Here is a 56339-nt window from a genome sequence, read left to right on the forward strand (position 1 = left end):
ATTTATGAATGGCTGATGTAACCTGAGGGCGTTGCTGCAGGGGAGAGAGAGATGAATGGAAAGGAGCCATGGATTAGTGAATGGGATGGATAAACAATCATTGACTAGTGAAGTAGTCTTCATTATTGAAAACAGTCTAAGACATTATTTGTTCTTCCTTTGCAGTAGTTTAGGGGGCGGCTTTAGCTCAGGAGGTAGAGCGGGTCGGCCAATGACGCAAGGGTTGGCGGCTCAATCCCCGCTCCCTCCCAGCTGCTGTCGTTGTGTCCTTGGGCAAGACACTTAACCCTCCTTGCTCCCGATGGTGTGTAGGCACCCTGCGTGGCAGCCTGCCGCCATCGGTGTATGAATGGGTGAATGTAGACTACCTACTGATTGTAAAGCGCTTTGGATAAAAGCGCTATATAAATGCAGGCCATTTACCATTTAGGCCATTTAGTTTGCTCATGTTTTATTCTAGATCAGATTCAGACTTCACATTACACCTTTAGTATTTTCATGGGAGTAACACAATGCACTGGATAATTACTGCTGCACTGTTCTTGTCAGGTAAGATAACTATATATCGCGTTTCCTTTTTACTTTTTGGCATCCTTTCCACTGCAGCTTAAAAAACTGGTGTAGCTCATATAACAGAAACACAAGTGACTGTGGATAATCAACATTTGAGTTTCTAAGATGATAATAAAATACTGGAGCTTAATGCATTCACTTTAGAAATCCTTATATAACGAGTTTTAAGGCTGGAACCAAGCCAGCCCGTGACCTACTTACTCGTGAGTGATCATAAAACATTGCACTTGGAGCAAAAACAAAAATAAAGATGGGGGGGGCGTCGAAAATCCATTTTATTCCGCTTGTTATTTTTTGTGCCACCTTGAGGTCAATGATTGTCATTTTATGTGCTTGTGTAGTGGGTGGAATTTGCATCCCACCTGCCATTTTTGGTGCGTTTTGGTCTTGCTGCACAAACACTTTTAGCAGAGAAAAACAAGAACGAAGAAATAACCGTGAGAACAAAAAAAATAAGGCTTCAACCCATAAAAACATTGGCTTGCAATGGATTTTATAGAATTTATTCCAAAACAATTTATAAGTTGCATCAAATACATATTGTAATCTTTAGAAAGAAAGCAGCTGTTAACACATTCACTGCCAACAACGTGTAAACACGTTTTCAGAATCCAGCTGTTGACTGCCAACAACGTGTAAACACGTTTTCAGAATCGATTTTTTTTTTTTGACGGTGGGACGTTGATCTAACCCTTTTACGTCTCTTATATAAGTATTGGACGTGTACAACGTGTACAACCCATTCCACCGACCCACTAAGTGGCGACAAGGAAGTAGGAAGGCAAGCAAAAAGCAGTGTGATCCATTTCCATTCTCATGAAAATGGGTGGGCGGAGGCGCTTTCGTTTCCGCGCTGATTGCTGGCGGTGCGGGATTGCAAACTTGCATAGTGGATTGCGGATGGAGCACACTTTGAGGCACGCAGCGTAAATATGACCAGAGTCGCAGGGGCTTCATCGGAGCTCTCGGCCAGGGCTCCGGGAGGCGGGCGAGTCCAGCCGGGCTTCCTCGGGGAGCGGCCACGCAGACAGGCACAGCCAGTGTAATGGAAAATTATCGATCAAGTGCATATTGATTGATTAATTATTAAGTATGACAATTCTATGATGTGTTTTGTGAAATGTGTTTTTCATCAATGCAAGAGGATTGCTGTTCTGTGAGAACATATGTCTTGTTTTGGGAAGTGTCTATGGGAATAGAGTTTCCTGTGAGAACCTGTGTCTTGTTGTGGCTCTAGACTGGACTTGTTATGTATTCTTCCGAACATCAGATTAGCTACATGGATGAATGGAAAGAACTGCCCTCCACGGTGGAGGGGCGGGCATCGATAGTTTCAGTATATGAACTGTTGTAAACAATGATGCGGGGCTCTTGCATTGTCAAATGTAGACAAGAGGAGACCTCCGTGCACGGAGAGATGATTGTGGAAATAAAGAAAACCTCCTATGAACATTTAAAACGGATATGTCATTATTGATGAATCGGCAGAGCATTACATGTGGATTTTTCCTCCACACCAGGCACAGCCGCACAGCGGCAGCGGGGCAGTGAGACTGGTGACACGCTTGTGGTGCAGCAGGCTATTTTGCAAATTGGAAACAGCCATAAAAGGCTTTTAGAATGGGATTTTCAACCCATTCTTTTTTGTTTCTTTTTCGCTCTAATTTAGAGTAATTTAATTTCTATTCAGAAATTTATTTGAGAGGTCGAGAGTATGAGAAAGTGCATTTGCACAGGTAGGAAAGTGCTTGTGACAGGGCGCTGCAGCCAAGAAGAACGCCCACGGAGGGAGGAGTTGAGCAGAGGGGAGTTTCCTGCTGTTATGGAGGAAATTACTGTTCAAAACTATTGTTTAGGTCTTACTGATGCCAAAAATGAATGGTTAAAGTGATCGAATTTCACAAAAAGCCGTTTATCTCTGAATATTTTTTCTGACGCTAAAACCATGCTGTATTCAATTGCTAATGCTTACATAACTACTAACTCTACAAACTAACTCTTTTAGACAGAGAAAGTACACATTCTATTAGTACTTTTGAGATATTGTATGTTCACAAACTCCAAGCAGAAAAGAATCCTCGGCTCTTGTAAAATGAGCCAGAATCCTCAAAAAACGGCTTGGCAGAAGCTACCTACAGCAAAAAAAAACGGCTGACAGTCAATGTGTTAAGCAAGCTACATAAAGCTACAGAAAATGACTTTACATTATATGAAATATAGAATCTGAGGATCATTTCAAATATCCTTTTTAGCCTCCTGTCAAATGTCCTTTTTTAACCACAAGCCGGTAAATATATGGAGATAAATGAACATACTAGAGCTGGAGTGCGTAACCTTTCCATATAAATGAAGGTCCATTACATTCAAACCGTTGCCAAATGAGTTCCCACACTGGTCAGGTGATCATTAAACCGATCGCTGCCAGCTAACTCTCCGTATTCCACAGTAGACCGGAGTTTTCAATCTGCTGTCGTCCGAGAACATTCTGGCCTGGAGCATGCACAGCAGACTTCCTAGAGGTCAGTTGGTGGTGCTGCTGAGGTAGAGACCCTGTATAAGCCCATCTAGGGTTTCATGTTATTTAGTTGTTTTCATTTTGTCCATCTCTGTTTTTAAAAATGTGCAAAAAACAAATATATATATATGTGTGTGTGTGTGTGTGTGTGTGTATATATACAATATATATATATATATATATATATATATATATATATATATATATATATATATATATATATATATATATATATATATAATATATACACACCGATATGTATAATAGCAATTTGCCTACCATAACAATTCCCATTTTGGATTTCAGCTAGCTCGTAATGTGTTTTATAAAGCCACATGCTCCTACCACGTTAGTAGCCTACGTTACATAAATCACAGATCATCCGGCTTTTTCAGGAAATGGTGGCACTGTAATATTTTTTCAACATAAGAATACTTCCAGTAAAATGCCATGGTGGTGTTAAACATTTTCCATTTCGTTGAGTGGACATTCAGATGAAAAGTTGTCTGTGATGTTAAAGCAACCGCAAGTAATGGTAAAATTAACCAAGAGATAACAATGGCAGTGTGATGTTGGATGTTGTGATGTTTATGCTTGAGTATGGATCAAATGTGGTGTGTTGAAGTTAACATGTTGTATGTAAGCACATAGGAGATAGTGCTGTAATCAGCACGCTACAGTAATCCTCTAAGTATAAGTAGTATAATAAGGAAATGGCAGGTGTCTGTGGGATGTCATCTGTCCTTGTGTTCATTGTTCTGCTGCTGGTGCCTCTCCATGTTTATGTTTGTTTTCACACACATAAAGATAAAAACACAATGAAGAGTAAATAAAAAAATACATGTGAGGGTTTGGTCGAAGCCAATAGAATAGAGGCTTATATGAAACCACACCCGAAAGACATATAAAAGCTGAAATAAAAAATCACATTCCAAACATCAAAGGTAAATATAAACTGCACCACAAGGTATGTGGTTAAAAATAGGAAGAAGAAAAAAATGCAGAGAAGTAGGAATAGACATGATACCATAGAGGCAGTCCGCATGTCTGGGACCGCCCATACAGGCTCTAGGAATGCCCACAATAGATGCTGAGTTAGCCTAAGGGCGGGGTCAGGGTGGGGTAAATTCCCCCGTTCTATCCATTCAGCAAAGTTAGAATTTAGCTGATAGCCCAGCCCAGGCAGACGCAATCGGGGATTTAACCACCGCAGTAAACGCACATCTGAGCAGACGTCTTGTGTTCTGCTCTAGAACCCCCAAACATGTAGTTTGGAGCCGCAGCACCGTCTTTTGGTGAGTCAGCCCATGAGATATGGGCGGTTTTACCCCACTCGCGCGCCAGCCGTTTAACATTTTGTGGGCGTTCCCAGACATGCGGACTGTCTCTATGATAACAGTATGAATTTCCAAGAGTGATACTTATTGCTCCAAATTAAATGTTTTCGATAGCAGGGCAATTCTAAGTCTCTTTTTGTACATAAAGACACAGGAATCCATTAAATGTACATTTTCATTCTGCAGGATAACGCCACGGTATTTGATAGAAAACTGACCACGTGATGTTTTATAGAAACGAAGATGAAGGTGCTTAGCATGCCTAGTTGGATAATTATGAATTTGTGAATTATTTACAAAATAATAGCTAAAACTGCAAGGTAAATCTGCAATCTTATATCTCACTTTAAATACAAATGTACAGATTTGGAGAATGTTGATCTCAAATATAGTCAGCAATTGCAATAAAAAAAAGAGGTGCACTTGGTACATCAGCTTTGGAAAAAGTTGCTAATCTAATAAACTGTTTCTGCAGCATCTTCCCCAGGACCTTGTGCTTCTCCTGCATCATTGTCCATCATCTGCTTGTAGTGACTCTTGAAAAACCCAGCCTGAGAGTAGGAAACACACCGTTACATGGAGAGAAAGGTAATGACAAACATCAATCTAGCATTAGAGCTACACAATAAATGAAAAAGTTAATAAATGATATATACTGCCTGGTGTAAGAGCGCACACTGTATTTCTCTCATGTAGAGCATGCAAAGAGGACGTGTTGTGTGAGTGACACATGCAGGATATGGTAGCCGCAAGCTCCGAGCAAACGCATGGGAACATGTTGGTCATTGCAGACTAATTTGACCATGTTGTGGCTAAATGTTGACTCTGTCAGGCAATGTACAGTACACCAGATACGTTACGGCTATGGTGCGGATCTGGCAAAACTGACGGATCGACTCTCGTCCCATGTTAATTGATGGGCGATACATTTCTATTTTTGTAGGAATCCCGCATCCGTCTGACAGATTACATGAGTGTGGGTCTGTTCGCAGCCGTACCGGAGCTGTACCGCATCTGTTCCGGAGGCGGTGTACATTAGCCCTGACGCCGAACTTCAGTCGATGTTTCACCAGTATATGTGTATAATAGCTGTTTGTCGTCGTTTTCGACGGCCCTTTCGCCTGTTGGGGTTTCAGCTCAACAACACCACAGCTGCTTCGAGGCACCGAGGGCCACAGAGGAGGACAGCCATGCTTTGCTGCCTGGCCTGGCACAAGGCACGACAGAGAGGGAGATACCGGCCAGAGCCTCTTAAAGGTGAGCCTGTCCCTCATTACTAAGCTATGGTCATCAATGTTAGCAGCAGCCCAAAGCAAAGTTACATTTAAGGTGGTCACTGGTCAGTCTTTGAGTGTGGCAAATGAAGGTACCCCCAGACTAGAACGTAGCCAAAGTAATATGATGATATTAGATCAGATTAACACATTCAAAGTCACGCTGTAACAAAGCTGAACATCTAATAACAGACCCAAGAATGCCTTCATTGACCAATCAGAATTGATTATTCAACAAAACCATGTAATAACCTGAACTATCCACAGTGTGTTACCTTATATAAGCCAGCAGTGATCAAAGCCAGCAGAACCAGCCCTCCCAGGGATCCTCCAACGATCTCTTTGGTGAGGTCTGTTTCAGTATACACTTCTACCTCTGCCTCAATCTAAGGGGTGGGAGTGACATTTGGATCAAAATTCACATTCAGAGTCTTTTAAACACTTATAAGTGAAACAAATGTGTAATTACCCTTCTGACAGGGGGGTTATTTTGGGAGCCTGTTGAATAGAAGATGTACTGGTCTCTGTCGTACTCCAGAGTGGCTGTGCTGATCAGGAGGAATTTGGCAGACATAACTCCAATCTATGGGTTTGAGACAAAGGGGGAGTAGGATGAGCGCTAGTTTTATTTGAGCTTTAGCTCTGCAGATTTAACATCAACTTTTAAAATATCAGGACTTAAAGTGATAATATGGAAGTACACCAGCACTCTGGCGGGTGCTGGGTGATGTGAAACCCGTCAAGAACTGTGCGCCGCTTGTGATATCTTTGTTTTTTTAGTTTGGGGGCGGCGAAAGTGTCGCCACAGACACAAGTTCATAAATGTTGCAAAACAGAGAGATGCAAGGGCTTTCATCAATGGGTGATGGGCTCAATCACCATTGTGTTAACTCAGTTGAGGATAGTGACTTTACAGACATTTATTTACATTAAAACCTTCCGTATTATCACTTTAATGTGTTAAATATTACAGATAGAATACACGTTACTTACCTGTTCTATCCATCCAGAACTAAGATTGGCAGAGATATTGTAAATGCCGCGGTCATCTTTCCCCATGAACTTATTGCATTTGAACACTGAGCACCTGGCTACAGAGCAGTCCTATGGATGATTAAGAGAGGGAATAGATTTATTACTGAAAGCAAAGAAACCTCTAAGGCAATGTAATGTAATTGAATAGTTTTAAGAAATATGCCTGCATATCTACAAGCAGCTACAAGTACAACACTTACTAAATGCCATAATAGACATTTCTAACTATATGGCCTGTTGGCATTTTTTTACGGAACATTGCATATGAAAAATATTTACCACTGTCTGATTTTTCTTTAGCTGAGCCACAAAATCTGGGACAGTAGGTTCCTCATCTTTGTATCTTTGGCAGCCTTGAATCTGAAATAGAGCGGTTTCATGTTACCCCAACTGAGAACATGATGTGAACTAGGGCTGCACGATATTGGAAAAAACTGACATTGCGATATTCCCTGCCCCTGCGATATATATTGCGATATGAAAAAATACAGATTTTCACCAGATTACCAGAATAGCTCTATTTTAAAGAAAAGAATACTTCTAGAATGATTGGGATGATTTTGTAGAGGAGTCCATCTGATTTTGGAGGGGAAATTAGGTATTTTAATGTTTCTCAACCACTGGGCTGTCGCCTATACTGTAGGCCTCAGAGCGTCATCTATCAGGGTGCATACACATTTTGACCAATGGATTTCCATGACTTAGGCTACATACATGAAAAAGTGAGTAAGTTATGACATTCTACTTTAAAATGTCACTAGCCTACACTTCACTTAGTGTAATGCAGCCTTTAAAACCAGGGAAAGACAACATGTATGCTGTATCACCATATTACCATATCCAACATCTAAGACCATATAGTCTCATATCACAATATTGATATACAATTGATATATTGCCCACCCCTAATATTGAGTGCCAGAATCTACCTCCCAATGATGCTATTTGCAGAAAAACATTAGATTTCATTGATTATAATCACTGCTTTCAACTTCTTTCGTTCTTCTAACGTTTCAATAAATCAACAATGAAACACCCCTGCCACTTTACACACTTGGTCTGACCCCCCGGAAACCCCCTCCAGAAACGACCAAGTGGTACACTCCGCATCTGCGGAGTTCCGGTTTTTGAGCGCAAGGCTGGCAGTACAGAGAGACGAGGATTCACATGCAGCCGACCGGTGACAAACAATTCATTCGTGAAAAGTAATAAATATACATTTAATTGCCCAGATATGTCTCTTCTCTTTTTATTTTCACTGACATGTTTTGTGTAAATAAGTCGCTATGTATGATTAACTCTACCGTAACGTTACTGCTATCATGTGATGCAACATCAGAGACTTGAAGGGGAGAGACAGCCACAGTGATAACACGGACAACTTCTCAGTAATCAGCCTTCGTGTCATAAGTTGCGGTCTTGCTTTTTGGTGTTTCAAGAGTAAATATCTCCACTCCACGGACATGTTGAGTTACAGCAGCCAGCCTGCTGTATGCGAGTGCGCTGCAAACTGTGGACAAGTCCGCCTCCGCAACCACATCGTTTACAGACGGGCTACTGTCTGTCAGCAACGCAACATAAGCAAAAGATAATTCAATTTAGGTCTCTGTGCATGTTTGTTGTGTTGAAGCTAAGCACTAAATGAGTGAGTACAGTAGCGGGGCGTCTCTCTCCTTTGAGAGAGCCTGCATTTCACTCAGTAGGCTACCCCTAAAGTGAGAGTTTATCAAGCAACATGACGAGTTAATTTGCTTTTGACATCGCACGTCCTGCGATGTGACTATCGCGCATGCGCACATCGCAATGTCGATGTGTAAACGATATATCGTGCAGCCCTAATGTGAACCCATGACGAGAGGACATTTCACACACTCACTCACACACACACACACACACACACACACACACACACACACACACACACACACACACACACACACACACACACACACACACACATACATATATACATTGTATGTACTGTATGTATATGTATATATACAGTATATTGTGTGTGTGTGTATATATATATATATGTGTATATATATATATATATATATATATATATATATATACCGTATATATATTTTTTACATTTATATAGCGTCAAATCATAAAGTTATCTGAAGGCACTGATTTTTGTTATTTTCATAGGATTTGTTGGCGGTAAGCATTAAGCAGTGTAAAAAAAACACCAGCCTTGTCCTTTAAACACTCATAACGGCATGAACAATATACTGTAGCCACAGAGACATGTAGGTTTCAGCAGCTTTGAGCTTCCACATATGTCACCTGGATACTTCTAGGATCTGCCCAGATGTCTTTGTCACCAAGCTTCACTGGCACCTTGAACACCACAGTCATATTGAGCGCTCTCAAACCATTTAACACCTGACAGGAGGGGGAGGACAAATGACAGATTAGTCAGTAATAAATCCCAGGGTCAATGAAGCTTAAAATCATTCTATAAGATATTTTACCTTGATTGAATGTTGGACTGGTTTCTGCAAATTATTATTTCCAAAACTGAAATTGGTGTAGCTGAGTGAACTGAAAAGAAAAATTAAGTGAGATTTCATTATGTAACCACAGTTTAATTTTAAAGTTCTAAAATAAATGATCCATCGTATATGTTTCTAAAATAGAATAGGAAAAACACAAACCTTTCAATTGAAATTGAAGCAAAAATGCTGTACTTCACAGCGATTTCTTTCATTTTGTAAAGTTCACTTTCTTGGGAGTGCTCATTTCCGCTAAAATAGATGAGAAATTTCATGTATGTTAAGAAATTGTGTGTGCGCGCACACACACACACACACACACACACACACACACACACACACACACACACACACACACACACACACACACACACACACACACAGTTTGTAGTGTTTCAGATTTCCAGAGGAATAGTACCTGGTGGCATTTGCAGTAATATGAATCTTCCTGTCAAGTTGACTGTTGCTGTCTATCCCATAGGAGACGATGAAGAGGGCCTAGAATGAAACGGATGATATTTGTTGACTCAAAATTCTATCTTGTAATCACAGCGCCTCCTGTGTTGGTTAACGGTCACTGCAGCAGTGTGAGACCTGAAGAAAGGCTTGGCCACAAAGGACGAACCTTGGTGTTGCTTTTGAAAATAGGCTTGTCAATGGTGCAGTCAGTCTTTCCCCGTGTTAAACCGTCTTCACTGTCTACAGAGTTGCATTCAACTCTTCCAACTCTTCCCTTTATGAAAATGAAGAAAACAAAAATGTCAACCAGAAACACTGCATGATGTTCACATCACCATGAATGATGAATCAGGGAAGATGACCCTGAAACTGATATATATATATACGTTACCTGCAGTGATAATGCTGTGAACTTCCTGTACGAGAGCTCAGCTGGGTATGTGAGAATGACGCGACTGTTGTAAGAGTTTTCCTCTGTGTTCTCCACTGACACGGTGACGTTCAACAATTCATCAATGCCCACTTTAACCTCTGAAGATCTGACAGATGATATGAGAAAAGAGACGACTGAAACATGTCACCCCCCCACACACACAAATAAGGCTGGCACACCTTGTGCCAATCCATAACAAAATGCATCATCTCTCCACGTTCATCAAGATTAGATTTAACAGCTGGCCTATCCAAGTTCAAAAGTTTGCCCTTTAGTTATACAGTAGCAATACCACTCATACTTTTTCTATGCCAGAGCATAGTGACAAAATGCATCATCCCTGCAAGTTTGATCAAAATTGGACCAGTGGTGTCTGAGATTTAAAAAAAAAATGCAATTGAGCCAATCAGTGTGATGTTTTGTCCCAAATGAATCATGTTACCAAGTTTCGTCAGAATGAAACAATCACAGTGCACCCATCAGGCTTATCAGTGTCATTGTTTAAATGCCAGAACACAGAGCTACAATGTATCATCCTTCCTCTACACAGCCAAACCCTCTCACCTGGTGAAGTTGAAATCCACTTTGAGCTTATCAACACATTTGCCATCAGCGCCACAGTTGATCTCAAACTCCAACTGTGATACAGGGGATGAAGTCAACCATGTGAATACAAACGGTCTGTAGCAAACAATAAACAGCCAACATTGACATGTTACAGAAACTGCCTACTCTCATACGTAAATGGAATTACCATTGAAGTTTGTTAAAAGAGCAAGATTTCTGTACATCTTATTCCACTGCAAAATACTTAATTTCGTTGACTTGAACATTTACAACGTCTCATGGGTGTTTTGAAACTACGGCCCATGAAACTGAGTGCGTTTACATGCACACCAATAAACTGTTTATTAGCGGATTTCTGAGTTACCTGATTATTCAAGTGGTCATGTAAACAGCATAAACCGATAAGCTTTATCCGTTTATGGTCATAAACGGGTTATGAATAAACCGATAAACACACCTAGGTTTCTGGCCAATAATCGGTCTTCTCTCTGCATGTATATACCTTAACCGGGTTTCTTTCGGGTTTATATATCTGCGCATGTACGAGTTGCGGGAGAGAGATGCACAGGAGCGCGTGAGGTAGGGAGAGACGCGCTGCACTCTCCCTAGTGAGTGCAGCGCGTCTCTCCCTACCTCACTGGCCCCTCTCTCCTCCCTCTCCCCCGGCCACAGCGGGGGGAGAGCGGAGCGGAGCAGGGAGCTCTGCTCTCTCTCCCCCGGTGTCCCTCTAACAGGCACCGCTGCTGCACTGCACTATCATGTTGAAATGTCGATATTCTACAGGAGACGACTGGGGTGTCTGCTTGCACGAATAAAGTCCCCAGTGCCATGCCGTGAACATTACAGGGACGAACATTTGTCTCGGATTGCAAATAGAATGATGAATTTATTAATAAAACGCATTGTCCAAGTTGCGTGCGTGACGATGTTTTTCAGATGACAGATTAAAAAAAACACGTAGCCTACGGACAACAGACTCAGTCGTTCAAAACACAAGACACACATAACGTTAATATCCGTGACAAATTCTGTCCGTTTTCTGACAGGTAGAGTATTTCAATTCAACACACGTTGTGGGTCATGAACATTTGACGTGCTTAAGTCACCTCACCTGCCTGCCTCTGTGCTGTGTGCTCGGTAAAGTTGGAAATATTATTGACAGATGCACTTCCAAAGCGACGCGATGCCTATTCCAATTTTAGTAAAGTAGACGAGATACACAACCTAATTTTCACCTAAACCATCCTCTGCGCTGGACAAATAAATTAGGAAAATGTGATTTTGCATTTTGCAACTATATTCTGTTGTTTTATTGCGGAATTAATGCTGCCTTTCTGGAGAGAAATCCGACTAATTGACTGAATCATGTAAACCCGGGTTTCTCCTATTGTCGGATTATTAAAGTGCATGTAAACGCAGAAATCAGATTATTGCCGTAAACTGATTATTCTCAGTTATCCGTTTATTGTCTGCATGTAAACGCACTCTGTGTAACAAAACAGTGTAAAACGGTGTGAAAAACACAATTAAAAATCAAAGCTGTTTTTCTTAATTCCACAAAACTTTCTTGAGACAAGATGTATTCTCCCGACAGCCAGGACATACATTATGATGATGGCCTTCTGATGACATGTAACATGTAAAATAAACCTCTTTATATAATATGAATTCAGAATGAAACAAATGAACTGTCCTGACCATCCACTTTACCAGGAGTTTGACCTCCTCCCCTCTGGCCGCCGTTTTAGAATGCCAAAAACAAGGACGCGGCGCGCCAGAGCCTCCTTCATCCCTGTTGCTATCGACAGGCTCAATCTGCTAGGCTAGGATTATGGATTCCCTATTCCCTCCTGGGTCTATGCACTCTTATGTTTTTTATCTCTACTATTTTTACTATTTCTTTTACATATTTATTCTGCAGTGCAAAGTATTCTTATCACGTTGATTGATGTAAAATTTATGTTGCACTATTTACTATTTATTGTTGCTGCTTTATGGAGGCAATGCCCTCATTTTTTACTTGAACTCGATCACTCCTGGAGTGTGTGTCTCTGTGTCACCTGATGTCTGATGATGTTGAAGTTTTTGTACTATATGTCCACATGCCTGCTCCAAACCAAATTTCCTTCGGGATATCAATAAAGTTGAAGTTGAAGTTGAAGTTGAAGTTGAAAGCACTCGTAAAAGAAAACTTACAGGATGGTTGGTTTTGGTCAGAGCCTGCTGGGCAAGACTTGGCCTGAGCCTCTCCACAGAAGGTATACCCTCAAAGGTGAATCTAAGCTCATTAGAAAGTTCATTGAGAGCATCATCTGGACAAGCCTGTAACAAGAAAGCACTGTAATGAAAAAACTATCAGCGCTGTACAGAACAAAACTGAGATTTTTCAGTAATCTGACATTACTGTTACTATAGACCTTATTCGATTGACGTCACTCACGTACGGGCACGCCCACCGCCGCCATGTTCGTGACATAGCGCTGTAGCTCTCATAGCCTATGTAAGATAAGCGTTTATAGGAAGCTAGCCGCTGTTAGCGTTACCTCCTGTATCGTTCCAATTGTGTTCGGATGGTGACCTGCATTAGGCCATGGCTGTAGTAATGACAGCAATAAAGTCCCCGTGGTTTGTTTCTATCTCTACGTTCCACAGACGTGGAAGGGGGCAAGACTGAGGATACGTCAGCAGCACAGGAGATGTCTGGATAGTTGGGAGAGACAGGTGAAACTTTCTGACAGCTCCTCACAGCAAAGTCTGTTCACCTTGTTCTTTTGTTTCTTATTACAGGCATTAACGGCAGCATACAAACAACTGTGGGGTTTTTATTGCTGCCATCACCATCGCTATTTTGTAATGGAACAGAAACGTCAATAAGGCTGTTAATAGTTGTCAGCCGCAGCGCTGTGTGCGCGCAGGACAGTATGTCAACAATATGGTGCCGTCCAGAGTTAGCGAATAAGGTCTATTGGGACAGGCTCTGGACAGCAGGTCACCCAGCCGTCCCAAGGGTCCTGTTGTTGTTGTAGTTCATATTGAACTACTATTAGTAGATTGATGTAATGCTATTCAAAACCCAACAGAAACAAACTGCCATATAAACAACACACCTCAATGAAGAATTTATGCTTAAAGCATCGTTGTTGTTGGAGGTCAAGAGTAAAAGATTTGGTCTCCTCTCGTTTCCGATCGATGTCCATTGAAGCTCGGTGGTTTGGGGGCTTGCGGGTGAAATCCAGTGTGAAAGTATAATTAATCCTTGCTTGAGCTGGAAGAGATTAAAGTTTCTTTGAAGGGTTAACATCATACATAATGTAAGTATTCAGATAGAGAGAAAATGGCTCAGTGGTTTATAAAAAGTAAGGAAGGTCACAAACCTGTCTGTACTTCTGAGTGTGGCGTCATGGTAAAGCAGATTTCAGCTGTGTTCCTCAAGGGATTTGAGCAGTCCTCATCTTTATGAAGAATTTTGGTTGGGTTGAATGAGACTTGTGCTTTTACGATTACTATAGGCTGTGATCTGGAAGTGGGCAGAACAGAGGAAGCATACTTTAGTTTAGCTAACAACATACATATATATACATTATGTGTATATATATGTATGTATATATACATATATATATACATTTTATATATATTAGGGGTGGGATACAGCATAGTATCGTGATATTTTGTGGGCAATATATCGTATCGTATCAAATGCCAAGTATCGTGATATTTTATTATACAAAATGTCAAGTGCATGCAACATTTATGACAGGTTTTTATGACAGTGTTAAACAGTGTTAAACCCCTACTAAAAAAGCGTAGCCTTGATGCATCGGTAATCAGTAACTACAGACCAATATCTAATCTCCCCTTTATAGCCAAAATAATTGAAAAGGTTGTTTACCTACAACTCAATAGATTCCTAACCTCAAATGATCTCCTAGATAAACTCCAATCAGGCTTTCGCCCCCATCACAGCACTGAAACTGCGCTTACTAAAGTCATAAATTACATCAGAATGAACACAGACTCAGGCAAAAATTCGATTCTAGTGCTACTGGATCTTAGCGCTGCATTTGACACTGTTGACCACTCAATTTTATTGGACAGACTGGAAAACTGGGTTGGGCTATCGGGTACGGTCCTCCAGTGGTTCAAGTCCTATCTTCAAGACAGGAAGTACTTCGTCTCCATTGGCAATTACACATCTGACCTAACTAGGATGACCTGTGGGGTGCCTCAAGGATCCATTATGGGGCCCGTTCTCTTCAACCTTTATATGCTCCCTCTAGGCCTAATTATGCAAAAAAACAAAGTAGCCTATCATAATTATGCAGACGACACTCAGTTGTATATAACTCTTTCCTCAGCTGACTATGCCCCCATAGAATCATTGTGCCAGTGCATTGATCAAATAAATAACTGGATGTGCCAGAATTTCCTACAGCTAAACAAAGACAAAACTGAGGTGATCGTGTTTGGCCCCAAAGAACAAAGGCTTAAAATCACTGCACGCCTTGAGTCTCGATCCCTGAAGCCTAAGGATCAAGTCAAAAATCTTGGAGTTATTATTGATTCCGATCTCAACTTTAACTCCCACATTAAGTCAATTAGAAAATCTGCTTTTTATCATCTTAAAAATATAGCAAGAATTAGGGGATACATGTCCAGACAGGATCTAGAAAAACTAATTCACGCCTTCATTTATAGTAGGTTAGACTACTGCAATAGCCTTTTTTCTGGTCTCTCCAAAAAAGAACTTAGGCAACTTCAACTCATTCAGAATGCTGCTGCTAGAGTTCTAACGAAGACTAAGAAAGCTGATCATATCACTCCAGTCCTTACACTGGTTGCCAGTGTGTCAGAGAATAGATTTTAAAATACTGTTATTAGTCTATAAATCACTTAATGGCCTAGGCCCAAAATACATAGCTGAATTGCTCCCACGCTACGAACCGTCTAGAACTCTTAGGTCAACAGGGTCCAGCTTATTAACTGTCCCTAGGATCAAATCAAATCACGGGAAGGCTGCATTTACCCACTATGCTTCTGCTAGCTAATTGCCTGAAGACCTCAGATCTGCCCCAACCTTACTTACTTTTAAAAATAGACTAAAGACTTTTATGTTTACCGTCGCTTTTAACTGCTGACAGCTACTATGCAAACCCAATGAGTAAGTTAGCTCTTTCTGCAACTGCCGCGCCTGTTGCCTATTGCACTTTTTATACTCTTTTTTTTTTTAAGTTTTGTTGTGATGCTTTTAAATGTCCATTTAATTGCTTCTTTTCGTTTATTTTCCTGTGTGCTTAATGAAGTTGCTTAATGCACTTTTTATACTCTTTTTTTAAAGTTTTGTTGTGATGCTTTTAAATGTCCGTTTTACTCTCTTCTTTTCTTTTATTTTCCTGTCAACCATTTTATGTGAAGCACTTTGAATTGCCACTGTGTATGAAATGTGCTATACAAATAAACTTGACTTGACTTGACTTGACTTGACTTGTTGGTCAGTGTGTCAGCTTGACAATCGCATTTTGCTGCAATAAAAATTATTGAAGTGAGATGAAGAGACTGGAAACTTTATCTCATTAGATAAAACAGACGTTGACGTTTTTTCCTTTGGGGACATAATTTGCAGTTGAAAAAAGGTAATAAATCACAATAGATCGCAATATCGCAATACTCAATATATCGCAAGACTAGCATATCGCAATACTATCCGATCGTGACTTAAGTATCGTGATAATATCGTTTACCTGAATATTGGATCGTGGGGCATCAGTGATTCCCACCCATATATTAGGGCTGTCAATCGATTAAAATATTTAATCGCGATTAATCGCATGATTGTCCATAGTTAATCATGATTAATCGCAAATTAATCGCACAATTTTTTATCTGTTCTAAATCTACCTTAACCCGAGGTACCTTAAACATGGGAGCTTTGTGCAAAGATACACTGTTGTATTAATATGGGTAGTAGCTATTATCATTAGTATGGGTAAGTATTTGGCCATTGGTATATTGTTATTATTGCTACTAGTTACTGGGAATACACATCTCTCAGGATGCTCTGTGTTAAATTAACCTGCTATCCAGGAGCAGCTGTGTGCCAGCTCTCTCTCCCCCTCTTGCTTTCTCTCTCGGTCTCTCTCTCCCGCTCTCCGTTGGTCTCTCTCTGGTCTGGTCGCCCTCCCGTCTTTCTCACTGTCTGCCTCTCTCTCTAGTCTCTCCCTCTCTCCGCCCCCCGCTCTCCGTCTGTCTGTGTGTGTGTGTGTCTGTGTCATGTGTGTGTCTCTCTCTCTCCCTGCAACGGTCTGATCGCGCTGACGCGCTCTCTCTTTCTCTCCCTCACCCAAAATGCGGGACATCTTCTCAATTTTAAGCTGAACTTGCCATTATAACTGTAGAAACGGTCCATAATGGCCCACCGTCAGGCCTGTTCTTGAGGCAGTCGATGCCTACCAGCCGGCGCGCCAACGACGTAATGATGATGACATCATCAACGATGACAATGATGTCATAGCATAGAGTTCACCTGTGAGGTCATCGGCGATGTCAGACATAACACCGATGATGTCATAGCTCCCTCGAACGTTGTGACATCACCAATGACGTGATGTTATACACAGGAACGCGACCATATAAACAAAGTCTTCCGTGACGCTACACCTCATCCGAGAGATTCCTGCTTGATTCCTTCGAGATTCCTTCGACTTCCATACTTCCTCAGGTATTCTTACATCCCTAATAATGTCAACCATTAGCACAACCTATTGCGGACCCGAACTGAACCCCTGCTGTCTTACAACCAGCCAGGCCCTGGTGACCAACTGCCTTACACCCAGACAGGTCAACAGTGGTAATTCAACCGCGTCCCAGGACCGACATGTCGGTCCCTATCTCCATCTCCGTGATTCTGATCGGTCACAGCCCGTGAGCCCTCATACACGATCCAGCACACTTCACGAGGCAAGCCCAAAGGCTTTGCCCCCAGCAAGCACACAAGCTTCGCTACAATAACAATTTTCTTCCTCCTTTTCTGCTCACGGAGGTTTCTTTCTGCTTGCTATCAACGTTACTGCTTCCTGATTTCCAAAACTACGGCGCGGACCAAGGCTCAAACATCACAGAACGTGCATGCGTTAATCGCGCGTTAAAAAAATTAGTGGCGTTAATAGGAATTTGAGTTAACGCGCGATTAACGCGTTAACGCTGACAGCCCTAAACTATTAATTTTATTAATCGCGATTAATCTTGCGATTAACTATAGTTAATCGTGACTAATCGCATCTTTGTATCGCATGTTTAAAATGCCATTATTTTGCATTTCAAAGCATTTTTAATTAGATATTAATCATTCTTACCAGTGTGTCGTGATTGGGAATCAAATTAATGCAAATAAATGTACTTTGTGATCTTGAATTTTACATTTATTTTCAATTCAATAGAAGTGGAATGTAGACAGGAGGTAACAATGTCTAGAAAATATATCTACAGTAGAACCGATACTTCCGGCGGCGGCGCTGTGGAGCAGTTGAAACCCAAAATGACACAGCCGAAGAAGGCTGTGTCTGAGCTAAAAACTTTGGCACTTCCATGTGAATAATGGCTCGGCATTGGAAACTGTGTATTGATAACGTGTTTGCGTGCCGATCTGCGAGCCAATCTGGTCAATGTCATCTGCACGCCAATCCGAGGAAGCCTTTGAGCCTTTGGGTGGCACGCTGCAGTATACAGTAGCCAAGGAAATGCAGGAAACGTGACTCCTTCCAGAGCATTTTGCTTTTTTCCAGCTTTACTTTACTTTTACTTTTCCAGTTTGACGTTTACTCGTCCAAAATAATCCAGCCCTGTAACGTACCTATCCAACACCGCCTCCTCAGCTGTTGCCAAAGAACTTGCAAAGAACTGACATTCAACAGGTTCAACACACAGCTAATCCGCCATTTTGGACAGACTAGGCGACACAGTCCGGCTAATGTTTTTCAGGCCAAAATCGCGGCGGCGCTGCAGAGTGCCATGCGTCACCGAAGAAAGACGAGCAGTCGGGAGTCTGGGGGGGGGTTACGTTTACTAAAGTGAATGTTTTCCAATACATAATTACATCAATCACCTACAGACTTTTCAAACAGATTTGATTGCATAATGATGTTTTCTTTGTTGTGTTTGTGAGGGCCAGAGGTTCTAGTATTAAATATTTTATTTGAATTTTTACACCTAAAATAACATTTTACATCAGTAATGTACATTTAAGGGCAGAATACAACAATAACACAGTTACCTGAGTAAGAGCACTTTGCCCTTTGAGCCGACTGCCAAATCAGGAAGCCCGTCTCCACTAAGATCCAAAGAAGACTGACTGATCGACAGGCCAAAGAACTGCAGTCCTGACTGGACTTCAGAGCCAGCAATTCTCTATGCAAATGGAAAGAGAATATTTTCATTTATGTGATCAAAATTGTAATCTGGGTTGTATTTTTATAGCAAATACAGTGGGGCATATGAATCCATACAAAGCTTCTTTGTTGGACTTTTGATTCTCACACACCTGTGAATATGTAGGGTCGATTGTTCCTCTTCCTTCACCATTGAATATATAAATGCTTCCTTGACCATCATTCTCCAAAGGTGCCCCAACAGCCAAATCATTGAATCCATCACTGTTAAGGTCAGGCAGTGGGGCAAGAGACGACCCAAACCGTCCTTTTCCAACTGCATCCCCTTTGAGTATTAGTGGAGCTTCGAATTGACAGTCAACTTTCTGGTGTGTTGGAAAAAGATGAGAATTAATGTTTTAAAAGTCACGCCCAATAGCAAATGGACATGGATTTAAAGGCACAAAATAAAACCACCATTTACCAAACCAGTTAGGCTGCAGATGTAAACCCTTCCCTCTCTATCTGTGTCCATGAACATAGGAGCAGATATGAGGATTATGTCAGTGTACTGGTTAGGGTCACCGTCCACATCCATGGCACAAACCTCGGCCCCAAAATATGCACCAATCTGAAACTGTATAAGTCATAAATAAATTCCCGTTTAGGAAAATAATTTTCTGCTTTAGATTGTTTTCAAAGAACATCAATCCAATTGTTTGAGCACAAACCTGCCATGGAAAGGGGTCAATCCTTTGCGTCGTTGTTGAGAATGCCATTACTATCCCTCTGTGATCGTATCTTGGTGCGCCTGCAATTGTTATAATGCCATTCTGTGTTTTGGCAATTGCCATGGAGTAACCTAGGATAAAAGAGCACAGATGAGGGCCAGGATGTATTTGGATTTGTTTAGCATCAAATCCTGGTACATATCTTGCATTGATAGAACATTAATGGAGAAAACATATTTTATGTTGAGCAAACAGCGAATGAGGGGACTTGTCGGTAGTGTCAAGGTAAAAGCACTCGCCTACCACCGCGGAGACCCGGGTTAAATTTCCGGCAGCAGTACTTGGTACTTGGTCAGATATTCCTACAGACACAATTGGCCGTGTCTGCGGGTGGGAAGCCGGTGGGGTATGTGTCCTGGTCCCTGCACTAGCGCCTCCTCTGGTCAGTTGCGGCGCCTGTTCGTGCAGTAGGGGAACTTGGGGGAATAGCATGATCCTTCCACTCGCTATGTCCCAGTGAAACTCCTCGCTGTCAGGTGAAAAGAAGCAGCTGGCGACTGCTCATTTATTGAAGGAGGCATGTGCTAGTAGTCTATAACTCCCCCCCAGATCGGCAGAGGGAGTGGAGCAACAACCGGTACAGCATGGGGAATTGGCGAAGTACAATTGGGAAAAGATAGGAGAAAAACCGTGAAAAAAAGCATAAAAAAAAGCAGACAGCAAATGAGATTGCTACTATTCCTGCTATGCCACCATAGGCAGCCCAGGTATATGAAACACAAGGCAGAAGTGAAGGAAAAACAAAAGATCTGCACACTATGCTAGCTCCCAGTAAAGTTTGATGTTTGATCCAGCCCCTGCGACTCTTTGGATGTGCATACTGCGTAGGGCATTCACAGACTAGTCAACTAGTCGACTAGTAAAACCACTAGTCGACACTGTGCTTAGTAGTCGACTAGTCGTTTAATTTTTTTTTTTTTTTTTTTTTATCTTTAACACATTCACTGCCAGCCGTTTTTTTTTTTACTGTAGGTAGCTTCTGCCAGAGGGTTTTTTTGAGGATTCTGGCTCATTTTACAAGAGCCGAGGATTATTTTCTGCTTGGACTTTGTGAACACAAAGTTCACAAAAGTACTAATAGAATGTGTGCTTTCTCTGTCTAAAAGAGTTAGTTTGTAGAGTTAGTAGTTATGTAGATATTAGCCGTTGAGTACAGCATGGTTTCAGCGTCTGAGACTGAAAGCTGAGATAATCGCAGTTTTGTGAAATTCAATCAAACAGGCAGAACAGTCACTTTAACCATTTATTTTTGGCATCAGTGAGAGATCAGACATCTAAACAATATAGTTCTGAACGCCCTCTCCTTCAAACTCCTCCCTCCGTGGGCGTGTCTGGTGGCTTTCAGCAGCGTTTGTCACAAGCGAGTTTCTACTGCCTGTCTGAGCAGTGAGCAGCCTCCCTCCCTGGCGGCCCCCTCGTCGGCGAGTGTGGATGGGGCTCACTCGTTTCTTGGGTTTGAGAGCTTTGATGAAGCTTTGTGCGATTCTAGGCTTTATGCTGCGTGTTTCAAAGTGTGTTTTCCACCCAGTCTATTTTTGGAACCCCCCACCGTTGTGTGCCCGTGTGCACCAGCGTGAAAGCGTTTTCGCCTACAGTATGAGAATGAGGCTCGTTCGTTTCTGGGTTTTCGGTTGAGCTCAGCTGGAATGAAGCTGTGTGCGATTCTGCGCTTTCTGCTGGTGTTTCAAAGTGTGTTTCACCCATAATCTATTATGCAAATTTGCAATCCCCCACCACCAGCTCCCAGCGCGATAATGCGCGAAAGCGAAAGCGTTTTCGCCAATCCATTTTACAGTATGAGAGAATGGTTTCCTCGCGCGTTCCCCTGCAGTTTTGGCTCTGCTTTTTCTAGTCTGGAGAGCACTGTCGCCACTTAGTGGGTCGGTGGAATGGGTTGTACACGTTCGGTGGCACGTCCCACCGTCAAATTTTTTTTTTTTTTTTTTTGACGACTCAACTCGTCATTGGCAGTCAACCATTGGATTTTTTTTGACGACTCAACTCGTCATTGGCAGTGAACGTGTTAAGAAAGAACATGAGGTATTTACACAACATACATGGACTATCATATCCCATATCCCATATCCCCCACAAAGAACATCAAAACACAACAAAACAAAACAAAACAAAACAAGAAAACTGCATAAGATACACAATAATCCAAGAACAAACAAGACTATTATACAAACAACCAAACAAAAACAATGCATTCAAAGTAAATACATAGATCTTGCCCTGTTGGCAGCTAGGAAATGCATAGCTTTAAATTGGAAAGCATCCAATCCCCCAGCTGTAGTTCACTGGTGGAATGAACTCTTAAGCTACCATACGTTGGATAACATTTACTACAAGAGCAAAGGCAGATTCTTAGACATCCCCAAAATATGGCAACCACATACAGAGTTTGACTTTAAGAACTTTTTACCCCAGTGTCATTAGGCTTATCAGGATAGGAGCTGAATGCATTGTTTTTGTTTGGTTGTTTGTCCAATAGTCTTGTTTGTTCTTGGATTATTGTGTATCTCATGCAGTTTTCTTGTTTTGTTTTGTTGTGTTTTGATGTTCTTTGTGGGGGATATGGGATATGGGATATGATAGTCCATGTATGTCATGTAAATACCTCATGTTCTTTCTTAACACATTAAGTGCCATAGACGACCTAACTCGTCTTACATAATCCAGCGCTTAAGTGCCAAGGACGGACTAACTCGTCTTACATAAAGATTTTTTTTTTTGGACGGTGGGACATCAATCAACCCCTTTTACATCTTTGAGATAACTACTTGGAGCCAGAGCATGTGTGTAATCTATTTTACCGACCACTAAGTGGCGACAGAGACCGAGAGAAGTCACAGCCATGGGACCCAAAAGCCACAAAAGCAGCCGCCTCCCGCGGACATGGCTTGGCGATTTTACAGTCATTAGCCCGGACACACACACACAGAACGGACAGAGATCCCTTCCCCCCAGAGCCGCGCAGCAACGCGCGAACACACACACACACACACACACACACACACACACACACACACACACACACACACACACACACACACACACACACACACACACACCGCGGAAGCAAGCCATTCAAGGAAATGGCGACGCGATTTTACAGTAATCCAATTCAGACTCGTCTTGCCCGACAGGCAGACAGGCAGGCAGGCAGCACAACGCGCTTCTGACACGCTCCTCCTTCCTCCTGGCTCTAGAAGACACACGGAGGGAGGAGTTTGAATGAGAGGGGTGTTTCCTGTTGTTATGGAGGAAATTACTGTTCAAAACTATTGTTTAGAATGTCTGACGGTCTTACTGATGCCAAAAATGAATGGTTAAAGTGACTGTTTCACAAAAAGCCATTTATCTCTGAATAAATTTCCAGACGCTGAAACCATGCTGTACTCAACGGCTAATATCTACATAACTACTAACTCTGCAAACTAACTCTTTTAGACAGAGAAAGCACACATTCTATTAGTTATTTTTAGATGATTGATGTTCATGAATTCTTAACAGAAAAGAATCCTCGGCTGTTTCTAAAATGAGCCAGAATCGTCAAAAACACCCCTGGCACAACTTACCTACAGGAATGAAAACATGGCTGGCATTCAATGTGTTAAAGATAAAAGATAAAAAAAAAAAAAACGACTAGTCGACTACCTTTAGGGACGACTAGTCGACTACCTTTAGGGACGACTAGTCGACTAGTAAAATTCACTAGTCGTGAATGCCCTAGTACTGCGTACTACACACTGTTTAATATTTAGGCCCGGGCAATACATTGATACTATTATCATTGTGATATGAAACTAGATATTGTGTTAGATTAGATTAGATCGTAATATCGTGATATGGCACAAAGTTTTGTCTTCCTGGTTTTAAATGCATCCATTAATTACAGTAAATTGATGTACTTACCTGAACTCATCAGACTGTTCTAGCTGTTCTATTATTTGTCTATACCCACTTAGTCATTATAGACACTTTACCGATAATCATTATCAAAAATGTCATTGTGTAATAATAAATATTTTGTGAAAGCACCAATAGTCAGGGAATTCAAGATTCAAGATTCAAGATTTTTATTGTCACTCCATGGTACAAGTACCACGTGTGAAATTCTTGTGCAGTGGACTCCGTTTACGACATAGTACAAATAGGCAACAGCAATAAGTAATAGGCAATAAGAAATAGGCATCAATAAGCAATAAGACAGCAATAAGGCAATAAGAAATAGGCATCTTATAAGCAATAAGACAAGTCGGTGGCTTATACGACAGTGGCATATTCATTGCACATAGGTGCACATGTCATGTGCATACGTTAGACGTGTTCAGACATTCCAAATTCGACGTTTTATACATACATGTGCAAATAGCATGTACCTTATTAAACATACACTTAAATTTACAATTAAACGTTAGGCACCTTATTAAACATACACTTAAATTTACAATTAGACGTTAGGCATCCGTAATAGTAGCAGCTGCAGTACGGCACGACTACTGCACTATTTGTGCATATTTAGGAGTCTCGTGGCCTGCGGGAAGAAACTGTTCCTCAAGCGATTTGTGCGTGTTTTTGGAACCCTGTATCTCCTCCCTGAGGGTAGCCGGGAGAACAGGCTGTTGTGGGGATGGTTTGTGTCTTTGATGATCTTCAGGGACCTCCTGAGGCACCGCTGGTTATACAGTTCGTGCAGTTCTGGCAACTCGTCTCCTGTTACGTGCTGGGCCGCGCGCCTCACCCTCCGTAGCGCCCTGCGGTCCATGGTGGTACAGTTCCCGTACCAGGCGGTGAAGCAGCCAGTCAGCAGGCTTTCAATGGTGCCTCTGTAGAAGTCCCTGAGGATTTCTTTCCTTAGCCCAAACTTCTTCAGGCGCCTGAGTCCGTGTATTCGCTGTTGGGCCTTTTTGACAACAGTGGCGGTGTGGCCGGCCCAGGTCAGGTCCTGGTGGATGTTGACTCCCAGGTACTTGAAGCTGTCCACCCTTTCCACCACTGTGCCGTTGATGGTGATTGGGGGGTGTGTGCCCCCCCCTCTCCTGTAGTCCACAATGATCTCCTTGGTCTTGGAGACGTTCAGAGAGAGGTGGTTGTCCTGGCACCATTGTTCCAGGACGAAGGAGAAGGAAACCATGTCTGCATTTTATTGTGATCACAGTCTTGTTTTAATGCTGTGGCTTTGATTTACAACTGAACATTTAGCCCACTTGTAGAAAATACTGAGATACATATTGTGTATCATTATTCAAGCTAAAAATACAGAGATGAGTTTTGGTCCATATCGCCCTGCCCTAGCAATATTCCTCATTAATATCTCATTCCTTCCTTAAAGCTCTCATATGCACAATTCAAGTGTTTCATGTTGCCCTTTCCTGGTTTCCAGGGAAAGGGGAGGAGATTGCAGAGGGCAGTGCATACAGCATATCACAATTCACAGTTGTGCATTAAATTCATAGTTTGGTATTAATATTCTTACCTAGATAACTGTCGGGCTGCATATTTTTAGCCTCATGGGTGGAGGTCATCTGGCCTTCACTGGAGTATACCTGGTAGCCCCCCCTCCATTCTAAGGCACCAACAGTAGCCATCTGAATCCCTCCCTAAGTAGACACAATCTTTATTGAACAATCTTTCCTGATCCATTTTGTTCCATATTTCCATAAAATTTTAAACAAATTTCTGATGAAGTACAAGTGTGTTTGTTACGAGGAAAATCCAGAGAAATGATGGCCCCAGCAACTAAATGGATTGGAAATTGGAAACCATCATTAATGTTTTGGTTGCACCTGTGTTTAGACTGCCTTTTAGACACTAAATTGCTGCTGTGAAAAAGGTAAATTAGTAAAGAAGTAAATATATACAGAGAAATACATCAGTTACATTCTGTATTATTGGTCTGTTTTCAGCAACAAAGTGAGGCATGAGCGTGTGTGTGTGTGTGTGTGTGTGTGTGTGTGTGTGTGTGTGTGTGCGCGCGCGCGCGTGCGTGCGTGTGTGTTTCTGAGTCACTATTCTACAGCAAAAGTCGGGTGTTTTGGATTACCTCAGGCACATAAACTGCACTGAATCCCTCCTGAGCCATTTCCATTTTCAGCGAGTCACCACTAGATTGAGATCCTGTGATAGCAAAATGAATGAAGACAGTCATTTCTCAAAGCAACATCTGTCCATGACAAAAAAGGCATGCATGTCAGTTGATTTTAATACAGTGACATACTTCATGAAACAACTTGTGTGAATGCTCATTCAAATAGTATGGAGAATCGCTCCAAATGTGAGTATACTGTAGATGTCATGTATTAGTAATTACCCGGTATTATTCTTGATTATCATTTCTTCTTTCATCTTCATTAATGTATATACTAGATGTGCCATGTGTGCACTTTTTTCGGGTGTGACCAAACTCATGGACTTTCTCTGACTCAAGCTATTTCTTTTCATCAGTGATGTCACTCTGTCTATGTGAGCAATTGTGATGTCATCAGTGATTTCATTCAAGCAATTGTGCGCCACAGTGCGGAACTGAACATTTTTGTGTGTGGAAATGGAACATGGTAAATGGTAAATGGCTTGCATTTATATAGCGCTTTTATCCAAAGCGCTTTACAGTCAGTAGGTACATTCACCCATCTCAATTCAAGTGAAAATTTAAAAAATATTAATATTAATGATGTTAATAACTGTTGTGGGAACCATACCTTCAATAGAAAAGAGTCTGTCCTGCAAGCCCTTCTTCAGTCCTTCGAGTGCTGCAAAGTTGTCCACTTTGAACACATGCTCTGGTTTTGGAGAGGATGCAATGGTGTCCAATTCTGCTTTTGCTTTTGCATTATTAAATGCATTTCCCACCTAGAGATATTAAGAAACGGTGATTCAGAGGTGTACCACTGTGTGATAGAGTTGATCTGTTTATTGATACATAGAGGTCAGAGGTCAGGTCATATTATTGTTGTTGTCATGTAAATACATGACCACATATCATCTTGGCCTGGTGCATAAGGGCCCAGAACCCACATTCAAATGTAAAGAGCAAGTAAACCCAACTTATCTCTGGTCATTGATCGTTTGCTGATTCAGAATACTATTGATCCATCTGTTTATTAGATCAATGTTAAGTCTCTCTCCACAGTATGTCAAAGTAAACCAAATATCTTACCCCAATTACAAATCGGACAATGTTTTGTCGCTCAGCTAAATTTGCTGCGTCGGGTAGGGAACCTCCACCATTAGATTCTCCATCTGTAATGACTATCAAGACCTTCCTCACGTCTGATCTGGATCCCCTTAATGGTGTAAAGACCTCATTGCTGTCAAAAGAAAGATACATTTTAAAAACACTTTAGCTATTCATATTTTGTCTTGTTAGTATATTCCGATTGAGCGAGTGCCCGGGGGCATTCCGACAGTCAGATAGGGGGCCTCCGAAACCTCACCAACTGTGGTCTCATCCTGCTTTGCTGTCTTTCAGAGGATGTAGCGGGCTGTATCTATTGGTATTAACCATGTCATGCTAGCTTGTTGGGAAGGTGGTTAAATAACACTCCAAGGCAAGATTCCATTTTCAAAGGGGACCCTTGACCTCTCACCTCAAGATATCTGAATGAGAATGGGTTGGATGGGTCCCTATGAGTCTCCCCTTTACAGACATGCCCACTTTATGCTAATCCCATGCAGTTTTTGCATGCAGTATGAATGTGTTATTTTTGCCTATACTATTTGAATATGTATGCATAGCTAAACAGTCTTGGAATTGCATAAATAGAGCTCAACAGGCACGTGACTTTATGTGACGTAATTTGCCCCGGAAGTAAGTTCCGCGTCCATTTTCTCCATAGACATTTCGATAAATCCAAATATAACAAATTTTAAGGCTTGAACCAAGCCAACACGTGATCCAGAGAATCTTGAGTGACCATAAAACAATGTTTTTAATTCGTGATATTGTTGTTTTTGTTCTTGGATTTGGTTCTCTGAAATTGTTGCTGATTTTCATGTTTTTGTTTTGTTTTTTGTTTTAATGATTTTAGGTGTCTGGTTACGGATAACAAATGTTTTATTGATTAGAAATTGTATATTGATATGACTGACTTTTTACATGTTATGTGTTGTGCCTTCCAACAGCAGGGACCATGTTGGAAATAAGTGTTCTCACTTTAACATGTTATCCTTTGGAATTTTTCTTGTAAATTGTCTTCTCTATATCCATAAATATCAATCAATCAATCAATCAATCATAAAACATTTGGTTTAAGCGAGAACTAAAAATAACATTATTGCCTACCCATACAGTATGCCTACTGAACACTCCTCCACTCGTGTATATATATATATATTGTATATATTGGAATGCACTTGCAATCTTGTGATTGTCTTTTTATTTTTCCTATTTCTTTATCTGAATATTGACATGACCACTATGCTGCATAATGACACTGAGACAAATTCCTCGTATGTAATCTTGCATATTGTGGCAATAAAAGTTATTCTGATTCTGATTCTGTCAAATGATTAATCTCTTTACTAGTCATGTAATAAGTGGAATAATAGACCTTTTCAACCTGACAACATAAACATTCTACATGGACAAAAGTGTATTTCCTGTTGCAGTGTTTGCTAATACAATAGCTGACAGGAATTCAGTTTGAGTCCAAACTACTGTTCCCTTGCAAGAGAATTACAGTGAACATATCTATACAAGGGGCCGGTCATCATTATTATTTTCTTTTGATGGTGAAGCTGATTTAGATAAACATGTAGGGCTCTATTCTCCCACAGGCCATCGGCGCTATTACGGGCCTTAACCGCAAAAAAACGTGCCTTGCGCCTGTTTCGGCAAGATAGCAATAGGCTTTAGGCTGCCAAATGCGCTTTAGGCCGAATGGGCGTGGCGCAGTCCCAAAGTGGGCGTGTCGGCGCTAAATACCAGCCTAGTGATATCTTGGGACCTGGCCTACATTTAGCGCTTTGCGCTTTTGAAAAGCAGGCCTATTCTCTGCCTTCACTGCTTCTTCTCTGTCACCCTTCTCTCTCTCTCTCTCTGAGTTCCCAGCATGCATTGTGTTTCTTCATTTTGCTACTAAATAGCCACCAAATGAGCCAAAATAGATATAAAAGGTAGTTCTAAATTAATGTGTAATGGTAACACAGCCTGCCATTGTCAACATTTCAATATTGGACCAAATAAAACATCGAAATGAAAACACCACCCTATGTGAAACATATATGTCCTCCTGGGCCTATATATACCCCTTGTCGAGTTAACGTGATTTAGAGAAGTAACAGCGGAACGCGCTTCGGAACGCGCTTCTAATGGCATCTGCTATACTGTGATGTCCCTCCAATAACTTGGCCCTATTTCACATTTAGTTTTACAATAAAAACACATTTATGCAATGACTTGACATAATGTAGGGTATATTTATGTGCATCATCCTTCCTGCAGCAGGCGAGAGAAAATGATATCTTTCTGGACAAACTTTCACCAATCTAATAGGCTATATTTTTCTAGCTGATGCATAGAACATTATTTTCACTTTGATCTTGCTATAGTGTAGCGTATTTACATGCTTGCAGTATTGAAACTGCAGTTAGATTGGTTTGAGAAGCATAATAATATGGAATAATAGCCTATAATGCAGACAGACAGGCTGGATGAAGGGAGGGGGGGGGGGGGGGGGGCAGAGCGTTTGGCTTTCGTCTGGTTTTGCGGGATCACTGGAATTGGAGCTAAAAAGGCAAGCGTGCGATTCGTTTATTGCACTTATCCAATGAGCATGACGGTGCATAATTTTACGCCTAAAAGGCGTGGTTGTAATGCTTTGGGCTGCATCTAGCGCCAGCACGACAATATCAAGTGCGCCTGTCCACGCCCACTGCTTTGATCTGCGCCTGCCGCTCGGCCTAGAAACTGCGCCGATGCAACGATAGGGGCCGTAGGCTCCACACTTTGTGTGTGATTTAACTTTACATTTCCTGTCTATTTGTTCTATGCCTGTTTACAAGTGAAATTATTCCATTAGGCCTAGGGAAAACCATTGTTGTGTAGCTCGACAAGTGCAGTGTAAGTACTGGGAGTTGTGGTACATTATCATTGCAAAGGCACTTACACAACCCGCCGGATCGCTTCAGCCGTGTGAGTCCCTCCATTTTGTTGTGCAATTGTCCTATCAATGTTAGATTCCCAAGACCCAGAGCTGAAAAAATTATTGAAGTAATAATGGATCGTGGAATGTGATGAAAACTGGACAATTGCAAACTGTGAAAGAGAAAATAAAAAAAACAATTATGAAATATGCAGATCCTGGTATGCATTGAAAGAACTAGAAATGCATAATGGTGGTATGACATCAATCATTTTATTTACGGTAACATTGGAGCAAGAAAGAAATTCTTTGAGTCATGCTATCTGGCACTATGAACATTGTCCCACCTGTGTCTCTCTTCCCATTAACAAGCGGATCAGATTTGTCACAAAAGTCTTCATTGCAATGAACTCGTCGGAACGTACACTGCCTGAGCCATCCAGTAAAAATGCAATGTCTGCTTTGATTTGGCACTCTGTCAAAGAAAATAAATTGGTTAGGGCCTAACAATTATGATATAGTTTTAAGTGTCATTTCAGAAGTTGTAGTGAGTTTACACAAACAGGAGTGGCCATTGGGAGAGAAAAAGTTTGCAATTTACTGTAACGTGTGCGTTTTAGTCCATCCAATTCAAGCTCTCGTTTTCTTTTTTCATGTTCACGCACGAGATACAATTTGTTCCCTTTATTTCATTAAAACAGTGTATTTTAGGAAAAAGGCAACTTAAGAGGTACCTTTTAGGTATAGCGTATTACAGATATGCCTAGGAAGGATTTGTGTTAATATAATAATAATTGTCTGTATACACTGAATAGGCATATCCTGTGAACACAATCAGGTGGCTGCAAATACAATATCACTATTTCGAGGGCACATTATGGTAATTTCTACACAAATAAACCAAAACAAGGACTCATTTTAACCAGATCGAGGGAACAAATGTTATCTAATGCAAATGAAAAAGAAAGCAAGTGTTTGAATTGCATATTGTGCAGTTAGAGTGAATCGTGCAGTTACAGTAAATCGTGCAGTTACAGTGAATCGTAGACAAATTATTTTTCTCCTAATGGCCACTCCCGGGCTCCATACCATGTTGAAGACAATTTCCTATCAAGGTTGTTTCATTGATCCAAGGCCTGGGTGTTTTATTATTACGGTATGTGGTTTTTGTTCAGTTATGTCATTTATTTGACTTGGTATGTATAATTGCTAAACATACTTAATTTGGCACAACTGCATTTGTATTTTACTTACATTCAACAGCATTGTGGATGCTACATTTTATCATAGTAGCACTTAAATTCATTGAGTGGCCAGGCCAGAGGTGAACCAGTGAAAACACTGACTCATTAAATATGTCCCTCCTGCAGTGTTGTGCATGAACGCGCTAAAAGAGTGCCGTCCATTGAACAAGCTCATAATTTTACTGAGCTGAGCACAGTCAATTTGCAGCTAATGTACGTACAGTGAGCGTCGTTAACTCCTGTGAGAGTTGGCCAAAAGACTGTTCATTTTTTGGGACTGTGAACTTAGTTTAAATTTAATAATTGTGAACTATGAACATGAACTAGTTCATTTTGATCTGTGCGTGCTGAACTTTGACCTAGCTCTTGTGAAGTGTGAACCTGCACAACACTGCCCTCCTGTAATACTGTACCTCCGTTGCAACTACACCCTTTACTTTGGTTTCTTCCAATAGACCCTTCTCACGGGGGCCATTTTGTGTCGAAAAGGCAGGGTAAACAGATGCAAGCAAAACACTAATGAGGGTTTCCAACTTCCATGATTGGAATTTGGAAACCCTCATTAGTGTTTTGCATGCACCTGTGTTTATTCTGTCTTTTTGACAAAAAATGGCCCCAGTGAAAAAGGTCTATTATGCTATTGTGTTGCTGTGTGTGTGTGTGTGTGTGTGTGTGTGTGTGTGTGTGTGTGTGTGTGTGTGTGTGTGTGTGTGTGTGTGTGTGTGTGTGTGTGTGTTTCTTGTGCAAGACAGGATATGCAAATAGTATTAGCATGTTCTCACCACTGCCTTTGATACTGTGGAAAAAGTGGACTGGTGAAGTGCTAAGTGATGTCACCTTCAAATTACATTTTATAGCAGCTTCTTGCATTTCATATCAAACATATTTACCCTCAGGGATAGAAGGCATAGGGGATCCTATGATCCTATTATTTGCATCTATCTGCAAGCACATGCCATTGTATTGAGTGATACTTTTGCAGTCTTCTGGAATGGTTGGGCCACATGCCTGAAAAGAGAGAACGTCATGTCTTAATTAACAGAAGACAAGCAGAAAGAAAATGGTAGCCATACTACAAAGAGCAAAAACTGAAGTTTTGGAGTAAACTGAAGTTAATAGAAATTAGCAGAGCCCTTTTAGGCTTCGCAATATTGGAGATATCACCACGCAACAGCGTTAGACTGAAGATTTTTCATACATGGTGCTACCAACCACTGACACGCCCCCTTTAGGCGTTGCACCTTTAGCCTCCGTTCACACAGGACGCCGAAGCAACGCTCAACCGAAGCTGTACCTACGCTGTACCCACAAGTTTCATTTAGGCGTCCTTGTTAACAGGTGAAGCCGTTCACACCACCCGCGCACGTGCCACACTGACGCCTTGCCGAAGCCATGCTTCGATCACTCAGGATTGACGCCGAATTTCCAAGCCTGGCGCTGAAGCCGTGAGGCATGAAGTCTATAGGCTCATTTGAGTTGACTGCTGCCTCGCCTGGAAAGCAGACGAGAGCAGCCGAGCGCAGTAAGGCGAGGCATCAACAAGTCGAAAACACCCCCGACAGCACACTCACTGCTGCTTTTCTTCTTCTACAGTTTTGTTTAACAGCGGGTTGTAAACAAATTAAAACATGCATTAGGGCCACCCTGCACACTGCTCAAATGACCCAGCCCTTCAGATTACTTATTTTTATTTAAATGTGGGCATTACAGGTGGTATTTATGTAAAATATGGAGTGACAGCTTGGAATATATATAAAATGTAAGTTTCTACACTTCACTGTGGGTTTGTGATGCACCTGTGTTGAACCAATGGGCGCTCAGCTTGATGCGTTTCTCGTAATCCGCAGTCGGGCGCAGTTGGTGGGGAGCAACTGCGGCGCCTCGCTCCAAATCTGCACCCGCCTCGCTCTCACGAGAGTGCCGTGGCTCACGCAGTCGGGCAGGCGGAGCAAGTCGGACAACTTTTCCACCATCATGCAACAGGGCAAGCAAGGCGCTGGTCGAATCTGCGCAGAACTTGCTCATCTCAAACAAGCCTAATGGGAGTTGTGGGCGGGTTCAAGGCGCGAGAGTAGGCGCTGAGAGGAAAAGACAAGGCGTCTTGTGTGAACAGTAAGGCGTACATTCAGCTTGTGCCTGCTTCAAGCTTCAGTTCTGCTTACATTTGGTGTCCTGTGTGAACGAGGGCTTAGGTCTGCAAGCGGGGTATAAGCCCCCGCCTACCCATTGTTCACCTCCCAATAGCAATCTTTGGTAACCCTTTATTTTACAGGTACCCTAGTTACATATGAACTATTTGTAATTACACATGAACACCAAATGTAATTATACAGTAATTACCAATAGTTATAAATGAAGTTCATATGTAGTTACATTGTAACAGACCTGTAAAATGGAGTGAGTCTATTCAACTGTAGTTCATATGTACTTACATTAACAGACCTTGTAAAATGGAGTGAGTCTGTTCAACTGTAGTTCATATGTAGTTACATGGTAATGGACCTGTAAAGTGGAGTGAGTCTATTCAACTGTAGTTCATATGTAGTTACATGGTAACGGACCTGTAAAGTGGAGTGAGTCTATTTAACTGTAGTTCATATGTAGTTACATGGTACCGGACCTGTAAAGAAGCTCCGGGCTGGGACAGAGATTGCTAAAACCCAGTGGTGGATTCGAACCACTGAACTTCAGATTGCAAAGCAAGCGGCTTTAACCACTCAACCACGAGGGCTTTCCAACTTTCTTAGTGAAGTTTGGGAGGATAACTGTATGTCAGTCAGATGTAGTTGCCACTGCATAGCTTTGTTATTATAAACAGAGGCTTGGGATTTTTTTTTTATACTTTGTTAGTTGTAGCTTGAAAGACAGGCAATATTGATTAATATGAATGCATTTCTGCAGTGTGACTGTGCCAGACAGGTGTCTTACGAAAAGTGTCAGACGAGAGACTGAGGTCACACACACACACACACACACACACACACACACGAACTATAACCATAACTTTCAAAGTCTGAAGGGAAAGAAAAGATGGCAGTGCCCTCATGTCTGTTTCCTCTTATTGACTGCAGTAGCGATGGTTGTGGTCTCGGTGCTACAGATATCTGCGGTGCGCAGTGCACGGCATTTCTGCAGTGTGACTGTGCCAGACCCCCCCCCCACACACACACACATGAGCTGTAAATGGCTCATGTGACTATTTCCACCTCAATTCAGAAAATGATTAGAATGTATTTAAAATATATATATATATATATATATAAATAAATGTTTCTAGAGCACAGTGCATACAATTTATTTAGCAAATTGGGGGGAGTTCCCCCTTATGCTTCACATTGGGGGGATTTATAGACTTGGGGGGAGGGGGTAGACTTTGGGGAGAGATGATCCAGGGGTCTGGTGACCACAGGGGCTTCGACTGGATCCCCAACTAATTGAGAAATTGATGGGGAAAATGACTCATTTACAATAAGCTAACAATTAGAATGTAGAAGAATGGCTATTTTGATTATAGATTCACTGTTACCTCTCTCTATACCTACAATACTTTTATTTTAATTTTTGTATGGGAATTCTGGACAAAATCATATCTACAACTAAAAATAAATATTTTCAATATTATAACAATCAATATTTTCCCCAAGTCTCTGTTTATAATAACAAAGCTATGAAGTGACAACTACATCTGACTGACATACAGTTATCCTCTCCATACAGTTATCCTCTCCTGTCCACCGACGAGGCTTCCACCACTCTTCTCTCCTCTCTCTCCTCCGCTCTTGATTCTCTTTGCCCACTCACCACTAAGCCTGCCCGATCTTCTCCCCCTTCTCCTTGGCTGACTGAATCTCTGCAAACTTATCGAACTGAGCTTCGGGCAGCTGAGAGAAAATGGAGAAAATCACATCTCCCTGAAGATCTCTCTTCCTACCACCTTATCCACTCAAACTTCACTGATGCTGTCTCTAAAGCAAAAACCTCCTTCTTCACCTCTGCATCCAATCCCAGTAAACTGTTCGCCACCTTCTCCACGCTCCTCAACCCTCCCTCCCCTCCCCCTCCCTCCTCCCTCTCTGCTGATGATTTTGTAACCTTCTTTACTAAAAAGGTGGATGACATCAGCTCCTCCTTCCATCCTCCAGGCACCCTCACTAACACTCCCGACTCCAATCCTGCTCCTCGGCCCCCTGTCCCTGGATTTCCTTCCTTCTCTCCTCTCTCTCCTGATGAAGTGCTTAAACTCATCAGCTCAAACCGAGCCACTTACTGCCCCCTCGATCCTATCCCTTCCTCTCTCCTCCAAACCATCTCACCTAACATATCTCCCTTCCTCACTACCTTCATTAACTCCTCTCTGTCCTCTGGTCTTGTCCCGCCTGCTCTAAAGACTGCAAGAGTCAAGCCTCTGCTTAAGAAACCCTCCCTTGACCCTACTGCTATTCACAACTACAGACCTGTCTCTCTTCTCTCATTCCTTTCCAAAACCCTCGAACGAGCAGCGTCCGAACAACTTTCTCTCTATCTCTCCCAAAATGACCTCCTGGACCCTCTGCAGTCCGGCTTCAAGGCCTCTCACTCCACCGAGACAGCTCTTCTTGCTGTCACAGAGGCCCTTCACACTGCTAAGGCCTCATCCCTCTCTTCTGTTCTTGTCCTCCTTGACCTGTCTGCTGCCTTCGATACAGTCAACCACCAAATCCTTCTTTCCACTCTGTCTGACCTCGGCATTTCAGGTTCTGCACTCTCCTGGTTTGCTTCCTACCTCTCGAACGAGCTCATACCAGGTCTCATGGAGAGGGTCCCTCTCCAGATCCTGTCCTCTTACCACCGGTGTCCCCCAGGGCTCATTCCTGGGCCCCTTACTTTTCCTTCTCTATATCAGATCTCTTGCCTATGTGATCTCTTCTCATGGCTTTTCTTATCACTGCTATGCTGATGACACCCAGCTTTTCCTTTCCTTCCCCCCCTCTGACACTCAAATCGAGGCTCGCATCTCTGCATGCCTCAAAGACATTGGCGACTGGATGTCTGCCCACCACCTCAAGCTCAACCTTGGTAAGACCGAGCTACTCTCCCTCCCAGGAAAAGACTGCCCTCTCGCAGATCTCTCCATCTCCATTGACAACACCACTGTACTTCCCTCCCAAACAGCTAAGAACCTTGGGGTGATCCTTGACAACCAGCTGTCTTGCTCTGCCAACATAGCTGCTACAGCACGCTCCTGTAGGTTCTCTCTCTACAACATCCGCAAAATCCGTCCCTTTCTCACAAGAGAAGCGACTCAACTCCTGGTCCAGTCTCTTGTCTCCTCCCGCCTGGACTACTGCAACGTGCTCCTGGCCGGCCTACCTGCCACCGACATCCGACCGCTTCAGCTCATTCAGAACGCTGCAGCCCGTCTGATATTCAACCAACCCAAATTCTCTCACGTCACTCCCCTCTTCCAGGAGCTCCACTGGCTTCCCATCTCGGCCCGCATCAAATTCAAGACACTGGTACTGGCCTACAGGGCAGTACACCAGTCAGCTCCCCGGTACCTGCAATCCATGGTCAGGTTCCAAACCTCTCAGCGCTCCCTTCGCTCCTCCACCAGTGCAGGTCGCCTCGCCCCTCCTTTGCTACGGGGGCTCAAAAGTCGCTCATCCCGATCTCGACTCTTCTCGTCCCTGGCACCTCAATGGTGGAACGAGCTTCCACCTTCGGTCAGGACAGCTGAATCACTGCCGATCTTTCGGAAAAGACTAAAGACACACCTTTTCAGGCTCCATCTGGGCCCTTCTTGATCTAACTTCGTTCTCTCTCTTTCTTTAAAAAAAAAAAAAAAAAAAAAAACTAACCAACCTTGTACCACTAACCTAAACTTGTACCACTGTTCCTTCAGAAGTTGTAGTTGTCATAGACTGTGCTCCATAGTTGATTGCTCTATTGCTGACAAAAAATGTGTTATTGTAAGTCGCTTTGGATAAAAGCGTCTGCCAAATGACGTAATGTAATGTAATGTAAAAACTCCACCATGAAATTCGGAAAGCCCTCGTGGCTGAGTGGTTAAAGCCGCTTGCTTTGCAATCAGAAGTTCAGTGGTTCGAATCCACCACTGGGTTTTAGCAATCTCTGTCCCAGCCCAGAGCCTCTTTACAGGTCCGGTACCATGTACATATGAACTACAGTTAAATAGACTCACTCCACTTTACAGGTCCGGTATCATGTAACTACATATGAACTACAGTTGAACCGACTCACTCCATTTTACAGGACTGTTACAATGTAACTACATATGAACTACAGTTGAATAGACTCACTCCACTTTACAGGTCTGTTACAATGTAACTACATATGAACTTCATTTATAACTATTGGTAATTACTGTGTAATTACATTTGGTGTTCATGTGTAATTACAAATAGTTCATATGTAACTGGGGTACCTGTAAAATAAAGGGTTATCTTTCACTATTGTGGAGCAGTGTGCCCCGACCTCAAAGGGCTTTGCTCATTTCTATGAACTTGAGTTTCCTCCAAAACTTCTGTTCATATTCAATTAGCTCTGTCCTTTTAGGCTTCGCAATATTGGAAAAAGGGCGGAGCTTGATAGGTCAACGCACACTTCGACACAGCTGGTCCAGGTGGCTGTCAACAGATCATAAGCTCAAGTCAGTGACGTGTGAGGTCGCGCTAGGCCACGCCTCCTCAAGGGGGGGGAGGGGGGGGGGCAGACAACCCCATTTTGGCGCACCTAACACCCTCAGAGGCTGAGCTTGGGGAGGAGTAGGTGTGTTTATCCCAAAAAATATATAACGTGATATTACATTAATAGGGAGATTCAGCCTGTTATTATGCTTTTTGGAAGGGACGCCTCCCGGAGCATGTCATGTTATGATGAGTATTGCTTGCTCCCACAGAAACCGGTTCAGGGGAGCATATACATGTACATTGTTTCCCTCCAAACTATTCATATTTTTCGTGAGAGTGAAATAATATCCTGGAGAAGTAATGCCTAGGGTGAACATATTGCACCCAGGTATTCGTTTATGGGGAAACAGGGAGAATTCTCCTCAGAGAGGCCCCTGTTTATGTACCTAACCACTCATGGTATAGGATTGTCATTCTGACCAGGATGTAATGGAACGTGGAAAGAGGAATCACCTGCTTTCTCATGCGCCCAGTACTTTTAGGTAGAGGCGGATGAAGGGGCCACCTGAGGCCCATTATGCCACCGCACAGATGTCCGCCACAGACATACCCCTCAGCAGGTCCATCGAGGAGGCCATGGCCCGGGTGGAGTGTGCTCTGAGACCCCGTGGGGGTTCGGTCTCTGTGATGGCGTCACAAAGCCAGTGGGAAAGCCACTGTGTGGAGAGAGCGGAACCCGGCGACTGGACCCTGTAATGGACAATCAGTTGTTGTGTCCGTCTGATGTTTGCTGTGCGTAATACATAGTGCACCAGTGCACGTATTGGGCACAGGCGGTGTGCCGCCTCCTCAGAGGGGTCTCTGTGAGGAGGGGGGGAAACAGCTCTTGAATGAAAAGAGCTGTCCAGAGACTTGGGAATAAAGGAGGGATTTGGCAGCAAGGTGGCTGTGGCTCCGTCCACTCTGATAGACAGGCACGATGGTGCCATGGACAAAGTGCACATCACTAACCCTTTTGGCTGATGTAAGAGCCAATAGGAGAGCTGTTTTTAACGAGAGCATTTTGAGCAATATTTTGTCTATCGGCTCAAATGGGGCTCTCCGGCACAATAGGTTTGCTGCGTCTTAGACCCATCAACAAACATTTAAGAAGGTTATGGGAGAAGACTGTTCTATCTCCAAAACCTTCGTGGCAGGATGAAATTGCCGCTGCGTAACCTTTGATGGTTTCCACGGGTACATTTCTATCTGCCAGAGTTTGTAGGTATGATATGGTGGAAACCGTTTTCGCCGCCCAAAGAATGTTGCACTGGGGAGGAACGACAGCCTCAGGCTGGGCTCCAGCGGCGGGACGGAGAGGAATCCCACCTCAGTCTCGCCAGCCACCCTGGTCATGTCCTCCCATCAGCTCGATGTTGGTGCGGTGAGCTGCCTTGGCAATCATGCTAGGGAGGTCCATTCGGAGAGCCTCAGCAGAGCGTTGGTGGAGTGGCTTCGGCAGCGGGGGAGCGGGTGGAGCGGGAATGGGGAGAGTAGAGGATGGAGCCGGGGAGAGGGAAAGCTTGAATGGCATGACCCCCTCTCTGGCAGAAAGGTCTCCAAATCCCAAGCTTCCCAACGGGGAAGAAGGGGAAAAGGAAACCGCATCATCCTCATCAGCGGTGTTGTCTGAGGAGCTTGAGGGAGGGGCAGCATCGACTCGCGGTGTTGCTGCGGGGGGCGACAGCTGCCCAGTGGGGGGGTTCCTCCTCCCGTGAAGAACTTAACCCGATGTACAAGCTCTGCCTGCGTGAGGTCCCTGCAATACAGCCAGGCAATGGCAGCAGAGCTGAGTGCCAAGCCCGCGTGCCGGGGACCCGAACAGGCGAAGCACTTGTGATGCAGGTCCTCCGGATCGATGAAGCCGGTCTGGCAGTCCGGGCAGACTCGGCCCCTGGCCGGGCAGACGGCCAGGGCGAAGCGACCGTGGAGCCGCTTCAGCCAGGCGCCGCTGCCTGAGGGACCTTTGCCGGCCTCGGCACTCTTGTAGACGCCACTCATCTTGTTGTAGTTGTGAAGATTGTAGGAAGGTGAACAATGGGCAGGTGGGGGCTTATACTCTGCTTGCGGACCTAAAGGTGCAACCCCTAAAGGGGGCGGGTCAGTGGTTGGTAGCACCATGTATGAAAAATCTTCAGTCTAACGCTGTTGCGTGGGGATATCTCCAATATTGCGAAGCCTAAAAGGGCGGAGCTAATTGAATATGAACAGATAATTTCATTCTGAAATCCAGTCGCTGATAGATCTGATATTACCACCCTTACATTAAACTTTTAAATGCACCTAGCATTAACGTTGCATCGTTGAATACAAGAAATACAGTTTATATTTTGATGTGTTTTTGGTAGCAATGGGTAGAAAAACTAATCAACAATTAATGTTTAATATCCATTAATTTGTAAAAAAAAAAATATATATATATATATATATATATATATATATATTTTATATATATATATATATCTTACGAGTAAGTAATTATAGCTTTAATCTGTGGACAAATTACAAATATGCATTAGTAATTTGCATGACAACCACTATCCATGTTTCTGAAACAAAGAAAGTATTTACTTTTTTATCAGCAACATACTTTCAAAATGTAATCCAACTAGAATACATAGGATCTCTGGATTGATATTTGCAATGGAAATCATTGTAGTTTACCAGCTCACCATAGTCTTTTTTGTGGTTGGGTCACTCGTCATTGTCAAACCAAGGGACATGTTGACTGCAAAATCTGGCACTGGGTTAAGGAGAAGGAAAGATGATAATACTGTACTGAGGGATAAAAAAAAAACTACACTACATATTGTATATTAATGTGTTAAGTGAAAAATATCATCAAATTATATAGTGTTCAATTATAGGCATAAAGTATAGGGTTCACATCATTGTTCTGAAATGAAACCATAAGTACAGGACTTTGCTATCTCTTCTGATAACTACAGCCACTCTGATACTGTACGTCAGCCTGTCCGTACTGTATACTACACAGAGTTACAATGTTTCTAAATAATCAAATGCTAATATCACTTGATACTGGTGTGCTACATGATGAATATATGAATAGGTTTTTGCATGTGTGCTAAAGGACATGCATAATATTGTTTGAAGAAATTGACACTATACTGTAGTTTTACACAATGACTGATATTTCAAAACTAAAATAGCTTACTGTATGTATTTTTAAAAAGGAGAGTGGGTAACTTGAGGGCGGGTTCACACCAGAAAGTCTGGGTCCTTGGTTTGGGCCAGAGAAGGGGATGATACATTGTTTCGTTTTTCAGCTGGTTCGGTTTGCGTTCACAAGGCCAAAATCCACTAGTCCTGCCCACACGAACCAAAGTCACGTGGGCAGAAATCTCGTTCCGTTATCCACCTTATTTTTGTGAGGCTCCGCTGTAAAATAATTCTGGGAGCAATATCCGGACTAGAACGTGAGCAGCTGTGTGTTTACGCTGGCTTGATGCTGCCTGGATACTACTTTGCACTGTATGAGCGAGAAGCGCCCGGCTAGCGGGGTAATCTGCACTGCAGCCCATGACTGCAGTGCGTGCCACCTCGCATCGCATTTCCTTGTTGAACTCCGAAGTTAAAAGTTTGCTCGTTACAAAATAACACTAGTTTTGGGAATGTAGCCTAATCATGTTTTCTATCACATCCGCTAACCTGTTGCTCGTTGAACAAGTCGGCATTTATCAGCTCAGCTGCAACGTTTACAGACGGGTACATTAGACGGGCTGTGTTGTGTCAAGCTAGACGTAACGGGGGAAGAGGACAGCAGAAGGAAGCAGCACCACCCATGGTGCATCATGGCCGCCAAAAATAAGGTGGATTGGCCATACAATTTGTCGGGGCAAAAGTAAACAAACCCTGCCACTAGTCATTTTTGTCTGTTTGTGATGTCGCTGGTAACGAGACGAGATAAGCTAGCTAACTGCTACAGCTAGCAAGCACTTCTTCAGCGGGAGCTTCCAAAACAGGAAATAACCAAAAAAATCAACACAAAAAACCACGTGCTTCCTCTGACTAGTCCGGATGGGGTTCACACCAGAAATGGGCCGCTCCAGAGTTCGCTTGAGAGCGGACCGAGACCACCTCTCACAGGCGAACCAGAGCGCGGTTTTTAGACCCACCAGAGTTCGAGTAGGAGCGTTCACACCGACCCTACGGACCGTACTAAAGGGGAAAGGTCCGATAGATCGGACTAAACAAGGCTGGTGTGAACCCTCCCTGAGTCCTAGGTTTGCTAAATAGCTTGTATCACCGATGTTTTAGAGCTACTAAAGTAATTATTTCTTTTTTCAGGATGTAGCATTTAAGCAATAGCTCAAACAGGCTGTGGTATTATCATCATTATACCACATCTAAGGGTTGTGCTATGGCGGAGGTGTGGTATAATGACCATATCACGGTGGCCTGAAATGAGCTATTGCTTTTATAAAATGGTTACCAAGTATGGCAATATGAAAGTAATAGTAAACTCCAATTTAAATGGCTGTTATTCATAAATCATACTCTTCCGCATAATAATAGTCCCCCCTGGCTCCCTGCACAGAGCTAATGCTTGTGCTAACGTTAGGTTATAGGGACCAAACAAAAAGGAGAGCAAGTAAGTTGGACTAACTGGCAAGATCTAAAAATGTGTGTCTTCATTACTTTATTCCAGCTAAAAGGTATCTGTTGTTCGTATGCCTGTGAAAGCCAGCTATGCTAGGCTAATGTTAACGTTAGCTAACTTAGCCTACATTAGAGGTTGAATTGGGCAGACGTTAACTTGGTTTGTAGTACAACCGATGCTGGAATAAAACACATTTTCAGAACTTCCTCGCTCACTTCCAAGTCCCAAATCTGATATTCCATGAGACTGATGTCATACAGCCAGGGAGCACACACAGACAGCCACTCTGTTTCCAAGGATAGTTAGCTAGCTAGTGGCTAGCTACCAGTCGTGTACTGATGACGTCACTAGCAGGAGACGACAGTAAACACTACCACAAGGCACTCTTGGTATTATGGTGACACAGGTTGGCTTAGGAGCTCCCGTTTGCGAGGCTAGCTAGCTACCATTTGTTGGTAGCTGTGGTATACGCTAAATATACCACAACTGTGAGCAGGGCCCGAAATAAAAATTTTGACTCACCGGCCAGGTGGCGGGTAGATGGAAAAAATCCACCCGCCAGGCATATTTTTTACCGGCCAAAATAATATATCGCATTTTTGTCACATACTATCTGGGGCTGTCCCGAAGCCAGATCAAATCTATCATAATCAAAGCTTCCGGGGAGGGTGTTACAGACAGAGGAACAAACAAACATCAACGCTAGTTCTAGGCTACTCACTTTCAGTTGAAAGCACGTCTCAGCTCTGTACCATCCGCTTCACTGCTCATAGTAAACTTTCTTGCAGGCTTATAAGCTTGTGACAAAAAGCTCCTCGTCTGTCCTCCTGATGGTCGATTTTTATCCAACTTTTCTCATCCGACGTCGACGTGCAAATATTATTTGCCACAAAATGTGAATTATAGGTGGGCTCAGCAGCATAACATTAGCGGACTTGCCTGCATGCGGCTGAGCTTGTCAAGAGAGCTGTGTGACTGCTGCTACTTCATAACGTCATAAACAAAGTAAACAACTTGAATTCACTTGAACACTTGTAAAGTTACTCACACTGGGTTTAAAATTAGAAGTGTACAAAGTTTCATGTTTATAAGATGGCCTCTTTCACGTCTGCAACCTACTGTATGTCTGTCACTGTGCTGCCTAGCTGCTGGGTGCGTTTGTTTGTTCTCACGGCGTGTGCCGGTGTGAGTTGATACCGGTGTTAAACAGTGTTAGCCCGAAGGGCCCCGCCCAGCCAGAAAACTAGAGACAGTCTCACGAAGCACTCATGTTAGCCGGCTGCACACCAAACCATACAGTATTCATTTTACATGATAACTATTTTGGGACCTGCCACGTGGCGGGTAGACCCCTGAGCATCACACGCCAAACGTAAAATCTAGTCACCATTGGCGCTTGGCGGGCGTTCATTTCGGGCCCTGGCTGTGAGCCAATCAGATTGCTTGATTTGAGAGAGCCGTTTTATAAGATGAGATGAACAATTAGTATGTTGATTTAGAATTGGTGTTGGTTACCTGGAATTCGCATGGCAGTGCAGGACTCAGTGGAGCAATCATATATTTGCCCTGTCCTATTTGGTGGATACTCAGCAAAGGGGGCGCTGACCAGCAACCTGAAGACAAATTTGCAAACAGCTTTGTTAGTTTAGCACAAAACCTTAAAGAAGAAGAAATCACACATTTTCTTTATCAATGAATTCTGGATGTCTAGTCTACATCCTACATTATTACTGTGAGAAAAGAGCATGATGATGCAAGGGAAAGAGACCACTAGATCAGTGGTTCTCAATTTTTTTCACACGAAGGACCCCTAAACTGATTAGGTTAGATTAGATTAGATTAGATTAGATTAGATGAGATTAGACCACGGACCCCCATTTGATAGGATTTTGTCCCACGGTCCCCGATAATAAAATTGATGCTTTTAGATGTTTTATTACAGAAACCCACCATGACCAAAATAGTCATTGTGTTACTTGGAATGGAATTATAGCGAAAATAAATTACCCCCTTTTGGCTGGGGACCCCCTGGAACCCCCTCAAGGACCCCTGGTGGTCCCCGGACCCCCATTTGAGAACCACTGCTCTAGATCACTACAGGCTAAAGATGATAGCCTAATACACATGTGGCCGTTGTAGGACCATGTTCACCCACACTGATCCGTGCTTTCTCTGTACTCACCCCGGTCCTCTTTGCACCACCTGGTATCCAAAACCTGCAGCAGGTTGACTCAGGGACTTCCAGGCCACAGGATCAATGTTAAAACCAACTGCAGCTTGGAACACTGAGGAATGAAGAAGGAAGAAGTAGACTGTTTATCTGATTTAAACAATTATTTTCACATTTTGTGAAATTTTACAATGTATTTACTAATTTCTTTTAGGGCATGTTATCTATCTACAGTAATCTATCTATCTATCCATCTATAGCTATCTCTACCTTTTGTTAAAGGAACAGCTCACCCTAATCCAAAATACATCCAAAATACATAATATATTCCCTCTCACCTGTAGTGCTATTTATCCATCTATATCGTTTTGTGTTAGTTGCCTGAGTTTTGGAGATATCGGTCGCAGAGTTTCTGCTTTCTCTCCAATACAATGGAACTGGATGGCACTCGGCTTGTGGTGCTCGAAGTGCCAAAGACATACATTTGATAAACGTAACAGCAATGTCTCTTTCCAGAAATCATGACCCCATTACTCAAGATAATCCACAGACCTTGTTATGAGCAGTTTCATGGAGGAACTATCTTCTTTTGACCGAACTACAGTACATCCGCTAGCTGCTAGCTAGTTCCTACATGAGACTGCAAAAGAAAATAGTTCCTACATGAAACTGCTCACAACAATGTCTACTACTCTCTCTCTCCTCGCCTGCTCGTACGCCCATTTTCTCTGTCCGACAGTAAACCCTGGAGAATAATATTCATGTATAGAGTCATCTCCATGCGAGCAGGCGAGGAGAGATAGAGGCGCATACAGAGGGGCAACCAGCAAGACAGCGAAGCTAGCGCTGTGTCACCACGGAGGATTTTCCCTCTCTCATCAACAGCGCTGTGCTGGAGACAATTCTTCCATGTCCCAAAAGTGAACTGAAAGAAGCGGCCAAAACCAGAGGGACCGAATGGGAAACTATCCATCAATTAGCTAAATATATATAGAGTCATTTCCATGTTGCCAGACACTATAATGACAGTTTGAGCCTCCCAGCCAGCAAAACAAGCAGTTTTATTAGCGAATGTGTATTGACGATGCTTTTACTTTATTTACTTTACTTTATTTGTTTATTTGGTCGGCACAGTACACATTAATGAACAGTTACCTATACAGAGTCATCTATATGGTAACAGTAAATATGTCGGATTTAGCTCAAAGCTAATTTACATCCGTAGTCCTCATGACATAAAAAACATACAAGATAAAAAGACAACGGGCCCCATCTTGGTACATGCGATATCCCCTATTTGTGCTTGCGCACCTCTTTGCATGTGCCTTAAGCCAGGGAAGATTGCAGTCCGCCTTGCGCTAGTGTCCAGGTGTTATGCCGAGTTTTGCACCCCCTGCCCAGCAGCAGCTAAACACATCCCCACCTCACGGGAGCATATTGTAATGATTTATTCAGAAACATAACTGTTTAACAATTATATTAAACAGCTCGCATCAGCTGCACCTCCAGTCACCAGTCTGTCAAGCTCCTGAAGTTCGCGGATGATACCACCCTCATAGGGCTCATCACAGATGGAGATGAGTCGGAATACAGACAGGAAGTTGACTATCTGGTGACTTGGTGCAGTCAAAACAACCTGGTGTTAAATGCTCAAAAAACAATGGAGATGATTGGGGATTACAGGAGGAACAAAGCCCCACCTTCCCCCATCACCCTGGGTGACTCCCCAGTCAACACTAGGCTCTTTCATACACAGATCACGCAAAAGTTGCCGTTTAGGAGTCCCGTAAAGCCAGCCGCCTCGCCACAGAAATTGCTTTCACACGAGCCAAGCAGCACGGCCACATTACCGTGCTGCTCTGTACTTTCAGGTGAAATCCCCCGCTCCCGCATTGAAAGGCGAGCGGAGGGATTTCCTGCTCCTCCTAGCCCAAATGAATATTTTCATAGGTTAGTGTAGCCTAGGCTACTGTATGATGAACGAATTCATTCAACAACAAGACTTCCCTCCTTCTCCTAGTCCGCTGAGCAGGGAGGATAGGTGCACTCGCATGGTGGGCGGGCAGATCGATATGGTGTCCTACTAAAATTGGAACGATACACGACCGCCCGCATATCAAACAGCTGCAGTCTGCATAACGTTCGTCGGGGGAATAGTATAGGCTATAAATGCACATGACTACTTAACGTTAACTAATGTCAACATCGTTTGAGCATAAAGCCTAACCGCACGGAGCATTCCTCCTGGCGTCCCTGCAGTCATGATTGTATAGGCTACTTTTTTTTACTTTCACTACTGCACTTTCTTGATCACATGAAGTGATTTCCCCTGTCATTTTTTTATGAATGAGCAGACCATTCGCACCTTTTCCGGCTCGCTGCGACGACCTTTCAAGTGGAGGCGGGTTGCCAGGTAACCCGGCGCTGTTACTACCTCCCGTCGCGGGACAAAAGGCGTAAAACAATTGTCCACCAAAGCGCATTCACAACTTTCACATCGGAGGCGCTAATCCTATTTTCCGTGCATTTTTCGGCTTTCAAGGCCGGTGTGAAAGAGCCTACTGTGGAGTCCTTCCGCTTCCTGGGGACGATCATCAATCACAACCTAAAATGGGAGCTGAACATCAGAGCCCTCTTCAAGAAGGCACAGCAGAGGATGTACTTTGTGCGGCAGCTGAAGAAATTCAAAGTCCCAAAGGCCACGATGGTGCACTTCTACACCTCCATCGTTGAGTCCATCCTCACCTCCTCCATCGCTGTCTGGTATGATGCTGCCACTCTCAAAGACATTAACAGACTTCAGCGCATCATCCGCTGCGCTGAGAAGATAATCGGATGCAACCTGCCATCCCTCCAGGACCTGCATGCAGCCAGGACACTGAAGCGGTCTCGCAAGATCGTGGCCGACCCCTCCCACCCTGGCCACAAACTCTTTAAGACACTCCCCCACGGCAAGAGACTGAGGTCTACCAAGACCAGAACCACCCACCACAAGAGCAGCTTCTTCCCAAACGCCATCAGCCTCACCAACAAGGCCCGGAAACCCCTTCCACCAAGGACCTCACCAACAACCCACCCCAACACACACACAAACTCACTACCTCCTCCTAAACTCAGCTGACCCCCCCCCCCCCCCCATAAAACTGTAACTCATATCTAATTTAATGCCTGTTTAACTGGGACTGTAAATTCCCTGCACATGTAATCCCCATTTAACTTAGCCTGTACATTTCATGTACATTCAATGTAAACTCTTATTTAACTACGACTGTAAATTCATGTAAATCCATTTACTCGATTTGATTGCACTTGCAACTTTGTGATTGTCTTTAGTTATCTTCCTACTTCTTATCTCTGCATACAGACACTCACAGACAAATTCCTCGTATGTAACTTGCATACTGTGGCAATAAAAGTGATTCTGATTCTGATACAATGTACAGTACAAGTTTTCTCAATTAATTTACCGTAACCCCTCCCGCGATGTAATAAAAGTTTCTCAGTGAATTATAGTTGATTGCCTCACCGAATAATCTGCTGGTTACCCAATTTTAGCAGCAGAATTTGATGTCCTGGCGTGGCACGTCCATGCGCAATGACGTTTCTGCGCAGCGCGATTATTGTGCGCTCAAGCCCAGCAAGAATTTTAGCGACTAAGAGGTGCTTTTCAAAGCTCTTAGCGCAAAGTAATTGCATGCTGGTGACGATCGGATAATGCCATCTATCCCCACATTTTAGCGCTGAAACGCCTGATTTGGCATGTGGCACGCCTATGTCCAGTACAATTATAACAATTTGCATTGCGCACGGCGTTAAACGAGCGCAAATGCTAAATTACCGCTTTTGCGAAGATAGGGCCCAACATCAAAATAGAATACAGTAGAAACAAGGCCAGGTCGAAACCTGGCATAGGGCCGGTGTGCTCAGTAAAGTGCAGAACTCTGCCAAGGTGTATTGAGTCATTTGTGTTCAGTCTACTTTAGTGCACATAAACTGTAGTGTGCCTGTGCTGTAGTGTAGCCTATGTGGGTTAATAATCCTGGGTTTAAGCTTCATTAACATGAAGTGCCAGATTTATGGTTAATCTAGTAATATATATTATTTTCACACATAAATGTAGGCTATTGAAATGTAGGCTTATTATGTGTATATATTCACAATCGGGAAGAGGCAGTCTTCCCGATTGTGAATCTTTGAACCCCACACACTACGGGATCATTTGGGAAGATTATCTGCCCGACACGGCTCAAATCGGGAGCACCCCCGAGAAAATTGGGAGGGGGGAATCTTGGCCATAATCTTGCAAATTATCCTCTAGTCTGGGGTAGGCATTATTTGAGGGCATGTATGTTTATCGTTCATGTTCGCTAACCTGTCGGTCTTTAAACTCTTTGAACAGGTCGGGGTGCCTGTCGGCAAGATGTTTAGCCAGGTTCGATGTGTTTGAGCCTTTCGCTTTGGTCGCGTTGAAGCACCTTTTACACACTGGTTTCGATGTGTCCACGGGCTTGCCTTCGCTGTCGGCAACGTATACAAAATATTTCCATATTTCGCTTCGTGCATCTGCTTTTTCTACAAGCGTTGGGCGGCTTGCAAGACTCAGAAGAAGCCGCTGCCATTTTCACTGTGTCTGTCCTGTGTGTCGGGGTGCTGCAGTGAGGACTGAAGGACTGGCCATAGAGCGAGCAGAGAGGGAAGGGGGGAAAGTCGGCACGCCCACACATGAAGCAGACAGAGTCAGAGGACACAGGCTCTCAACTTTAATGCCGCAGCGTCCTCCTTGTAACGAGCTAGCCACAATATTAGCCAGAGGTGCATTACCGCCACCTACCGGACTGGAAAGTGGAAAGACATTTCACCTCCTGCATCCGTGCTCAAATGCGGCGACTGAGTGGAATGTAAGGGGCCTGCTGTGCATGCTGCACACCGGCCCCAAAAATGCCAATAAAAACAACAACAATGTGGCCAAATGGACATAATAATGGTGCGTTAAAAATTAAAGTACGTGGGATAAAAGTGCGAAACTACAAAAGATAAAGTGCATGGGTAGAGACATATGAGGGCTAAATAAATAGTTATGGTTGGTTATGGTTGCAGTATTGATTTATTTTGAGCCATTCTTTGAGGTTTATTTTGAAGGTTGGATATGTGGGGCATTCTCTTATTGCAACTGGGATACTGTTCCAGATTTTCCCACCAGTGATAGATCGGACATTGTTACCGAAGGCGGTGCGCCTGCGGGGAATCTCGCGGTCTCCTCTCTGGCAAGCCCTAGTGGCCTTCCACAGGGTGCCGCGTCTATGTGCCGACAGGCCGCAGTGCCGACAGGTTGCAAGCAGAACCAGCTGAGGGAGGCGGCGTGCAGCGTGTCGGTGGAGCTAACCTCTCCCAGCCCCCACGCCAAACCTATCCTCCCCCCATGCCTAAACCTAACCTCCCCCAGACCCTAACCCAAAACCTAACCTCTCCCACCCCCCACGCCTAAACCTTAAAGGTCGGCATTGCGGGTGGTCGGCATAGCGGGTGGACACCTTCCACAGTTCTCTGTTTGAGAAATTCACCCAGAGGAGGTGGCGCGAGACCATGAAGACATTTAAACACAAAACAGGCGTATCTAAAAGTTATAAAATGATCGAAAATCTGAGGAATTGTGCTTTTTCACGACAATACAAATGTGAAAGGAGAGTGGCTCTTTATCATAGATTTTTAGAGCTTTTTTGAAGAGAGATTCAATGGGCTTAAATGCTGTTTTACAGGCCAGTGACCAGCTCGTTAAGCAGGAGTCGAAGTGGGGGAAAAACCATGGAATGCAGAAACATTAAGGCAGCATTGTCAGTCAATTAAGTTTCTGATCTGCCTGAAGTTTGCGAGGTTATATTTGACTAAATTAATCACCTTTTTGATGTGGCACGCAATTGCCCTACTGGGTTACAGTCTGTAGTTGTTTGAGCACATTGCTCCAGCTGTAAACAAGGCTATCTCGGAGAGTACTTGACCAATTTGAAGAAAATATGTCACGATGAGTCCATTAGACACATGCAGTGTGGAAAATACGGTCCAGGTTGAAAAAAAAATATACAGTATATATATATCCTTTAAGCACCATATTCTCTCGTCGTGTTGGAGTGATGAGCAGTGTAATTCTCTCTCTCTCTCTCTCTCTCCCCTCTCTCTCTCATAACTGACCGCACCAACACTCATTCGCCAACCCCCCACACGATAGGGTACATACACCCTGATGTCAGGGTTACACCCCCCTGACCAAGGCTCCTTGAGCTAAAACGTGTTGGTTTGCTGGTCTGATTTTAATTTTTGCATAGCCATGCATTATTAATAAAGGCCTGTTCAATTTGTCACCTTGAACAGTGTGCCTGGGACATCTTCATTCATGGGATTTCTCTTTTTGCCATTTATGAACTTAAAGGAACCGAATTTCAATGCTGATTTATTTTGCACATAATCTCACACATATCCGAAAACTGTAAACAGTTTTGCAGGTTTGACAGTTATTGAGAGTTGATTTGAGTGAGGTTGTTTACCAGTGATGTCATGCACAAATGATTATGTGCTAAATAAATCCGTATTGAAAATCTGGCTGAGTGCCAGAATTGAAAAAAGAAACAGGTCTAACTTTGCCCTTACCTGACAAGAACAGTGCAGCAGTAATGATCCAGTCCATTACAGTATGTTACTCCCATGGAAGACACAAAGGTGTAATGTGAAGTCTGAGCTGGTCGATCTGATTTAGAATCAAACAGGGTGAGAGAGAATAAAAGAGTCAAGAGAAGTGAAAGAGTCAAGCCAGTAACTGAGTGAAGCCAGGCAGTAAGAGGAGGAACAAACGTGTGTAGGAGGAGGGGTCTTTTTATTGACACGTACGTTCTGTTCTTTTTTTTAGAGAGATAACCCCCCCCCCCACCCCACCCCACCCCACCCCTAAAAAAAAGGCCCGATGCCAAAAGAGTCTTGACAATGACTTATTTGAGTTCAGGACATCCTTGCATAATGCATACTAACGCTGCATTCTAACTCATTAAGTTAAGTTATCCTTTATTTATCCCCATGGGGAAATTCATCCTCTGCATATTTGACCCATCCTCTACTAGGAACCTTCCAACTAGGAGCAGTGCGCAGCCACAGTGCAGCGCCCGGGGACCAACTCCAGTTCTTTTTGCCAACTGCCGGTACCTTGGTCAGGGGCACTGACAGGAGTATTTACCCTAACATACATGTCTTTTGGTGGTGGGAGGAAACCGGAGCACCCGGAGAAAACCCACAGGAACACGGGGAGAACATGCAAACTCCACACAGAAAGGACCTGGGATGGACCGGGGTTCGAACCCGGGACCTTCTTGCTATGAGGTAACGGTGCTAAGCACTGAGTCCACTCGGACCTTCAGATTTTCTGACCTACTAGAAAAAGTCTGTCTGTCTTGCTAGTTGCCAAACAAAAAAGAGTTTGTCACGGTCCGCCATGTACCCATTCACACAGACATTCATACACCGATGGGGTGAAGCTCCCATGCAGGTGCTGGCACAGCCATCGGGAGCAATGTGGAGTTCAGTATCCTGCCCAAGGACACTTCCACATGCCGACTGGAGGAGGCGGGGATTGAACCACCAACCTCTTTTTACCCAAGGTGACTCCTGAGCTACAGCCTCCCCAAACTGGAAAGTTAAAGTCCCACTCCCCAAGTTAAAGTCCCACATTTGTACCTTCAAATGGCTTCCTTTATCAAAACGTAGGGTGCTGTAAAAACACATTGCTCCATAAGTTCTGACAATGACACATATTTGAGATCAGGACAACTGATTACTACACAGCATTTTTTCACGTAAGCATGATCATGCTTACTTACTAGTCACCCCCCAAAGGCCCATTCTGAGCCAGGAAAAACCATGTGACATGACTGAAAAAGGAAGTGGTTAGAATGTGTTATAGACACTTTTTGGTGGTTAGACACTGACGTAGGTTGTTTTATTCATAGACCTACAGAAGGTTCATTATTCAAGACACCATCAGAGAACTGCAGCAGCAAGTAGTCTTATTGGACATTCATTTGTGGCCGAAATAGAGGGAAATGCCAATAAAGATATTTTCTTTTCTTGGGATAGTGTTTAGGTGGTTCCCTTTTTCCAACTGTACTGTATGTCGCAAAAAGAAAAAAGAAATAAATCCTTGGGTGCTCAGTAGCAGAAGAAGAGAGGAACTTAACATTTATATCAGTGATTACAGTTGATTTTATTGTCAGTTCTAACTTCACAGTGAGATAAAAAGAATAAAAACTACTTGCACCGACACCGCAGAGCTCCTTTTCTCCAGATGTATTTGTGGTAATGCGTTTCGAGCTACATGCTCTTCATCAGTTCTAACTTCACCACAGACACATGAAGATACACTGTTTAAAATACATACTACAGCATGCGCTGGGACGCGTCATCAGTGATGTTAACTGGGGTCGTAAGGTGTTTCGGGGCTGTCAACATCATACACCCTCGCCCAGTAGACCCAGCCGAGGCCGATTAAGACCCCGACCCGCGTTCCAGAAGCAGCCGCTCACGGATCAGCCTTCCTACTCTGTCTGCAACGTTGCCCGCGCAAGGGTTGATCATGCCCAATCCGCTGCAATAGAGTTAGTGCTACACCGCAGTATTGAAAGACCCTTCGGTGCATGGAAGGTCTAAGGCCCTGTGGGTGAATCCAGGCCGGGCTCCTCCTTCGTCTCACCAGACCCTCCCGGGGAAAAGGCAATCCTACCGTGAGCAGAGAGGATGCTTCAAGAAGGCCTGTGCGCTGCACGTCATTCGCCTGCGCAGAGCACCTCGCTCTAGCCTGAAGGACCCCAGGCCGCGCCGATCTTTGCACAGATTTTCAGGAGGCTAAAAGAACACTAAAGAACAGCTTAAAAATGTCTCTTCACAAAATAAATTATAAATAAGAGGTCTGTTTCTCCTTTTTGCTTAACTTCCTCTGTGTTACCTCATCTGATCTGCGTGTCAGAAAACTATTTATAGATGTCTGTTTTGTGGAAGGGAGACACAAGCATGAGCTGGCAGAAAAGCGGTGGAATCACATCTAATGCTATTTGTAGAAACGGTCCACAATGGCCCACCGTCAGGCCTGTTCTTGGGGCAGTCGATGCCTACCAGCCGACACGTCAGCGACGTAATGATGATGACATCATCAGCGATGACAATGATGTCATAGCATAGAGTTCACCTGTGAGGTCATCGGCGATGTCAGACATAACACCGATGATGTCATAGCTACCTCGAACGTTGTGACATCACCAATGACGTGATGTCATACAACGGAACACGACCATATAAACAAAGTGTTCCGTGACGCTACACCACATCCGAGAGATTCCTGCTTGATTCCTTCGAGATTCCAGAGATTCCATACCTCTACTCCCTAATAATGTCAACCATTAGCACAATCAAATCCGGACCCGAACTGAACCCCTGCTGTCTTACAACCAGCCAGGCCCTGGTGACCGACTGCCTTACACCCAGACCGGTCAATAGTGGTAATTCAACCGCGTCCCAGGACCGACATCTCGGTCCCTATCTCCATCTCCGTGATTCTGATCGATCACAGCCCGTGAGCCTTCATACACGATCCAGCACACTTCACGAGGCAAGCCCAGAAGCTTTGCCCCCAGCAAGCCAACAAGCTTCGCTACAATTTGGTCCTTCGAGCCGGATCCACAAGTCCTCTGACCCACAAGCTTCGATACAATTTGGTCCTTCGAGCGGATCAGAGGACTTGCGACGCTCAGAGATGGAGCAGGAGTCAGGTGAGCTCGCTCTGGTCACGGCACCTCACCGACCAGAGGAGCAACCCTTCCCCCACCAGATCGAATCTGGATACCGCAGAGTATCCAGGGTTCGGAGTAGTACTAAAGGGCCAGACCCCCTACACTCCGACCAGACGATCCAACTGGGGCAGGAACTCATCCGCAGCCACCACCGATTCCTTGCTCAGGTAGCACAACATGAGGCAGATCTAGCCCAGGCAGATCTAGCCCAGATAAGGGTTGAGTTTAAGGCAGATGAAGCTGCAGAGAACCTTATGGAGCTCCTATTGATCAAGTTCAGAGCCCTACTTTGGACGGCACGGTGGCTCAGTGGTTAACACTGTTGCCTCACAGCAAGAAGGTCCCGGGTTCGAACCCCGGTCCGTCCCAGGTCCTTTCTGTGTGGAGTTTGCATGTTCTCCCCGTGTCTGTGTGGGTTTTCTCCGGGTGCTCCGGTTTCCTCCCACCATCAAAGAAAGACATGTATGTTAGGGTTAATACTCCTGTCAGTGCCCCTGACCAAGGTACTGGCAAAATAACTGGAGTTGGTCCCCGGGCGCTGCACAGTGGCTGCCCACTGCTCCTAGTTCTAGGAAGGTTCCTAGTAGAGGATGGGTCAAATGCAGAGGATGAGTTTCCCCAAGGGGATAAATAAAGGATAACTTAACTTAACTTACTGGCCTCTGGCCACGTTATCGCTAGGAGGAAGGCACAGCAAGCAACATTACATGAAGAGATCCTAAGGATGGAAGCCGTAATGGCGCAGGTCTGTGCTAGGATCCAGGCCGAGGCCCTCCAAGTTAGAGAGCAGATAACTGCTCCAGAGCCAACGACCCAAACTACGGAACCCACTGTTCCAGTGCCAATACCACCAACACTCCCACCTAGGACATGTCCACCGACAAAGGTCGCCGACCCTAAGCATACCATAGAGTGCAACGGGGCGGCCAAGCCCGCCACCGGGATACACCAGACTCAGGGAGGCATGGCGAACACTGAGACCAACAGCACAGGGCACAGCCAGCCGGACGGCGTCAATCATTCCCACAAGATAGCTGGACACGACAGCTGGGACCCCCCCAGAGGGCGGGACCAGACATCTCAACTACCTATTCCCAGAATTCACCTCCTGGCCCTGCCCGGGCTCATGGAGACAACTCCAGCCAAGACCTCTAGGGAGGCCAAGAAGTCCGAGCAAGTGGAGCAAGTGGACATGCCTTTGCGGACGGCGAGGCAGGAGCCCCAGATGCTTCACGGGGCGGCCGTCTCCCTCATCGTCTCGCCGGCAATTCGCCCAGAGCAGACCTATGCCACACCGGCGCTCCACGGGGCGGCCAACGAGGCACTAGGGGCAGAGGCCTCCCTCCAACGATGGCAGACAAATGGCTTCCTCACCGACCCTACGCCGCTGAAGTTCCTCGACTGGAAACTCAAGCCACCAGAACCAGAGGCTCCTCACTACCGCAGTAGCTGGGTAGACCCCCGGCTCCTGAGCGGCTCCCGCGCTGACCTCACGCCGCTGAGTTTCCTCAACTGGAAACTCAAGCCCCCAGAGGCCACTACAGCTCACTACAGCAGTAGGATCCCACACACATCCTGGCCAACGAGGACAGTCACCAAATCTTGGCTCTTGTGATGTACGGGACTGGACAACGGCGCGCGGACCCGTGCCTACACCCGGCTGGTGGCCAGGCGGACCACAGCCCCCCTCACTCCCAGAATAATCAACCAAGCCCTGCCTATACCAGGTGGGACTGGAGGGCCATTCCGGCCATTTCTGGAAGAATACAGATTCCCCACAGGAATCTGGGAGCGGCTGTAGAAACGGTCCACAATGGCCCACCGTCAGGCCTGTTCTTGGGGCAGTCGATGCCTACCAGCCGACACGTCAGCGACGTAATGA

At 43.8% G+C, this 56339-nt stretch overlaps 1 protein-coding gene across 1 annotated transcript; it reads right to left on the bottom strand.

Annotated features, from left to right (window-relative positions):
* Positions 1-3573: 3573 nt before the first annotated feature.
* On the bottom strand, positions 3574-54636 carry LOC310775687 (integrin alpha-M-like; the record flags this gene model as incomplete). Its single annotated transcript, XM_083635836.1, has 31 exons — positions 3574-4976; positions 5975-6085; positions 6169-6282; positions 6693-6803; positions 7014-7094; positions 9027-9125; positions 9215-9284; positions 9398-9487; positions 9654-9733; positions 9861-9968; positions 10086-10233; positions 10692-10765; positions 12891-13016; positions 13802-13959; positions 14069-14211; positions 18961-19094; positions 19228-19440; positions 19539-19691; positions 19786-19916; positions 25328-25451; positions 25895-25968; positions 26550-26700; positions 27008-27158; positions 29958-30106; positions 30281-30408; positions 32068-32185; positions 40518-40588; positions 43982-44079; positions 44649-44751; positions 49858-49934; positions 54560-54636. The coding sequence occupies 31 exons, from the start codon at positions 54634-54636 to the stop codon at positions 4881-4883; spliced, it is 3561 nt and encodes a 1186-aa protein (XP_083491962.1). The 3' UTR covers positions 3574-4880.
* Between the last annotated feature and the right edge of the window lie 1703 nt (positions 54637-56339).

Source organism: Poromitra crassiceps (assembly GCF_964638095.1).
Source record: "Poromitra crassiceps genome assembly, chromosome: 4".
NCBI classification, from domain to species: Eukaryota; Metazoa; Chordata; class Actinopteri; order Beryciformes; family Melamphaidae; genus Poromitra; species Poromitra crassiceps.